The following is a 72089-nucleotide window of genomic DNA, read 5'->3' as shown; positions in this document are numbered from 1 at the left end:
GAATCAGAATTTTATGCAACTACGTTATTATTTTAATCGATTCACGTCTATTTTAAAAAATACCGATAGATAAATAAAATAAGGTGTCATGCAACCATTTCTTTCATACGTACGTATTACATACATGCATAAAAAAACGTTGAATGGTACTCAACGTTCAACAAACGTAGTCCCAATGATGATGTGACGTCCCGATCATGGACTCTGACCGACAGTAGATCCTATGAATCAGAGGATTCAGGGAGAGGTCTTATCAAGATTCAATACCCATAGAAACATGTTTCTATATATTATTTCGGCTAAATTGCACTTTTCGTCCTTTATGTTTCAGGGTTTTTGCAGGCGCTGTCCTTTAAGTTTAAAAATTACACTCTATGTCTTTTATGTTTGCAACCTATAACATGCGGTGTCCTTTATGTTTGCAACCTATAACAGGCGGTGTCCTTTATGTTTGCAACCTATAACAAGCGATGTCCTTTCTCATAAACCCAGAAAGGACATAGAGTGTAAACATAAAGGATATAGAGTGTAATTTTTAAACTTAAAGGACAACGCCTGCAAAAACCCTGAAAGATAAAGGACGAAAAGTGCAATTTAGCCTATTATTTCCAGAAAAACAAAATTAAAATTAAAATTAAAATTTCTTTTAAAATAGTAAATCTACTTTTCTCTTTTGTTACAGAAAATTTCACATGATATATTTCAATGATAAATCTGTAACACCATGTGTAGTGGTGAAGAATTATAATGCTTTCATCATGGGGCATTATCCGACACGTGTCATCCTAATCAGCATGGGGCATTATAGCAAAAGTGGTGTAGTGGGCATAATACCTAATAATGCCCCTTCCAATTATTAAAAAGGATTAAAAAAAACTTATTCAAAAAATGAAAAGTCAGCCACTGAACTATGCTCCATTGGTCAGTCAAAAAGATGATTGTTTGTTTGGGCGTTTCAAAGAAAACGCCAGGTGACCTTTTTTTCAAAAATTTTATATTATAACGCCCCATGTAATGGTGGGGTAGGCGTTATTGGGCGTTTTTTGAAATTTTTTTAAAGAAAACGCCCCACTACACATGGTCTAACTTAAATTCACAGGCTATTCACATACCTCATTGGTCTATTCGTACATCTTAAAACGCCTTATTTTGGTTAAAGCAGAGCGTTTTGGAGTAAAGTCAACAGAAAAGGTCTGAGCCTATCAGTCCTTGTCTGATGACCTTGTACCAAAGCGCTTCGTTTTGGTTAAAGCGTGGCGGTTTGGGCTGACTGTTTATTTTTGAGGAAAAAAGTAAGGTTTTAGTAGAAAAAATGGGCTGTTGGTTTGATGTTTGGTTGTATTTGTTTTTTTTTATTGAAAAGTTGTAGATTTTTGTTTTATTTTTATAAAACATATATAATTTAAAGTTGATTTAAAGTTGTTTTATTTTTACAAAACATATATAATTTAAAATTGTTTTATTTTTACAAAACACATATAATTTAAAATTGTTTTATTTTTACAAAACATATATAATTTAATTGTCAGTATTATATAATTTTTTTAAGTTTTACACTTTTCTCTTCACATTGTATGAATCAGAAAAGGAAAAAACACTACCATAGGTGAACCCGCCAGAAGAAATCGCAGGCTGATACATAAAAATACATATAACGAGTTATCGTCTTCAGAATCAGACGAAGGTTACAAACACTTAGAAAATCACCAAAATGATATTGAAATTTGTGAGCCTTCAAATTATTTTGAGAAACATGAAAGAAGACCACCTCACGAAACGAGTTTTCATAATCATGAGAAACGAATAAATTTGATCTTGGAAAAGATCGAAGATTTGGGTACAACTTCAAGTCATGAAGATCACTCTGCAGAAGTTGATCACGACGACTGTAATAAAACGAAACATAATCCCAGATTGTCTAGAATCATGTGTCATATGTTGGACGGAATATAGTTCAACTAGAGGAGTTACACCATGTGGACATCGCTGTGTTTACATGCAGTGTACTGTGTTCTAATATCACCATATTGTTGTTATCAAGTTTAAGGATGCATTCCACGGTAAACGATAGGCCTGATATTAGGGGAATTATAACTATACCCTAATGAAATCTAGGGGATAATGGATAGATAAAGTTCTTGAACAATCTCGTTCCGTATTCTCTCCTTTTGCTAGTTCCCGAAAATGAAATAAGATCAAGCTTAACGTAATGAAATAATGGTAACAACTACAAAGAGGATAATGGATATGGTAACAACTACCAATGCGACAATTAGTCAACAGTCATTACTTCTTAATGAACTCAGATTCAGGAAATGATGAGTAATGTAAGGAGAAGCGTTGGAAAGATGACCGAATAGAGATCTGAACCAACCGAAATCCACAAATTCCATAGGTTTGTGTCCAATGCAAGGATCTTCGAATGCGGGCCTGAGAAACGAAAGGGATTTCGAGCAGTTGGTCGATAACATGATAGATAAAGATCTTGTAATGAAAGCCAGTGCAAAACATGCGAAAATGTTTCATAATTCATTTCGTTTATGTTTGGCACCTTCAATCTACATTACTTCATTAAAATTAACAATAGCTTGTGGGCCCATATCACTAGTTTTCAGTTTTGTTATTTTTAAAAAAGCGGCCTCGGCTGCATGAAGCTTTGCATTCTCTTTGGTGTTAAAAGAGCGGGACGCGATAAGTGTCCATAGCTCCGCTCACCACCGTAACCGTGGTCGGGATAGTCTTGTTGTACATAGCTCTGCTCACCACCGTAACTGTGGTCGAGACAGTTTGGCTGATCGTACAGATATTCAGCCTGATGATATGGTTCACCTCCGTGTCCGTAATCCGAATAGCCGTGTTGTGCGTACGAGTCTTCCACAGGGACATTCAAGTCCAGGTTCACCGTATTATTACGATAACGAATGCCAGATACAACCTCCTCCTCCCTTGTGTTGGAAGGGATCGGTATATCGTATGAGTCAGAAATAGCGGTTCCCTAGTAAGAATTTGGAAGAACGGACTCCTCAGAGTATTCACCGAAAAGGTAGTTGCTAAACCAAGACATCGTAATCACAGAAAAAATGCTCTACTCAACATAATTTTCACAGTTCAAAACAAAAAAAGCCCAACAAAACCTTAACCTCAATTTTTTGAAATGGATGAAATTTTTTTGAATACGAGACAGAATGCATGGCCTGCATCTATGAAATGGGGGTCGAAGCGCCGCGCTTTGGCCAAAGTGCGGCGCTTAGGGTTCAAACGTGACACTTTTCTGGAACATCATACAGATTATAACATCACATCAAGTTTCATCACCCTTTGTCTGCAGAAAGAACCCTAAACACCCCGCTTTGGCCAAAGCGGGGTGCTTCAAGGTACAGAACAAGGACATCGTACACCATCACATCACCTTTTGTCTGGAAAGCAAATCTAAACGCCCCGCTTTGGCTAAAGCGGGGCGCTTTGGGAGGTGTGGAAATAAGGTTTCGGTGTGTGAATATCAAGGTCCAAGAAATGTAAGACCCTAACACGCTTTAACTGAAAAGACGCAGCGGAAATACGTACCATAAAATTTATTTCTTTGGTAACGACATTACTTACATAATCGTTCAAGTTACAAATTAACAAACGTTTCATAAAAAGTAATCGGCACATTCTTACTCAATTTTAAAACTTCAAGGCAATACATAACCTAACTATGTGACCGCACTTTCCGTACAATCCTTGCTCTTGACTTGATCGCTACTCCTCTTGATGATAATCTGTGATTCGTACAACCTGCACCCACCACATACATTCGCAACATTAGCATACATCATATACAAACAAGGTTCATAATCATGTAGTCTCGTTACGTTCTATCCACGTATACTTTCCATCCGTTATCTTTCTAGATTTAATCGTTCCATCTGGGTGTCTAATCCTTGATAAGACATCAATAATGTACCTGCATTACATTTCATTCTCAAGGCACACGGTTAATAACGTCAATACTTAAATATATACATACCGACGGTCACTGCATTGAGCATAAGATTAAAGGTGTTCTGTTTAACTCCTCTTATGTTAAGATGTGTTTCTTTTGCACTCCTCTTAAGTTAAGAGGTGTTTCTTTTGCACTCCTCTTAAGTTAAGATGTGTTTCTTTTGCACTCCTCTTAAGTTAAGAAGTGTTTCCTTTGCACTCCTCTTAAGTTAAGAGGTGTTTCCTTTGCACTCCTCTTAAGTTAAGAGGTGTTTCTTTGCTGCAGATTCGTTTAGTCGTCCGAAAACGCTAAAACTTGCGTAACTTTTAAACCGTTTACCCGTTTAACCTCCCGTTTCTTCCTACATGCTTCTAAATTCACATTCTATGATATGGACTTGGAATCCCATATCCGATTTAAGGAAATTCCTATCTTAAGCGCTTTCGGCTTATTAGTCATTTTCTATTTATTCGACCCGTTCATGTTTTCATCAAACCACTCATTTGTTCTAACCCGAATCATACACGAACATTATAGCCATAATATTTTTACCTTATCCGGAGTTCCGCACTTGGGGTTTACGCACCCGACACCCGGTATTCATTAAACTCATACGTTTCAATCAAATCTACGAACCTAACTTTGTTATTAAAATTTCCACTTACATAGTTGTTTATCTATTAAAACAAACTCACATCCGATTCTGTTGACTATTAAACCACATCTCCGATTCCCGGATTGCGTACTTATAAGCAATTCTACCCATTAACCGGTTATAGTACCGGTGTAGCCATTTCTTATGCAACATTTCAATATAATCATAAGACCTTATTTTGACCCATTGGTCTACTTAGCGAAATTCATCGATTTCATACAATCTAATCCACATTTAACTTTGAACATCATGTTTTATTAGTTAAAACGCTACATTACTTAAACAACTAAGAAGTGATTACGGAAATCACTTACCTCGAGTGCCCGTTTCGTACATGCTTCCTCATATCCTTTCCGTTAGCCTTCCATGCTTTCCCCCATCTTGACATGATCCTATACTTTCATGTCATCATGGTTACCACTTCATTAGTATAAATGCACATTCTAATATTGCATTCATTTCACATTCATATCCTACATTAAACTTTACTCGTCAAATTCCAACAACACAAAGTATAAGCTAGAAGTCGCATCCTTTCATTCCACATAATTCTTCATGTCGTCACAAATAGCACATATTGATATAGCATGTACTTAATGATTTCTCTAACATAACACTTCTGACAAGAGCCTTATTACATTATTTATGCACATTTGACTTTCAGAAAGTCAACTGTCTATCTTATGAATTATCAATCTAATCTCATACATCCACATAGTAAAACACACATACAACCACAAGATCATATATGCATACAACATAAACAATTCCTTCCATACTAGTTTTCTCATAATTCCACAACTAACAACATCATTCAAGATTAACTAATTTAACACTATCCTTGAACCCGACATTATCCTTACTAGAAATCCACATACCATTCAAGGACACCACTTTCACCCCTTGATCCCTACCACAAAATCAACTAAAGGCATAAGGTGTACATATCTTCAAGCATAGAGTACAAACTCCTAATGCACACTTCTACCACATCATACTAACCATTCAAATTTCCACATGAACTCCATCTAAATCACACTTCACATATTAGTTAGCTAACAATTACATCATTATCACTTTCTATACATATTTACCCACAACTTGCATATAATTCCACATATAATTGTCACTTAAGCATTTCATCAAACACTTGGTGTGCATACCACAATTTATGCATAATATACAACCAATTCATGCATATTCTTCTAAACTCATACATAAATCATCAAATTATCCTTCTAATCAACATGGATCATTTATGCATAACATCAAACATACTAGTATCACATTTCTTTCAATTCCTCTAACAAGAATCCATCATATATATCAAAATACATCAATAATAATCAAGAATTTGGACATGGATGATTTACCCATGTCATCATCTTCATCATAACCAACGGGTTTCACCCTTAAACATCAAATTAACCTAAATCATGCATAACGCGAATTACAACATAACCCACTTCATGCAAGATCACCAATCTAGGTTTTTAGACATACCTTATGATCCCCTCGAGTAGGTGATCATTAATTCGTATTCCTTCCTGAATTTGAGCTTCGATTCACCCTTCAATTTTGGTGATTTGTTTGAGTTAGGGTTTTGGGCTCTTGAGAGCCCCTGCTCATTCTAGAACACACACGAATGTGTGTTTGTGTGTGTTGTTATTTTCCTTTAATAACTCAACTTTCATTCTATACCACTCTAGTCCCTCATGTTTGCCTCTAAAACATAATTGGCACAATTTTCCTCCTATAATAGTTCTTACCATACACTTAACTAGGTTAAATAACCTAGTTACTTAGTTCATGATATGTCCCATAGGAACATTCGTCAATATAAACATTCGGGTTTTGGGGTGTTATAAGTCTACCCCCCTTAAATGAGGTTTCGTCCCCGAAACCTGTCTCATTTCCATTATACACTTATTATCCTTTCCCCCTGCTTCATCAACACGACCACTAGCCCACCTAAGTGACAGTCTTCTATTTTCAGAACCCGTCCCGGAGTTCTTATTAGTGTTACTTTCACTAATAGCGCTAGCTCCTAACGTACTTCATAGTTAATGGTTCATTCATCATTCTATTACTTGTATATCATGTGCAATATATCGTTTTGTTTTCTTGAAACAATTCCGACGTCCTATTAATAACATTCCTTTTTGTTTATTTCAACACTCATATTATCTTCGTCGACTATACGATCTCAATTCGTAATCTATACCTACACATCTATGTTTAACTTCGATAGGTACATCATAATACCAAGTAACTATCCATTCTCGATTTCAATAACTACCCATATGATTGACTTCTTTCTAACAAGCCCATACTTTTCATACTTTACTTTTATATAATACACTCATTTCCTCGACCCGTTTTTAATATGTCAATATTTATATTTATTCAAACTTGTAATAATAATATTTACATTTATATGATCCGTTTATAACAGTTCTAATACCTTCATCTCATCCTTTAAGATCACATTCTATACATATATTTCATAACAGTAAATTTTGTTTCATTATCTCAACGAAGTTACTATTTCATAATCATGCATTCGTGCTTAATTCCAAAGTTAACATCATTATTCATTTTCTATAGTTACTTGTACCATACATACTCTTACGTTACCTTCAACTCACCTTATTCATGCTACATTACTATTTCTCTTGTTTTATGCATTATTTAATTTGCATCCCAAAGGTCCTGCGTATTCAGGACCGATACGTTGTTGTATACCCGCGGATATTTCTCTTTCTAACCAAACAATGACTAGTACACCTATTGTAATTCCTAATACAGGAGTAAAAATAGGGATAAGCACCCATATGATCCCATAGACCTCTTTTAAGGATTCCAATCTAGAAAAAGAATTGATAGCTTGTACTTCTGTTGTATCAATTATCATTTTAACGATCAACTTCTCCCATAATGATATCTATACTACCTAGTATCGTCATAATATCAGCCAAGCCCACGTGTCACGCAAATTCTTTATACGAGAGTTTAACAAATTCTCGAAATTTCCACTCAAAACTTTTGAGATTCACTTCTTAATGACATAATTTTCTTCTTATGCCAACTATTAGGAATCAAACGTTCCATACTATACCATACTCATTCCACTATTCATTTTGTAGGGCGTTTTCAATTTATTAATTCATACTTATCCGACATAAGTTAAACCTTTTACTAACCTCATCTCATATCAGCAATCGACGATCCGTAACCCAGATCGATCCGCACTCTTCACAAGTACCAGCCGTACTAGGCTAGATTCCATTTACCCGTGTAATGTGCCTTCGCTCGTACGCATCCTTCCGCCAATTCAATTGGTCTCATCACATCAAGGGTTCTAACATTATCATCAACAAATTTAGCAATTAGCACATTTCATTCAAACATTCATTTTATTAGGTGATTACTCACCTATAATTCTTATACAATTTCTTACATACACGCTACAACGTGTCACGCATTTCATTCCTCACACGCAATTCTTTCATTCCAATTACTTATTTCATCAACCTTCGCAGTTTGACTTTTCAAGGCCAAACTGACATTTCTTAATTATCCTACATGTATTGAGGCACACGTTTGTGCTTCTTTCCATTCGTGCTTACTTGCAAGGACTTTCATTACATCATTCTTTCATTCGGTTACTTTACATTTACTCATATGACTCGTTTGACGCAACCATGATCAAACTATCGTCACATTCTGATGTGGACTAATTTCATCCTTTTTATAGTTTAAATCTGTCCCGCGAATACAAACGTAACATCCGTCTAGTAGTTCCAAACCTACCGTTCACACATTTTCTTCCTTCTATGCTTTGAATCCACCTCACAAATTCAAATATATCATTCACATCCTTCATTCTTTACATGTGTTGAATCCGTCTCGCGGATTCAGACAAATCATTTCTACATTTCATTTCCTTGAATCCGTTTTACGGATTCAAACATTCCATTCATGCCTTTCATTCCTTGAATCCGTCTCGCGGATTCAAACAGGTCATTCATACTTCATTCTTTTCATGCTTCGAATCCGTCTCGCGGATTCTAACCTATCATTCATACTTTCATTCCTGAAAGTCTTACATTTCTCTTCACCCTCACGTCCACCTACTTCCTAATTCTAACGGACATACCTGTAACAATTATCACTGGCTCACGAACGTCATACGTTTCTTGTGTACTGGCCAGGTACACAATCCACATACTAGTTTCGTGTCTTCGTGTAATTGCCACCTTATGTCTGAAGAATTAAGTTTCGGCACGTGAAAACATTTTCAAAACTTCTTTACCATGTCATTATTATTTTCATTTAAAATTTCCTTTCACTTGCTTAATTATATCATTTTATACGCCCACACGTTAGATTTACGTACCTGGGTGAATTTGTCATATTACTTGCCTTGATGCCGGTCCTAGACCGCATTCACGAATCATCCTTTCCAAGCAACTATGCTTACTTTACACAAAACATACTGTTAGTCTTATTCAAATACATATTCGAGTACATACTTACATTGGCTTCTACCTTTAGATCTCGATCGAGTCTTGGTTTGTACGGGTTCTTGGTCACAAGAGCACACGGGTTTGAGTTCAAGTATTTATCTCCTCATACCTGATTTCACTCAAACCATGGCTCTGATACCAACTTGTAAGACCCTAACACGCTTTAACTGAAAAGACGCAGCGGAAATACGTACCATAAAATTTATTTCTTTGGTAACGACATTACTTACATAATCGTTCAAGTTACAAATTATCAAAGGTTTCATAAAAAGTAATCGCCACATTCGTACTCAATTTTAAAACTTCAAGGCAATACATAACCTAACTATGTGACCGCACTTTTTGTACAATCCTTGCTCTTGACTTGATCGCTACTCCTCTTGATGATAATCTGTGATTCGTACAACCTGCACCCACCACATACATTCACAACATTAGCATACATCATATACAAACAAGGTTCATAATCATGTAGTCTCGTTATGTTCTATCCACGTATACTTTCCATCCGTTATCTTTCTAGATTTAATCGTTCCATCTGGGTGTCTAACCCTTGATAAGACATCAATAATGTACCTGCATTACATTTCATTCTCAAGGCACTCGGTTAATAACGTCAATGCTTAAATATATACATACCGACGGTCTCTGCATTGAGCATAAGTTTAAAGGTGTTCTGTTTAACTCCTCTTATGTTAAGATGTGTTTCTTTTGCACTCCTCTTAAGTTAAGAGGTGTTTCTTTTGCACTCCTCTTAAGTTAAGATGTGTTTCTTTTGCACTCCTCTTAAGTTAAGAGGTGTTTCCTTTGCACTCCTCTTAAGTTAAGAGGTGTTTCTTTGCTGCAGATTCGTTTCGTCGTCCGAAAACGCTAAAACTTGCGTAACTTTTAAACCGTTTACCCGTTTAACCTCTCGTTTCTTCCTACATGCTTGTAAATTCACATTTTATGATATGGACTTGGAATCCCATATCCGATTTAAGGAAATTCCTATCTTACGCGCTTTCGGCTTATTAGTCATTTTCTATTTATTCGACCCGTTCATGTTTTCATCAAACCACTCATTTGTTCTAACCCGAATCATACACGAACATTATAGCCATAATATTTTTACCTTATCCAGAGTTCCGCACTTGGGGTTTACGCACCCGACACCCGGTATTCATTAAACTCATACGTTTCATTCAAATCTACGAACCTAACTTTGTTATTAAAATTTCCACTTACATAGTTGTTTATCTATTAAAACAAACTCACATCCGATTCTGTTGCCTATTAAACCGCATCTCCGATTCCCTGATTGCGTACTTATAAGCAATTCTACCCATTAACCGGTTATAGTACCGGTGTAGCCATTTTTTATGCAACATTTCAATATAATCATAAGACCTTATTTTGACCCATTGGTCTACTTAGCAAAATTCACCGATTTCATACAATCTAATCCACATTTAACTTTAAACATCATGTTTTATTAGTTAAAACGCTACATTACTTAAACAACTAAGAAGTGATTACGGAAATCACTTACCTCGAGTGCCCGTTTCGTACATGCTTCCTCATATCCTTTCCGTTAGCCTTCCATGCTTTCCCCCATCTTGACATGATCCTATACTTTCATGTCATCATGGTTACCACTTCATTAGTATAAATGCACATTCTAATATTGCATTCATTTCACATTCATATCCAACATTAAACTTTACTCGTCAAATTCCAACAACACAAAGTATAAGCTAGAAGTCGCATCCTTTCATTCCACATAATTCTTCATGTCGTCACAAATAGCACATATTGATATAGCATGTACTTAATGTTTTCTCTAACGTAACACTTGTGACAAGAGCCTTATTACATTAATTATGCACATTTGACTTTCAGAAAGTCAACTGTCTATCTTATGAATTATCAATATAATCTCATACATCCACATAGTAAAACACACATACAACCACAAGATCATATATGCATACAACATAAACAATTCCTTCCATACTAGTTTTCTCATAATTCCACAACTAACAACATCATTCAAGATTAACTAATTTAACACTATCCTTGAACCCGACATTATCCTTACTAGAAATCCACATACCATTCAAGGACACCACTTTTACCCCTTGATCCCTACCACAAAATCAACTAAAGGCATAAGGTGTACATATCTTCAAGCATAGAGTACAAACTCCTAATGCACACTTCTACCACATCATACTAACCATTCAAATTTCCACATGAACTCCATCTAAATCACACTTCACATATTAGTTAGCTAACAATTACATCATTATCACTTTCTATACATATTTACCCACAACTTGCATATAATTCCACATATAATTGTCACTTAAGCATTTCATCAAACACTTGGTGTGCATACCACAATTTATGCATAATGTACAACCAATTCATGCATATTCTTCTAAACTCATACATAAATCATCAAATTATCCTTCTAATCAACATGGATCATTTATGCATAACATCAAACATACTAGTATCACATTTCTTTCAATTCCTCTAACAAGAATCCATCATATATATCAAAATACATCAATAATAATCAAGAATTTGGACATGGATGATTTACCCATGTCATCATCTTTATCATAACCAACGGGTTTCACCCTTAAACATCAAATTAACCTAAATCATGCATAACCCATGTTCTATATGATGATTCTAACACATACCCATACCCAATTTCATACAAATTCGCGAATTACAACATAACCCACTTCATGCAAGATCACCAATCTAGGTTTTTAGACATACCTTATGATCCCCTTGAGTAGGTGATCATTAATTCGTATTCCTTCCTGAATTTGAGCTTCGATTCACCCTTCAATTTTGGTGATTTGTTTAAGTTAGGGTTTTGGGCTCTTGAGAGCCCCTGCTCGTTCTAGAACACACACGAATGTGTGTTTGTGTGTGTTGTTATTTTCCTTTAATAACTCAACTTTCATTCTATACCACTCTAGTCCCTCATGTTTGCCTCTAAAACATAATTGGCACAATTTTCCTCCTATAATAGTTCTTACCATACACTTAACTAGATTAAATAACCTAGTTACTTAGTTCATGATATGTCCCATAGGAACATTCGTCAATATAAACATGCGGGTTTTGGGGTGTTACAAGAAAAATATGAACTAAAAGTAAATTGAATTAAATAATAGAGTAAACTGCTATTTTGGTCCCTGAGGTTTGGTCATTGTTGCCACTTTAGTCCAAAACTCAAACCTTTTGCATCTGGGTCCCTGTAGTTTCAGTTTTATTGCCATTTTGGTCCAAAAGTGAAATCAGGTCATTGGAATCTTATAAAATCCTGCTATTTTGTCATTTCCCTCAGGGACAAAATGGTCATTTTTAATTAAATAAGAGAGAGGGAGGAGGCACAACTACCCTCCATCGAAATTGTAAATGATATATACATATATAATATATATTTAACCAATGGCAGTGAAAGATGAAGATGATGGGTGGCAACCGGTTTTCAAACGGAGATGTTATCGCCGTCATCCTAGTCCTCTCTCTCCCGTTGCTGGGCTACAGAATCCGTTCTCTCACCTTCAAACTCTACATTTTCAGAGAAGACTCCGTCGTTAATCTAGGTCGCTCTCGAGAACCCGCTTAACTACACCCGAAACTACCTGGGCGAAATACTCGACCCGGGTGTAGAATGAGTCATATACCTCGACTCCGACGTCGTTTTGGCGGATGACATAGAGAAGCTTTGGAACATCACTTTACACAACAACCGAGTGATCGGAGCTCCGGAATACTGCCATGCAAACTTCACCAAATACTTCACACAGAGCTTCTGGTCCGACCCGGTATTATCTCGGGTATTCTCAACGAAAACCCCATGTTATTTCAACACCGGTGTAATTGTAATGGTAATGGATATGGTGAAATGGAGAGGCGGAAAGTACCGGCGGAGGATTGAGAACTGGATGGAACTGTAGAGGAAAAAGTGGATTTACGAGTAGGGTTCGTTGCCGCCGTTTCTACTGGTGTTCGCCAGAAACAGTGAGCGGATTGACCACCGGGTCAGACTGGATGAAGGGAGACCTTGTCCTTTGGATTATCTATGGCCGCCGTACGATCTCCATCGCCGTAATCATCCCTTGGATTCCTAAAATATATTTGTTGTTTGTAATTTTTGGTGTGTACAGAAGAAAAATACATACGATTTCGGAGTTATGTGAAAGAGAGAGAGAGAGAGAGAAAGAGAGAGAAAGAGAGAGTTGGGGGAGGTGGTTGTTGTGACTAGTGGTGGTGGCTGCAGTGACGGAGTGGTGGTGGGGTGAGGTGAGGTGAGTGGTGGCAACAGGAGAGCGATTAAGTGCTAAAAAACATCCAAACTTTTAAAAAGTCATAAAATACATCAATTGGAGTTGTTTAGTTGCGTTACAAATATTATAAATCTGCAAGGGTATGTGGATTAAGTGCTAACTTTAGGAAATGCAAGTATGTTGAAAATTATTTCAATTAAACCTTAAAAGAGGAATATTCTAAAACATTTTTTTTAACAACGTTGAAAATGATTTCAATTAAACCTTAAAAGAGGAATGTTCTAAAACATCCACACCATTTTTACGAATGCAATCAGTTATACCACTAGACTCTAAGGCCATGGGCTTGTAAAACATAAATGAAAAGAAAAACATTTTGAGAAAAAAATCCAAGTATCTCATACCATAGGCCATGAGCTTGTAAAACATTATATATATGAAAAAAAGAATATATATATATATTAAAAAAAGAAGTCAATGAATACTTCCCCCTCAATAGTAACTCCTCTATAAATTTATTGTATATATACATGTTTTTTTTTCATACTACTCAATACAAAACCCTACTCAATACAAAACCCTACTCAATACAAAAGGCTACAGTTCGAACCCTTCTGTCTATTTTTTCACTTATTTTTCTTTTGGAGAAATCTTAGAAACCCTAACACATAGCAAGGCCATCATATCTGCGACGGTGCTCCTGGCTGGTTCTGGTAGGAAGCTAGGTTCCAGCCAATTTCTGGTGACTCAGATGCGTTTCCAATGAACCAAACGGTGGCCCGAATAGATGCGAGGTCTGAATTTTTGCAATCATTTGTCAATTTTGAGTATTAATATGTCTGATTTCAGATCTATTGTGTATTGGTTTGTGGTATTCTTTTTATTTATTGTTATGTATAAAAACAAAGCAATCATTTCCGGCTTGCTCTAATTTTTATCCAACCTTTTATGATGAATATTGGGATTTTGGTACTTAGAAAGTATACGTACGCCAGATGTTGTCAAAATGCTTGTATGACAAAATTTACATTAGTTTTATGGTTCACTAATGAATACACAGGTGGTGAGGTTGGTATGTCGTTGTTCTTTGCTTGATCTCTGATTGGTATGTTTATGTTTTCATAGTCGCAGCCGCAAGCTTTTCCGACACCCACTGTCGTAATGTTTGCACCTATTCGATTAGGGTTTGTTTGAACGGTTTAGGACAAAGTTGGTAAGACTTGGTCAATATAGAAGTTATGGAGGAGTTCTTTGGTGGAAATCGGTTCAGGTTAGAAAGGGTTTATAGGGACGTACAGAGGAGTGGCATCTGAGGGGTCGGATTCGAGATAATATCTCCTGTCCAGAAGGGGCAACGGGCTGAGAAGAAACAAGAGGTAACTTAACATGTTTTTAGCAACACCAATTTTTTATTTATTGCTTGAACCATGAACCTGGGTACTTCATAGTTTGATTTTGTTGAATCTACTGTAGATTTCAGACTTTGGCTCTGCAACGGTTGATTTCGGAACTGATTTGGCTGTTTGAAAGCACATAGAATTCAATCCGGGTAAAAATGCTTCTTCGATGAAATGCCTTGAGAACCATAGCGTTATGAATTTGGTTAGGAATATCAGTTTTGTATTTGTTTTATTTTAGAAATTGTTGTAGTGTTAGATCATGTGTTAATAGAAGTTAATATAATTTTAATTGAAGTTTAACTTGAAGAATTGTTGGTTTAACTTTGAAAACCAAAGTGTATGGCTATTTCTATATGAAAAAGTTTGTGATTGACACACAACTGTTAAAGATAAAGATATCAATGTAAAAAATTTCTATGTTTTTCGGTTGGTAATGTTTGTATGCACATCTAGAGAGGGACATTTTCTTTCCCTTAGACTATGGGGTATGGGGCGGGGGTTGGGGCGTGGGTTGGGTACAAACGCCCAAGTCACCACCCCGGGTGGGCTTGGGTTTCGGCATCGACCCTTGGGCGGGGGTTTCAGCCCGGGTGTTGGGCAGGCCTAGCGGTCTTTTGTGGCCGGCTCTCATTGGCTGGGTTGGCTAGGCTATAGGTGACTAGGATTTAAATTTTAATTTTGTGTGTATTTTTATAATAATTGAAAAAGAAAAATTATAACACGTGGCCAACCCACGCGGGCTAGCCACGCCCCGCCATACCGACCCAAAATGCACATGACCAGCGGTGCCTCTCGAAGTCCACGTGTCAACCCATGCCCCAAACCCCTGCCCCACCATACTCCACGGTCTTAATATTTGTTTTCCAGGTATTTGCGTGCAAAAGTAAAGTCTATGATTGTTCTAATTAAGGTCTGTCTCTCTATTCTGCATTATTTTTTTAGACTTTTATTATTATTATTATTTTTTTCATTTGGTGTATGGTGTAGGGACTTTGATGCTTTTGATTTGAGGCAAAGGCTTCCCTATGTAGTCAGCAAATTGCACAGCTGGACTTGGCAGCGCTCCTGCTACTGCAGTATGCATACATAGTTAAACTTCTGTGTGTGTGTTTATATGTCTTTTAGAGCGTTTGCAGGCAGTCTACAACGCTAATGGAAAGGATTTTCATCAGGAACAATGGTTGTACAATGGTTGTTGCTGGTATGTTAATTAGATTGTAAATTATTAATAACTTAATAGGATGTTAGTTTAGAGATTTACAGACGGGCAAAGAATTCCTATAATTCTCACGATTTCCTTTTATTCATGCACATCTTGATGATCTTGGGGCCTTGGTTTTAAAAAAAGCGTGAAGCGCACAAAAGCGACAAGGTCCAAAACCGAGGCCTTGAGCCTTGATGTGCCTCGCGCCTCAGCGCGTCGGAGGCGCACTTTTTAAAAACCAAGCCCGGACGGAAGAATGGATAAGATTGCATTCTAGAACAAAGGTTGCTGCTGGTGGTATGTCGTCTAGACAATATTTTATCAGAATTGTAATAGAAGGTTAATTCTAAGTTTTACACATTAGACCTCAAATACATATGAACCTAAACACGACCCGAATATTCATGGGTTGACCCGAGCATGACCTGTTCAACTGCAAATACAAATGGTTAGCTGATTTAGATTCACTTCCTCTTTTACAACCGTTTATTTAATATGTGTAGATAACTTCAAGGCTTAAAAGAGCCACGAGGATCTTTGTAGCTTGCATGGGTAACGATGACACAACTGCAAAGTGAAGCGAGGATACAATAAAAGGCTACTTCTTACCATATAAGTGATGGCATTAAGATACAAATCGTTATAAAAAGTCATTTGCGGAACACATATATAAGTTAAATGCGACTAAGCCGCTGTTTGAGCAACATCATAGGGACCAGTTTGAAATTTCCTCTTTATGTTTCATGAATTTGAATCTTTGTGCAATTAACTTGACTAGGATACATGTTTTCTTTAATATTTTAATCTTAATTTTATACAACTTGCCGACTTAAACCGCATGAATGTTTTTTTTTGTGTGTGTAAGCCACTTCAGTTTTTGCAAAACCTAAAACCACGTCTAGGGTACATCCAATACCACTCCCCTTTTCCCACCGCAACGTGCGAGTTGAATCTCCATATTGCTTATGACAATTCAATTTACCCCTTACTACTCATAATACTTCAATTTAAGTCGCCGCAACGCGGCTACAGTTAAAAAACCTAGTTTATATAAAAAGGAAAACATTTATATGAAAAAAACCCAAGTATCTCATATTGCCTATTTTTATTCTTGTCACCACCTTTTTATCTTGCTTTTAAGCTTTAACACCTAAAGCCGAACCAAGCTTTAGCTTCAGGGTAAACATCAATTTTAGTGGGTTGCAATTCCTGTAGAGAATGTGACACGATGCGATCTAATCCATTTCACATTAAAAGAACCGTGAATATGACATGTGGAATAATATATCACATGAAACAATTAAAAACATGTATGTCAATCAAAATTGGAAGCATAGAATTAGATGTACAAGCATATTTGCACAAATATTAACAATATGTCAAATCATGATCAAGAACAATATTATTACTTTTAGAACGACGAGACACACAATCTATAATTAGGCCACCTAAAATCCACCTAATTACCCATAAATAATGGGGTTTGAACCCTCACCACTTGCTTGAGAGAAATTCACCAATACCATTAGACCAAAGGATTTTTGGCAAGAACAATGTTACTCATACAAGGCTTTTCATGCAGAATGGGGTGTGGCTGCAAATTCTCATGACTGACACAGTCAACCAATCCTAGCCTAGCATGTTTCTCTTCAATACCATTGGACCAAAGGATTTTGGAAATAGCAAAGTTTACAGGTTGGATTTGGAGGCAATAAGGTTGAGTTTTCTAGTTAAGACCACTCGTTTGTTGGAACTACTTGCCACCAAAATATGTATTTGGTTTCACCTAGATGAAAACAAGAAAACATGTTATATTATAAGAAGGCCTTTCAATTTTTTGAAAAACAAAAGTACCCTGACAGGGTTTCCCATGTTTAAGGTAGTTTTGCATCTTAAAATAGAAGTTACGGACGCTTTCATCATTCAGCAGCATGACTTTGTATACATGAAACAAAAAATTAAATCATTATTTGGCCTTTATATACATCATCCTTTTGTTAATAAAGAAGTAATGTATTAAATAGGATTTGAACTATGTAATCTAGGTTTTTATTTGGATAAAACATGTTTATGAAAATCCAAGAATCCAAATTGAATATTCTCTAAACCATTTGATGAGTGCCCTTCTTAGTTAATTATTTTATTTTACCCATTTAAGAAGTTTGACATATTATAAGGTCATGTATGTAGGTTGTAGTTGCTACCAGATGATTCACCACTAGCTTCATCATGATGTATGTTTATAGACACTTCTTCTTCAGGTCCTGATCCATTTCCATTACTTTCTGGTCTGTTACTTGTTTCACACTCTTCAACACTAGCCCTTGCTTCAACATACACAAGATCACCAGGCAACCCGAACTTGTCATCTTTATTTGCATTCCACGTGGACTGTTCATCAAAAATCACATCCCTGCAAATGATAACCTTCCTTTTGATTGGTTCATATAACCTGTAAGCCTTAGAGGATGCTGAATAACCAATAAAAATGCACTTGCATGACTTTGGATATAATTTCCTTCTATGTTGTTTAGGTGTTAAAGCATAAGCAACACTACCAAATACTATAAGATGATGTACAAAAGGTTTTTGTTTGTACCAGATTTGATAAGGTGTCACTCCTGGCGCTGCTTTAGTTAGAGATCTGTTCTGAAGATAAACAGCTATAGCAACCGCTTCTCCCTATAAAATTTTACTAAATTGTTTTTCTTGCAACATGCACATTGCCATCTCCTCTACAGTTCTATTCTTTCACTCTGATACTCCATCTTGCTCAGAGTATATGGAGCTGTATGATTCCTTCGAATGCCATGAAGACTGCAAAATGTTGTAAACTCTTTGGAACCATTCACCCTTTTGTCACTTCTTAAGGTCAACACTTTGTCACTTTATTTCCAGATTCTTTTTCTACTTTAACCATAACTTAATTTTTTCAAACACTTCATCCTTTGTGTGCAAAAAATACACCCAAGTCATCCTGCAAAAGTCATCAATGAACAAAAGAAAGTACTTATTACCTCCAAGTGACTTGGTTGGCATTGGTCTATATCCATGTGAACTAACCCCAACATTTTGGATGCCCTCCATGCATGTGAAGGAAATGGTGCACGTGTTTACTTTCCCATGGCACACCCTTGACATACGGACCATGTCCCTATCTTTGGCAGTCAAGCTACAAGTTCTTGAAAGTATCTCTGTTGTATTATTTCTGAATGAATGAACCCAAGCAAGCGATCCCATTATATAGGGATAAATACAAAGATAACCCTAGTCCTATTTTAGGAACAAATATACACAATTACAAAATAATATCAACTATACAAAAATATAATGATCTCCTAAATCAGCGTCGGCTAAAACTCCCCCGCAATTTGAGCGGTCGGCGGACAGACGCTTAAACTGGATCGAAAGGACTGAAATAACTGCTTTGAGAGGCCTTTAGTGAAAATATCAGCGTATTGGAGAGAAGATGGAACATGAAGCACACGAATGTCTCCAACTTTAACCTTTTCTCGCACAAAATGAATGTCAATCTCAATGTGCTTAGTCCGTTGATGTTGAACTGGGTTATCAGATAAATAGACCGCTGAGACATTATCACAATAAATCACAGAAGCTTGCCTGAGAGGGATCTGTAGCTCAAGTAATAAATTTCGAATCCAAGTAGCCTCTGCAACTGAGTTTGCAACCCCACGATATTCTGCTTCAGCACTGGATCGAGAAACTGTTGGTTGCCGTTTAGAAGACCAAGAAATCAAGTTATCTCCAAGAAAAACACAGTAGCCGCTCGTTGAGCGACGTGAATCAGGGCACCCACCCCAATCTGCATCCGAATATGCAACCAATGAATGCGCTGCAGATTTAATTATTCGAACTCCGTAGTCGATTGTACCCTGTAAATACCGAAGTATACGCTTAAGAAAAGCGTAATGTGGGTCACGAGGCTCGTGCATAAATAAACACACCTGCTGCACAGCATATGAGATATCCGGTCTAGTAAAGGTGAGGTACTGTAAAGCACCTGCAAGGCTTCGGTACAAAGTAGGATCCGAAAACAAAACCCCATCTGTAGCACTTAATTTAGCTAAGAGATCCACAGGAGTAGTACATGGTTTGCACGTTGACATGGAAGCCCGAGCAATGATGTCACGCGCGTACTGAGATTGATCTAAGAAAAGACCATGAGACTCACGAGTAACCTTTATACCCAAAAAATGGTGTAACTGACCCAAATCTGTCATAGCAAACTCTCGTGAGAGCAAGCGAATAATCTCCTGTAGAAATACGTCTGAGGAAGCTGTAAGCACAATATCATCAACATATAATAACAAATATGCTGTGTGAGGACCCCTGCTATAAATGAAAAGAGAGTCATCACAGGCACTGCTCCGAAACCCCTGTGATAAGATGTATGTGGCAAAACGGGTGTACCAAGCACGAGGGGCCTGTCTAAATCCATATAAAGACTTCTTAAGCCTGCATACATATGTGGGGTATCGTCTGTCAACGAAACCTGGTGGCTGATGCATAAAAACAGTCTCATTCAAATTACCGTGCAGAAAAGCATTTTTAACATCAAGCTGGTGAATAGGCCACGAACGGGAAACAGCAACTGATAGCACAGTGCGAATAGTTGCCGGTTTAACAACCGGACTAAAGGTTTCATCACAATCAACACCTATTGTTTGAGATTTCCCGTTAACGACTAAATGTGCTTTGTACCTTTCAAGTGAGCCATCAGATTTAAATTTGTGGCGAAATAACCACATACATCGAATGACCGGTTTATCAACCGGACAGGGGACAAATTCCCAAGTATCATTTACCTATAATGCACTAAATTCTGCCTGCATGGCATGTAACCAATGAGGATCGGTAAAAGCTTTCGAGTAGGAGGTAGGCACGGGAGAGATTGGTGTGGTCAGGAGGGTATGTTTGGATTTAGAACGGGTGGTCATGGGATGGGTGTTAAGCTGTGGTGGGGCTGTAGGACCAGAGGGAACAGCCGTAAACGGGGCTGTCGCAGCTGATGTGGGGCCAACCGAAGCTGGTGCAGCTGAGGCGGGACCATCCGAAGCTGCTGTAGCTGATATGGGACCAGCCGAAGCTGCTGTAGCTGATGTGGGACCAGCCAAAGCTGGTGCAGCAGCTGTGGGAGCTGCTGTGGGGCCGGGAGGAGGGCGGTTTTTGGGACGGCTAGAATAGGTAATGGGGAAGGGTGATGTAGAACGTAGGTTAGGTTGGGCCGGGTGAATGTTGGGTGGATGTGGTGATGGGTTGGGGCGAGAAAATGTGAAGCCGGGTGGTGGTTGGTCATCAAGGAAGTTGTAAATGGTGGGGGGTGTAGGAATTGTGTAAGGGAAGGTGTGCTCATCAAAGGTGACAAAACGAGAGATAGAGACCTTGCCGGTTGTAGGGTCGAAACACCGGTATCCCCTGAAATCAAGAGGATAGCCAAGGAAGATGCAACGAACGGAGCGGTGTGTGGAGTTTGTGAGGTATGGTGGCCGAAGAGTTGGGGTAACACGCACATCCGAACACTCGTAAGTGTTCATATGTTGGGTGACGAAGGTACAGGGCAAATGTTGGTATAAAGAAGTTAAGGCGTTTGGTGGGTAGGATGTTGTGAAGGTAAGCGGCAGTGTGTAGGGCCTCCACCCAAAAGGAAGGTGGAAGATGTGCGTGTATGAGTAAGGCACGAATGATGTCGTTTAAGCGACGAATCATTCGTTCGGCACGACCATTCTGGGATGATGTTTGAGGGTAAGAAAAACGGAATAAAAGGCTGTGTTGAATTGCAAAGTTTTTAAAAGCATGATTGTCAAATTCACCACCCAAATCACACTGGAAGGTTTTGATGTTTCGATTAAATTGGGTGGCAATCATCTTATGGAATTTAACAAATGTGGGAAAGGTTTCGGATTTGAATTATAATGGGTAAACCCAGATAAAGTGGGAAAAATTGTCTATTAAAACCATATAATATTTATATCCGGTTTTACTGGGTATTGGGGAGGTCCACAAATCACAGTGTACAATGTCGAAAGGAGTAAAAGTAAAAGAAGTAGATTCATAAAATGGCAATCGTTTACTATTCGACAGTTGACAAGAATCACAAAAATTAGAACCATGGTTTTTGTTACATGAAAAATTAAAACGACGACTAAGAAGATCTAAGACTTGTGCGCCAGGGTGTCCAAGTCGATCATGCCATGGTAAGGTAGTTGTGGTGATAGAGCAAGCTTGAGGCGGAAGTGTTGGTGGAGTGACCGGATAAAGGTTTCCCGTGCTATTGTGGCGGGAGTGGAGGCGTCCCGTTTTGAGGTCCTTCAAAGAAAAACCAAAGGGATCAAATTCTATTGAAACATTATTATCACGGGTAAATTTACGGACAGATAAAAGCTTTTTAATGGTTTGTGGACTATAAAGTAGGTCGGGTAGGATGTAAGTCCGATTATGAATCGGGAGAAAGCCCGTACCGGAGGCCTCAATTGGTAAAACATGACCATTGCCAACAAGTAATTTAGTATGTACAGGAAAAGAACTAGGGTGTTTGATCATACCTTGAGTATCAGTGATATGTTTCTCAGCACCAGTGTCGAAGTAAGAATTCGGGTCCGTGTATTGGAGCTGCATTGCATTGAATGCGGCGCTCAGTGCTGATGGATTGAGAGCATCAAAACCTGTGTATTGAGGGCTGCCTAACTGTCCCGAGGGAAAACCTGCATAATGGGCCGCTAGGTTAGTATTATGAGACGGGTAGGACGGTGGTTGGTTGGGCCTCCATGATTGTTGGGTTGGATAAGGGCAGGGTGGAGTGTTCCACCAAGCCCATTGGGGGTAAGAGTTGTTTTGAAAAGCCCAGTTCGTTTGAGAGTTCCGATTTCCCCTACCGCGTCCGCGCCCGCGAGTCTGCTGTCCGCGGCCCCTGCCCCTGCCCCGATAGTAATTCTGCTGAGAGTTTTGCTGCTGTTGGGAACTGTTTTGCTGCTGATTCAGCCAGTGTTCCGGAGGCTGATTTGTCTGCGGTTGCTGATTAAGCGGTGGCTGGTTGGAGCCGGCTGTGGGGGCTGCAAGAATGGAAGATGATTGTTTGTTTCGTGCTTCTTGGCGGATTACTTCATCAGTAAGTATTGTCCGTGCAAGATCCCAATCGGCCCCTTGAGAGTGAATAAGAGCAACGGTGGTATCAAACTTCGGGGATAATCCCCGAACAAGTTGCAGCACGAGTCTTTGGTCGGTAATAGGTTGGTCAACGTCAACAAGTTGGTTCGCCAAGTCTTTCAGTTGTTGACAATAATCATCAACTGAACTGCAGGCAGCAAGGGTTAGATTGATGAACCGGGTTTCAAGGGCTGCGGCTTTGGCTTGCTTGTTGCTCAAGAAGTGTTTTTCGAGCCGAAGCCAGGTCTGACGTGCAGACGCCTCTGTGTCCAGGAACTGATCTAGAAGATCATTTGAGATGGTACTATAAATCCATTGAGAAACTAGAGCGTCTAGTACCTTCCATGAATCATAGGATGGGTCAGTTTTGGTGGGGGCTGGGGTATCGTTAAGATGATCTAAAACCTTATAGGCTATGGCGTGAAACTTGAAAAGTTTCACCCAAGAAGAGTATGTGACTTTTTTTCCGTCTAGAGTACGGATCTTGGTGTTTATGTTAGAGACAGAATAGGCTGGGTGTAAGGTTTTGGCTGCAGTGTTATTTTCGGTTTGAGAGGATTCTGGTTTATCATCAGCTTTGGAATCCATGGATGCGGCTAAAACAGGCTGAAAAATTAGGGCTGCAGGGGTATTGAATCAGAAGGGATCGGCTGCAGAGCCGAGGCTCTTGATCGAAAAAGAAAAAAAAAGAAGAAACCGGGTAGTCAGAACCGAAGCTCTGATACCATGAAAGTATCTCTGTTGTATTATTTCTGAATGAATGAACCCAAGCAAGCGATCCCATTATATAGGGATAAATACAAAGATAACCCTAGTCCTATTTTAGGAACAAATATACACAATTACAAAATAATATCAACTATACAAAAATATAATGATCTCCTAAATCAGTGTCGGCTAAAAGTTCTTTGTCACTTAACATTTTTAATCCATGTTCATGTAGATGACCATAACGAAGATGCCATAACATAGAGTCATCGCCAACTGCTGCTAAGGGTATAGATTTCGTATTCAATGGAAATGTATTGTTACTAGACATGGATACATTAAATCAGTTCACCGGTTTTCTTGTGAGTCACCACACAAGCATCATTATCAAACAAGAGTAAGGTGGTGTTTGTTTTTCTAAAAAAAGATTTGTGCAGCCTCTTTTGTCTACGCCGCACAGACATTGCCATCTGCAGACTGTTTGTTTTTCCGAAGACATTTCATTAAAAAACATCTGTGCGAGTTCTTCTTGGTGCAGACTTGGCCAACCAGTTTTAGGATCTTCTAATGTCTGCAGAGGGTTAAACACTACCACCCACCATCACCGTCCACCATCACCATCTACCACTAGCACCCACCATCACCACCCACCGTCCACATCCACCACCCACCACCACCGTCCACATCCACCACCCACCACCACCGTCCACCACCACCGTCAACCACCGTTTACCACCACCCACCACCACCACAGTCCGAACACCACCACCAGTTTATTTTAGAAATCTACATAAGTTAAAAAACAAACAACCTTATTCTTGTAGATTGTTGAGGTTTATGTCACCTCTTCTTCTACAGATGTCTACAGATGTGGTCCGCAAACTGCAGACATTTTACCTCTTAAAAAACAATCTGCACCTAAGTAACCTGCCTTCATTAGTTGTCTTACACTCAACAAATTATAGCCAAGTTTAGGCTAAAATTGTACATTACTTTGAACCTTACGCTTCCCATTGCCTACTTCCAGTTTAATTGTTCCTTTCCCTTCAACTCGTATAGCCTTGCCATTTCTCATTCTCACATTAAGCTTGGTATTATCTAGACTATTAAACAACGGATGTTGACCCGTCATATGGTTTTAACAACCACTGTCCACGAACCACACATTATCTGCTTCTCCACTTTGAGCAACCATAAACAATTGTCGTTCTTCATCTTCTTCATCATCACAAACGACGACACCCGCTTGCGGCTCACTCCAGCAATCAGCCTATATATGCCCATATCGGTTACAACTATAACATTAAATGGCTGACTTACCACGTCCTATACCTCTACCGCATCCACGACCACGACTTCTGAATGCTCCTCGTCCTTGTCCTCTATAAACCTAGGATCCCTTATTTTCCTTAGCTAGCAATACTTGTTCCTCCTTAATCGGATCATTCTTTTGATTGGCCCGAGTTTCATGGGCCTGTAGAGAGCCCATTAGTTGATCAAATGAAAGCCTAGAGAGATCTTTCGATTCCTCTATGGTTGTTACCATTTGGTCCCAACGAGGTGGAAAACTTCTGAGCACCTTTTTTCAACCACCAACTGATCCGATATGTTTTCCCTGTAAGCTCTCTTCTGGTTCACGTTTTTTCATAACCTTAGACAAGAATTCGACAACATTCTCACTTTCATTCATCTGTAACGTTTCGAACTTGTCACACCCCAACCAATGGTGAAAACATCAGAGTGAGACGAAAATGAGATTGCTCGAGACTTCATAACTTGACGAAATGTGACAATATTTAGTAAATCGAAGTTCATTTCATTCCAAGCGAATCACATTGTTTTGAAAGATAAAAGTACAACATCTAGCAAGTTTGATCACAACGACATAAACGGAAATACAATAAATGGAAATGGTGCATTTCTAAGTCCATCCTAGTTGATTTCTTGAAACGTCTCATCATCAAATTCCTGCAACATATGTTAAAGTGACGGTCAACGCATAAGCGTTGGCGAGCATACAAGTTTAGTACTAGCATATGTAATAAAAGATTGACTCAATCCAAACATGACATAAGATGTATACTAAGGCATAAAATATAAGGCTAGCATACAACAAATACAAGTCAACCCAAAGGGTCAACTAGCGTAATCTTGCCATTACAATGAACAAGACCGTTAAACGATTGAATACTTAACAATGACCCACCAAACGGGTGGTGTGCTACTCCTATAGCGTTATACATGTTAAAGTAGCCCTGCGAAGTTAATGACAAGTATAGTGCAAGAATGGCTTCTAGCATGTATGTATCCTTAGCATATCATCATAACATGTATAATTGGATTGGTTGATTGAATAGTGTTATTGCATGTATAAGTGTGAATTTTGATAGTTTACATTTGGGAAGGCCAAGGTCACCCTACAAGGGGAAACGAAGGCGTGTAAGTTATGGAGTTCGGTATTGAGTTAGATTAAGGGTTTAAAGTAGTGTGAAAGTACGTATATTGCAAGAAAGTACATCTTGTCTAAAGGCACTCATATGAACACTATGTTGGTCATGTTTTCATGGGTACCAACTCACCCATTAGAATCCATAATTTGAGGAACTTAAGCCAAGATGAAAATTACGATAATGCATAACTTTCAATCATGGGTTTGGATGATGTTATGATTCGGTTCTAAGGTATATATACATATAGATATATATAATTATTTAGTCCATGTCATATATTGTCATGCATGGAGGTAGGATGAATTCCATCCACTTAACCTCATTGTATGGATTCACCAAAGCACAAAATCATCAACTTAGTTGATGATTTCGGTTCATCATGAATAAGAAAATGAAAGTGTATCATCTAAATCATCAAGTAACCAAGTGAAACTCAAACTAGACTAGTGCATTCTAATCATGGAAAATGTTTGGAGACTTGGTGTAGTTTGGACACTTGTTTGCTAGAAAGTTTACTTGATGACTTAGGTTAAAGGAAACGGATTAACTAACTAAGTGAGGTAGTGGAATCATAGTTGGAAAGTCAAGGCTTCCTGTTAGGAAATTATTTGTAAGTATTGAAGAAAAATATGATCAATCTGATCATGTGCTGAAGATAAAGTCAAAAAGATCAACAAAAGAAATATACAAGATAATAGGATAAGAGAAGAAGGAAAGACACATCTTCAACAAATGTCAGAATCTGATCAGAAGTAAAGGAAGACAATCAGAATAAACCAATCTGATAAGTCTGACGATAAATCTGGTGTTTATCATCAGAATCTGGTACTGATCATCAGAAATTCTGATGATCACTTCAACAGATTTCTGATAAGAAGGCCATCAGAAATTCTGATGAGCCAACTTGTCTAAAAGATAAGGCTCTGCCATATTTGTTAAGTAGCAAGTTGACCTTGATGGATTAAATGAATATGCCAAAAAGCTACTTTATGCAGAGCATGTGCATGAATAAACAAATGTTTATTCATGACAAAGACTCTCCAGAAATAGAGAAGTCACCACCGAAGGAAAATGAGTTAAGCCAAGCATTCATTACATACAACAAAACTCCATTACCCTTCATTACAGAAATCTTAAAGTATTCGTTTGTACTTGTCGATAACCACACAATCACCTTGTCAATATTGTTTTTCAAAGTGATATAAACTTGAAATTTCTTGAAAGTTTGATTTCCATTTCCGCACGTTATTTTCATACTTGTTGAAATCAATTGCCATATTTAGTTAAAGAGCATCATTATCTAGGATCAACACTTCCATTGTTCACACCTTTTTAAAACACAAGTCTTTCAACTTTGAAGGTTGAAAGCATGGATGGTTCCATCACTTGATAGGTCACTTGGGACCTTTAGGGCAACCCTTAAGAGAGGTTATGAACCTTAAATCTTCTGGAAGTTAACCATTACAAAAGCCCCACAACCATGAGTTTGGTTGGAAGCAAGGATGGTGCATGATTTCCATAAGATAAACATGTTTAAGAGAAAGTTGTAAAAAGTTTTATGAAAATAGAATCTTGAACTCACTTTGGAGCCTCATATAGGTGATGTACCACCTGGTTACACCTTGGTAAACCTTGGGTAACATCCTTAGAGGTTGTCCAAGGAGTTTAATGGAAAAAAAACATGAAGAAAATGGAGAAAAAGGTACTCAAAACTTTTTGTTTTGAGCAAAGGTGCAATCTGCCAACACTTGGAAGATTGGATGATTTGTGGGAACTTGGGAGTGATTTGAGAGAAGTGTAAAGGGTTGGGAGAGTGTGGAGGACATGTATTTATTGTGTGGTATTAGGGTTTTGGCTTAAATGGGTTATTTAGGTGTTTAGGTAGTTGGGAAAGTGAATTAAAGGCCAATTTCATCCTTAGATCTTGTTCATTTGTAACTTTGGTGATAGAGTGGGGAAACTCTGCCAAATTGTTTTCGTGGTATTGTAACTGATCTTGCCTTCTTGATCCAATGAAGAAGAACCCATCTGCATCACCCACGCTCCGAATGATCTTCTTTTAAATTTGAGTAAACTTCCATTTTGCTCCCTGTGGTTTGGTCACTTTAACGGTTTTGCTCCAAACCTTTAAAAATAGCCATTTTACTCCCTGATGTTTCGGTTTTTTTGCCAGTTTACTCCCCGCCTCTAACTCCATCCAAATTGTTTGTTTTTCCATTTTGCTCCCCGCAGGGAGCAAACTGCCAACAAAACCAAAACATCAGGGAGCAAAATGGCTATTTTTAAAGGTTTGGGGCAAAACCGTTAAAGTGACCAAACCACAGGGAGCAAAACGGAAGTTTACTCTTTAAATTTATAATCTTGAACCCCTGAAAGTAATCAGTTGTTTGGACTTTTAAATTTGAAAACAAACTCAAGTTTTTAAACTTTTGGTGTACTTTGCTTTAGGTTAAAGTGAGAGATGAGGAGGATTTAAAGGCGTGATTAGATAAGGGTACAATTGGGATAAGCATGATTATAGATATAAATGCTGTGTGTGTAAAATTGGTTGTATTTTGTAGCGAGCAAAAGAGAAGATTCCTTTTCTAAAAATTTCTTCCAATTAAATCAACTATTTCTATAATAATTCACAGTCAAGAATCAAACTTCATACCAAACCCAGATTAAGTTTTAATTATTTCAAGAAACAATAACACAAACAAACAACCTAGTTCAAATAGCAGCACAACCTAACCATCCCTCAATTCTTCCCTTCGTAAACCATAGATATTCATACCATAAAGCATCGTTCGTATCAACATTAAGATGAAAGATAACATCCCTTTTGAAATCCAAGATGAAATCATGAAAAGCTTCCTGTGAGGACGTTGATTCAGTTCCGATAGGCCATTGTCGGCCTCCTTTAGTATCTCATCTCTGATCTCCTCCCTCTCTTTATGCTTCTCTCTCTAAAACTCTTTCTCTCTCTGTCTGTGTGTGATGTATGTGTACGTATGAAGACTAAGGAAGAAAAGGACAGAATATGAGTGAGGATCAAAACTGGCATTTGTAAAAGTTGAAGGCCTGCTTTTGTCGGTGGGAAAACCCCACCGACCTTTGCCTTTAAGATTATATAAATATTTATTTGTATTTTACACATCTGGTCCCTTTAGTTAAATCAAAGAATTACATAAATAGTCCTTGATATTATAAAGGGTATTTTGGTTATTCATAGAAACCTAACAAAAAAAAAAACTAAAGAGATTTTTTTTAACAGCAGAAAGAGAATTAAAGGGCGGTTTATATTTGTTTTCTTTTTTCCAAAGGCATACCATAACTTAAATGATTTAAATGATTATTTACATTTCTTATTAATGTTCATAAGCTTCTTATTAATGTTCATGTACTAAAAATAAGGTAAATAGTCATTATATAATGTATTTTTAATAAAATAAAAAAATGGGTAAATTTGCAATTTTATTAGTTCACGAAGGGGATGCAATTTTAATTTTAAGTTGGGTAAATATGCAATCAAAAAGTTTTTCAAGAGGAAATATGCAATTATCCCTAAGAGATACTGGTTAATTTTGAAAAGGTGTTTCTATTAATTTTATGGTTGTGTCTCAAGTTAGTATTTTGTTTGGAACAGATACGTCTTTTCGTTTCTTGGCAAACCTTTTCGTTGCTTTTTGTATAAGAGATAGTTGTTAATTTTGAAAAGGTGTGTCTATTAATTTTATGGTCGTGTCTAAAGTTAGTAATAGACACGCCTTTTCATTTTGTATAAGAGATAGTGATTAATTTTGAAAAGGCGTCTATTAATTTTATGGTTGTGTCTCAAGTTAGACACGCCTTTTTGTTTCTCGACAAACTTTTTCGTTGCTTTTTGTATAAAAGATAGTTGTTAATTTTGAAAGATGTATCTAATAATTTTATGGTCGTGTCTAAAGTTAGTAATAGACACGTCTTTTGGTTTTGTATAAGAGATAGCGGTTAATTTTGAAAAGGTGTGTATATTAGTTTTATGATTGTGTCTCAAATTACTATTTTGTTTGAAATAGATGCCTTTTTGTTTCTTGTCAAAGCTTTTCTTTGTTTTTTTGTATAAGAGATATAATTACAGGTGTGGTCTATTCGCACACGCCGGTTGTCTTTTTGCACATCCAAAGCGCCTCGCTATGGCCAAAGCGGGGCGCTTTGGTCTTGGTCAACAGAGTCAGTCCTTGTCTGTTGACCAAGACCAAAGCGCCCCGCTTTGGCCATAACGAGGCGCTTTGGATGTGCATTATTAAACAGATTGGTGGGGTTGATTTGGGGTTGTTGTGGGTTAGTTTGGTAGGGATTTTTGGTTGAATTAGTTTGATAGAGATTTTTGGAGGAAAAAATTTTTATTTTAGTTTTATTACATATAATTCATAGTTGTTTTATAATTACGTCATTACGTCATTATTTTTATAGAATGTGTATAATATAAGTTCTTAACGTTGTTTATTTTGTTAAATTAAACGAACACGTTAAATAAAATGTACAGAAAACCATAAGAATTAAACGTAAACAATCCAGAACCAACGTGATGTAAATAGAAGATTAACTGCAATATATATATATATATATATATATATATAAGTTTGTACATACAATACACAACAAAAAGGTACAACTGAGTACATAATACATAATAAAACACTAAACAAACAAAGTAATGTACTAATCCTCGTGCGGTGGGGATAGTGGGAGGGGTAGTGGAGGCAACCCAGCGACCTCTCGTAGATCGACGAGCGTCTGGACGATCCAGTCAATGCGTGCGCCCTGATGTCTGAGGCGTCGGTCGAAGTCTCGAGCCACCTCACGCGCTGCCGGAGGCAGGTCAGCGTAAACGTGCTGCGGGTACTGTGGCGGCTCAGGAGCTGGCTGAACAGGTGGTACCGGGATCTGCTCGACGTGCTCCTCCTGCACCAGATCCTCGAATATAGGCTGAGGCTGAGCCTGAGCCTGAGCCTGAGGATGAGCCTGAGCCTGAACCTCAGGCTGCTCGATGCCCAGACCCTGTAGCTGAGCCTGCCGAGCGGCCTGCTGAACATCAGGAGGGGCTAACAATCCAGGCCTCACCTCAATAACAACCGGGATGACCTCCGGCAACACCTGCGGTTGCCAAATCAGCCCGTCAGCACCCCTGAACTTCAGACCGACATCAAAGGTACGGGTGATCTGCATAGCGGATACTGACGCGCGGCCCAACCTGGATGACGGGACCGGATCGGACAGCAGCGGATCATGCTCGGGCACGATCCCTAGCGAGCGTGCAATGGCGGTGATAAATGAGCTAGTGTGAAGAAACCCGCGGAGCTGCCGGTGGTATGCAGTAGAAAAGTAATCTGCCAGGCTGGCTGCTAGATCGCAGGGCTGGCGGCGTAGTAGGCAGTATAGAAAGAAAAGGTCACTGAGGTTGACCTTCTCCTTGCTGGAACCCCGCGGCACGATAGTCGACGCGATAACATGGTGCAGGTATCGGTACAAGGGGTCTCTAATGGTGGTGGCCTTTTGCCAGGATTTCCCAAAGGGAGCCCTGGAAATGGCCCTCCAGAAACTGATAAGCGTCTGCCTGTCCATCATCGTAACCGCCTGCGTATATAAATCAGTATCAAGCTCAGGCTCAGTGTACAAACCTGTATGGACAGCAAACTCCCGCACACTCATCTCAAACTCCTGACCGGCGAGACGGAATGTAACCTCGTGGACTGGAAAAGCAGGGTCCTCCACGTAATCCGTCGGATGCGGCGCGTATGTAAACGTGGAAAGAAACTCGACCGTAAGCTCAGGGTACGAGTCCTCCATCGCTAACTCAAATAGGCGCGACCAAGGAGTATCTAGCCCAACTATATCACGCGCCCGCTCGACCTCCCCCACGGTACTCAGCAGCTCCCAATCTATCCCTACATGCTCCCCAATCTCTATGGTGCGCAACCTAGCGCATCTCCCCCTCGCCCGTGACCCCACCGGAAACTGAAGATACGAACATGCCGGCTCCTCCTCGTCCCCCACCTCTCCTTCAGCCTCCATATGCTCAATCTCCTCATCGGATAAATCCATCTCTGCACGTTGATCAAATAATAATATTAATTAAACAAATAATATTAAATAAATAATAATATTAAATAAATAATAATATTAAATAAATAATAATATTAAATAATAATATTAAATAAATAATATTAAATAAATAATAATATAAAATAAATAATATTAAATAAATAATAATATAAAATAAATAATACTATTAAATAAATAATAATATTAAACAAATAATATTAGATAAATAATAATATTAAACAAATATTAATAAACAAATAATAATAATTAAATAAATAATAATAATTAAACAAATATTAATAAAAAAATAATAATATTAAATAAATAATAGTATAAAATAAATAATAATAATTAAACAAATAATAATAATTAAACAAATAATATTAAACAAATAATAACAAACAAATAATAATAATTAAACAAATAATATTAAACAAATAATAACAAATAGTATTAAACAAATATTAATAAACAAATAATAATTAAACAAATAATATTAAACAAATAATAATTAAACAAATAATAATTAAACAAATAATATTAAACAAATAATAATTAAACAAATAATATGAAACAAATATTAATAAACAAATAATAATTAAACAAATAATATTAAACAAATAATAATTAAACAAATAATAATATTAAATAAATAATAATTAAACAAATAATTATAATTAAACAAATAACAAAAAAAAATAATAAACATGAACCAAAGCGCCCCGCTTTGGCCTCGGCGCGTCGCTTTGGTTCTTCAATCTGAAGAACAGATCCAGGATCTGATCACATGTAACGAACCAACAAATCACAGTCGACATGTAACGAACCAGGAAACGATTAAGGGTTTTAGAACGCACCTGTTAGCGGTTGAAAGCTCGAAATATCTTCGAATCCGGCTCGAGTGTGTGAGGATCGCACCTATGTGTGTGTTTTTGGTGTTTGGGTAAAGTGGGGGGGGGGAGGATGCCCCGCTTCAGTGTATAACGAGGGACCAAAGCGCCCCGCTATGGCCATAGCGCGACGCTTTGGGTCAAAAACTGTAACACCCCAAAATCGGGTCTGGTAATCAAACTTCGCTAATAGTGATGAACGGGTAAATACCGTTAGTGGTAAAATTAACCCCGTGAATATTAGGACTTAAACAAATAATCCTAATAAAAAAAAGGAGAATAAATGTTTTGAGAAAAACAAAGTTATAAGGAGCCCGGGTTAACGGGACTTAAAATAAACGGGTTATAACTCCTGGAACCCACTAAGTTAACTAGGAATAATCAACCTGGTTAGTTATTTCTTTTAAGACAATATATAAGCATGAACTTGTAAGCCTTTTTAAATAACCTTTGAAACTAGAGGGACCAAAAGGGGGCAAAGATGAAAGATTGTTTTTTTTATTAAAATAAATAAACACCAAAACACACACTTGAGTGTGTGTTTGGTCGTACATCATCAGGAGCACAAGAAGGGTTCCTTCAAAACCCTAAAACCCACAAATTCAACAAAATCAAAGGGAAATAGAGCTAGAGAATTGGGGCTTTAACTAAATTCGTGATCACTTCAGTAAAGGGATCATAAGGTATGCTTAATTTCATTGTTTGATTTCATCTTGAATTCTTGATAATAATTGAAGTCGAAAATTGGGTCTGCATGATTGATGTTCGAATGAAATTAGGAATGAAATCATGACTAGGAGTAAACCCTAGTCGATATCTTGTTGAATTGATGTTCAAATTATGAGATTCATGATCATCCACTCATGGGTTAAATGGGTCTTGTAGAAATAGGATGAACACTAGAATTAAAATTGTCAAACTAGTGTTATTTGAGCTCTATGAAGCAAGCTTAGAATGTTAATGAATAAAATTAGACATATGAACTTAAGGAGGATGTTAAAAGTGGTTAAATAACTAGCCTTGAAACTAGACAATAATTTTGTAAAACGATGCACATAAGGTGTTTGTGAGAATGCCTAAGAGAAAGCTAAAATGTTAAGTTTCAAATAAAAACGCATATTCGAATAACATAGTGAAATATGTGTTATATGTCATGAATGGAGTTCTAAACAAATCGTTGATTGAACTCTATAGACAAAGGAATCGAGTCTTTAAGTGGACAAACCGGAGTGGACACGCGCTTGAAGGGAATGCTTTAAAGGTACGCGGCTTGTCATCTTGTTACATTTATGTAGACAAGCTTAGTTTAAATATGTGTAATGTATATAGTAGCGAAAATGGTTGTGTTGCTAGTCATTGAAGTGATGGGATTCACTCGACAGCCAAATGGGTCAAATTATTAGTTAAAAATAAAAGAGATCAAAATGAAGACACCATTTGGTAAAAGTTATAATGGATCGAACAATTTAAAAATATTGTTTTTAAGTAATAAGAACCATGTTACGAACCGGAATAGGTTCAAGTGGCATTATGGTATTAATCTACCATCATACGTTGACAAATGGTCATGTCGACTAAATGGGTCAAGTAGTGTGCAAATACCATTTGACAATAATAACTAACGACTACTTGTTGAGTTTTTGTATATCAGGAAATAACATGTATTTGCGTTGCTTTAACTAGAAAATTTAAAGCAAAAAGTATGTATACGGGTCGATGCTATGACCCGAGCCAGGTACGCATATTTTGAGTTCTAGTAGAAGTGATATTTTGGTCAAAATTATAGCGAAAGTCCTTTGTCGTAAAATGATGGACTAAAATTGACCAAAAGGACCTTATTAGATAAACAGGGTAAACGACCCTTAGAGGTTGTTTAGGAACTTGTGTTGTCATTATGTAGCCCTTAGACACGTATATGAGTCTTAAGCCAAAACCTTTTGTGAGTTAAACGCCCTAAAGGGGTTATTAGCGTAAATTAACTAAACGAAGGGTAGATTGGGATTTTGGGTTTTCTTAAGTTAAATCCACCGCAAAAATAGTTGTGGTGGAAAATAAGTAGACACTAAAATTTGGAAATATAAGGCGTGAAAAGAGAAGAGCGGATTTGATACTTAAATGCATAAAAACCCCCAAACGGGTCAAAATGAATTACGCGCGTAGCTTGGGTGTTTGCCGCGTAATTCACAAAAATTATGAATCCAAGATAGATATTTTTAGTTAAATACCTTGGTCTAAGAACTTTGATTAACTAGAATCAAGTTTGGGAGGTCTTAAATACAAACGGGTCAAATGTTAATTTTGAACATTAAGCCGAATACTTAGAAATCCATAATTTTATTAGTTTGAATGTTGGATTTTAACTCCATAAGGTGGAGAATCAAATTACAATTACGTAGGAAGAAACGGTACATCAAACGGATGAGCGGATTGAAAGATACGAAAGGTTTCATGTCAAAAATGGCAAAATGGGAGTTCTGATACAGGGGCCACCGTAACTTACGGTGCCCACCGTAAGTTACGGTGGGGCTGAAATCGTTACGGTGATTGCCTCCTGTGTTACGCTGGGAAAAAAAATTTAATTCAGGGGCCACCGTAACTTACGGTGTCCACCGTAAGTTACGGTGGAGGCCAGATTCAAGTATTTGTTTTTGGAACAAGATATCAATGTTGGATTTTCCTAATTTTCCTTGTTGTATTAGTTATTTAATTATCAAAACTGACTTTTAAGTTGGTTTTGATCTCAGGTGAATGTCGAGGATCCCGGATGAAGATCAAGCATCGAGCAAGAACCGAACACTCGTTAAACAAAGCTTCCGCAATGTTGTTTCGCCGTTATTCTAAAACGGCGAATTAAACCACATCATGTTATATCACCTTAAATTGTAAAAGTTTTTAATAAACCGGTATTTTAGCATGAATGTTTATATACAATTACTCAGTAATTGTGATTATTTTTTTGGAAATCGCTAAATAAAACTATGGTTGTTACAAGTTGGTATCAGTGCCTTGGTTTAAGAGATTCAAGTATGGTGGGGAAAACCATGCTTGGACTTAAACCTTATGCTCTTGACAAAGATTGGTGTTCGGTTCGAAGTTTGATCGCAAATCCAGTAAGTACAAGTTTGTTAATGGGCTAGTATGATTAATGTGTTGTGAACAACACATAGGGTATCGTGTAATACACGTTGCACCAACGAAAATGATAGATATAACTAACAAAATTTCGTGCGTTGACACGTATAGTAGAAAAGCCTTGTACTATGATACGGGCGTTTAGCAAAGTGGACATGGCTAACTTTTGTGAATGTCTTAATTGAAGGACACTTGCGTTTAAAGATGACAAAGGTTAAACAAATTACAGATATGATTGAGGAACGGTCCGAAGTATGACAAGAGGAACATGCTCACCAAGGACTAAATCGCGTAACGACCGCGAACAAGGTTAATGGCAAGAAATGCCCGTCGGGGCAAGCATTATCAGGTGCGTGCTTTTAAATATAATCGCGCAATTAGCAATATGCAATAAACATGTAAAGAATGATTGTCGCATATGTAATTTAGAAACTTGGGAAACCTGAATAGAATACCTATCCAGGATATAATTTCCAAGAAAACTAAATAGAGATGTTACTTACATGGGTGTGATGTGAAAACTATAAAAGGTCGTGTATGTCATGTGTTAATCGCTTACTCTGGCCAAGTAAGTAGTGGCATATGATACCATGAGTTTCTTATAGCGGACACATTTACGTCCGATGTAGTAAGGATGGGGTGAATGGGACAAATTAAAAGTACCCAAATGAGTCAAATGAGCAAAACATTCGATAATAATGTAAACGCACAGCCGGGTGACGGAAGCGTATTACATTAGGATAATGAGCCCGAGTGAAGGGACAAAGATCAATGTAAAATGATTAAGATATGAATTGGGAGGGGGTGTACTTACACTCGAACCCGGAGAATGTGAACATGTAAAATGATTAAGATATGCATTGGGAGGGGGTGTATTTACACTCGAACCCAGAGAATGAAAATGTGTCTCTTAACGGGCCGTTTTTGTAAAACGTCAAACTTGAGGACAAAGTCAGAATATAAAAGTGAAACGAAGTCTTAATGCATACCGGGAGGGTTGCAATAATAACGACTTCGGTAAAATACCCGATTGATGGGTAAGGATCTAAACACATTCGGAGACTGAGAAACGGAAACGCGGATGGAAACTCAAAAGACTCGGGTTTCGGGTCATGACTAAAAGATGATAAGAAGCTGTAAATTGAAATTTTGATAAATTATGTTCAACTATTTTAAAGTTGAACGGGTTGAATAAAGAATGAAATTTTTCATTCATAAGCAATGAAATTTCATACGAACAAGTCAAAAGAATTAAATAAATGATGACGATTGCTAATGTAAGTAAGCGTGAACCGAATAAATAAAAGTGCGAGATATTAATGGACCTACGTAAAGGGTTTCAAAGAAATAAATTTATAAATAGGGGAAAATTGTGAGCGTAGGACAAACTGACGTGTAAGCAACGTCAGAAGTCATAAGTCGGAAGGTTAGTCCGAAAGTAAATGAATGAAGTCTTAGACTACGGTCAAGACCAACTAAGGTTCAAAAAGCGAAAACAAATGATTCCAAACATAACAAGGGATGCCTCGAAGCTATATAGGTATATATACATTTGAAAATGAATACGAATAAAAGATGATCTATGGGATCATCATAACCTACGGGATTAAACGTAGTGATAAGGTCTACGGGACCAAGAAAACCCTTGGGTCATAAGTAGAAAGAAACGAACTGCTAACATCTCACCTTGAAAAGGGGCAAAAAAAATCTAAAGGAATAGCCTATGAGGCTAAGTAAAAGAACCTACGGGTCGGTTGAGTTAAGTGTGGGAACTGATTCTAATTCCACGAATTAAATAATATCGGAAACGAATGAATCCTTGGACTAAAAAAAAAAAAAAAATTCCTAGAAGTAATAAAAGGATATAAGACAAGGCGAAGAGAAAACGTTAAACTAAAATTTAGTTTTAGTAAGAAATGACGTTTTAATAAATATATAAGTATTACGAGAAAAGGTTAATATTAAAGGATTTAGGTCTAGACACCGATAGGTGTAAAAACAATACATTCGAAAAGAGGATTTTCGATGATGAAAGGTTAATATAAACCCAAACATGGCGTGACGTGATCACGGCCAAGAAAGGTAATGTGAAGTATAATCACATTGTAACCCGAGTAAGCGGTAAAAAGTAACTGGACTAATAAGTCTAGTTAGTGAGACCGGTTAAGGTCATTTAAATAAATTTGGTTGCTTGTAAGTGGTGGATTCGGTCTAACTGAACCGACTAAATGAATTTGAAAACAAAAGAAATAGCTGCTAAAAGTGAAAAAAAAAATTCACTAAAGACCTTTAAATGGATCAAAGTAACGGATTCATAAAGAGTTCGATAATATATAAAAGCAATGAATATCACTAAGTTAACTAAACTAGTAGAAATAACGAAATTACGTTATTTCGAGTTGCATTATGTCGTATGAGGTACGTAGATGTTTTGTAACCAAAAAGATATTACCGTATTTTTCGGGTAATGCTAATAATTGGATAAGGTATGAGTAATGCTTAAAAGATTACCCAGGTCAAATGCATTGAGTTTAAAACTCGATGAACTATGTAAATAAGGTTTCGGGGACGAAACCTCTTTAAGGGGGGTAGACTTGTAACACCCAAAAATCGGGTCTGGTAATCAAACTTCGCTAATAGTGATGAACGGGTAAAATACCGTTAGTGGTAAAATTAACCCCGTGAATATTAGGACTTAAACAAATAATCCTAATAAAAAAAGGAGAATAAATGTTTTGAGAAAAACAAAGTTATAAGGAGCCCGGGTTAACGGGACTTAAAATAAACGGGTTATAACTCCCGGAACCCACTAAGTTAACTAGGAATAATCAACCTGGTTAGTTATTTCTTTTAAGACAATATATAAGCATGAACTTGTAAGCCTTTTTAAATAACCTTTGAAACTAGAGGGACCAAAAGGGGGCAAAGATGAAAGATCGTTTTTTTTATTAAAATAAATAAACACCAAAACACACACTTGAGTGTGTGTTTGGTCGTACATCATCAGGAGCACAAGAAGGGTTCCTTCAAAACCCTAAAACCCACAAATTCAACAAAATCAAAGGGAAATAGAGCTAGAGAATTGGGGCTTTAACTAAATTCGTGATCACCTCAGTAAAGGGATCATAAGGTATGCTTAATTTCATTGTTTGATTTCATCTTGAATTCTTGATAATAATTGAAGTCGAAAATTGGGTCTGCATGATTGATGTTCGAATGAAATTAGGAATGAAATCATGACTAGGAGAAAACCCTAGTCGATATCTTGTTGAATTGATGTTCAAATTATGAGATTCATGATCATCCACTCATGGGTTAAATGGGTCTTGTAGAAATAGGATGAACACTAGAATTAAAATTGTCAAACTAGTGTTATTTGAGCTCTATGAAGCAAGCTTAGAATGTTAATGAATAAAATTAGACATATGAACTTAAGGAGGATGTTAAAAGTGGTTAAATAACTAGCCTTGAAACTAGACAATAATTTTGTAAAACGATGCACATAAGGTGTTTGTGAGAATGCCTAAGAGAAAGCTAAAATGTTAAGTTTCAAATAAAAACGCATATTCGAATAACATAGTGAAATATGTGTTATATGTCATGAATGGAGTTCTAAACAAATCGTTGATTGAACTCTATAGACAAAGGAATCGAGTCTTTAAGCGGACAAACCGGAGTGGACACGCGCTTGAAGGGAATGCTTTAAAGGTACGCGGCTTGTCATCTTGTTACATTTATGTAGACAAGCTTAGTTTAAATATGTGTAATGTATATAGTAGCGAAAATGGTTGTGTTGCTAGTCATTGAAGTGATGGGATTCACTCGACAACCAAATGGGTCAAATTATTAGTTAAAAATAAAAGTGATCAAAATGAAGACACCATTTGGTAAAAGTTGTAATGGATCGAACAATTTAAAAATATTGTTTTTAAGTAATAAGAACCATGGCGTGAACCGGAATAGGTTCAAGTGGCATTATGTATTAATCTACCATCATACGTTGACAAATGGTCATGTCGACTAAATGGGTCAAATAGTGTGCAAATACCATTTGACAATAATAACTAACGACTACTTGTTGAGTTTTTGTATATCAGGAAATAACATGTATTTGCGTTGCTTTAACTAGAAAATTTAAAGCAAAAAGTATGTATACGGGTCGATGCTATGACCCGAGCCAGGTACGCATATTTAGAGTTCTAGTAGAAGTGATATTTTGGTCAAAATTATAGCGAAAGTCCTTTGTCGTAAAATGAGGGACTAAAATTGACCAAAAGGACCTTATTAGATAAACAGGGTAAACGACCCTTAGAGGTTGTTTAGGAACTTGTGTTGTCATTATGTAGCCCTTAGACACGTATGAGTCTTAAGCCAAAACCTTTTATGAGTTAAACGCCCTAAAGGGGTTATTAGCGTAAAGTAACTAAACGAAGGGTAGATTGGGATTTCGGGTTTTCTTAAGTTAAATCCACCGCAAAAATAGTTGTGGTGGAAAATAAGTAGACACTAAAATTTGGAAATATAAGGCGTGAAAAGAGAAGAGCGGATTTGATACTTAAATGCATAAAAACCCCCAAACGGGTCAAAATGAATTACGCGCGTAGCTTGGGTGTTTGCCGCGTAATTCACAAAAATTATGAATCCAAGATAGATATTTTTAGTTAAATACCTTGGTCTAAGAACTTTGATTAACTAGAATCAAGTTTGGGAGGTCTTAAATACAAACGGGTCAAATGTTAATTTTGAACATTAAGCCGAATACTTAGAAATCCATAATTTTATTAGTTTGAATGTTGGATTTTAACTCCATAAGGTGGAGAATCAAATTACAATTACGTAGGAAGAAACGGTACGTCAAACGGATGAGCGGATTGAAAGATACGAAAGGTTTCGTGTCAAAAATGGCAAAATGGGAGTTCTGATACAGGGGCCACCGTAACTTACGGTGCCCACCGTAAGTTACGGTGGGGCTGAAATCGTTACGGTGATTGCCTCCTGTGTTACGCTGGGAAAAAAATTTAATTCAGGGGCCACCGTAACTTACGGTGTCCACCGTAAGTTACGGTGGAGGCCAGATTCAAGTATTTGTTTTTGGAACAAGATATCAATGTTGGATTTTCCCAATTTTCCTTGTTGTATTAGTTATTTAATTATCAAAACTGACTTTTAAGTTGGTTTTGATCTCAGGTGAATGTCGAGGATCCCGGATGAAGATCAAGCATCGAGCAAGAACCGAACACACGTTAAACAAAGCTTCCGCAATGTTGTTTTGCCGTTATTCTAAAACGGCGAATTAAACCACATCATGTTGTATCACCTTAAATTGTAAAAGTTTTTAATAAACCGGTATTTTAGCATGAATGTTTATATACAATTACTCAGTAATTGTGATTATTTTTTTGGAAATCGCTAAATAAAACTATGGTTGTTACAAAAACGCCGCGTTATGACCATAGCGGGGCGTTTTGGGCATTTTTTAAATTTTTTAAAATTGTTTTTAATTCACAAACGCGTCGATAAATAGTCTAAATTTTCCGTTTTTTCCATTATACATCATTTTTTAATATATATGGACTATACGGCAAGTTCCGGATCAAATCGGTTACGTGTGATGTCTTATTCCGTTATCTCGTATCATTTAGGTTTGAAATAACAAGTACTCCTGTGAGAAGTTTTATGTGTATCAGCCGCCTACCGTACATGAACATGACGTATTTTTTCATTAATTGTAGTATTATGATGTATATTGTCATTTCGGGTCGTACAAGTGCGTATTGAATCTGATTGGGTCGTGTCGGTGACATTCGGTTTTTAACGTGATGTAACGCGTATATTGAACAAACACAAACGTGATTATTATTAAACACATTTAAGATACATCGTGAACATATGGGGTTGCATTAAGGTCAGGGGCACGATATGTAAGCATTTCGTACGCGTTGATCTGATCCCTGTATAATGTATGCCAGGCTGCTGCGCGCTCTGTTCTGTTCGCTGTCCAGAGTAGGTTTGGGGGAGGCATTGGATAACAACCTCCAAGCTCTACATGTATGAAATGCCCATTGTCGACGAACACAACCGCAACTACCAGGTGAGGTTCCCCAGCTTCGTTTGGGCCGCCCAGCAGAGGGAAAATTGTATCGCTCCCACGAATGTCGAAGGTGTGAACAATCACACCGTATCGTTGGGCAATAAGAAACCCCGTCTCAGGCATCGACATGTAATTTTCGATACCTGCTCGTCCCACCCCCTTGAAATCGATCCGTTTAACCAGCGCATCATAATGTCCTATGTTTTCCGGATCGAAAACCTGCCTCCAAAGCTATTCGTTCATAAGTAACTCCTTTAGAAGTTGTTCCCGGATCTTCAAATATGAATTTTGTTTCACTCCTAACCCAACAGCCACCGATCGAAATCCACAATGACCATCTGGTTTCATGTCCTTTATTCTGACGATGTATGGATGGATCACTTTGGGAATCTGAGATGCGTAGTTGCGGATCGCTATATCCGTCTAAGGACCGAGCTTGATATTCGGGAAATCAGGGTGTAGGTTGAGCGGTTTGGTATTCTTTTCTCTTCTAGAATCTTCGGCTGATATGTACGAGCCGTGACGGGGAAGATCGTCCGAGGCATCGACCCAAGTTTCTTCTGACGGAATTTAAGAGCTTCGTCTAGCGGTTTCAACCTTTCTTTCTTCCTGCGTTTTCAATGTTGGGCGACCACGAGTTTTCTTCAGAACAGCAGGAGGTTTTTTGTTACTGTTCCCTGGATTGAGGATTTGCTGAAACTTTTCAAAGAAGCTCCTTTTCACTTGAGGGGTGTTGGATCGATCTGTTTTTTCAATTTTTCAAATTCCGCGTCTACATCGATATCCTCTATGTTATTCCTTGCAGGCTTGAAGTCAAGCTTCTTCCAAAACACGTCTATGTGTGTGATCCGGATTTGCTGACCTGTGGATGAAAACAAATTAGGTGACAAAATCATAACGAGAAAGGTCAAAAATATTAATTACCTTTATTTTTCAACTTTTCCAAACGACAGGCACATGGCAAACCACAGCTGGTAAAAAGTTGGCAACCACAGCTTGCACCGTAGGCTCTCAACCCGTCTTCCTTACGTTTTAGTTCCATACTCAAAAGCTCAATCGCATATATTGAAACCTTTCTGAGAATATATGCAAGCATGGGCTGATTCTTGTGGTGCGTCATCACTTTTCGGAGGCTTGTTTCAAAGCTACTTCTAATCTCGGCGTATTTCTATCAACAACATGATCAACATACAGTACAAGTTTATCCAGTGTGTTGCGATGACTTGGAAAGTGACTTTTTAATGTTGCATGCATGCCCTCAACCCTGTTGGTCGTAGTTTGGTGAAAGTTGATAGTTTGGTTAATCCAGCAAGATATAAACTTTTCACGGTACGGATCCAACCAGGATTTCTTCAAATAATCAAAAACCTCTACAATTAAAAAACGTAAATAGTCAGTTTTTGTTATTATATAAAATTTGAACATAATTATGTAAGAAATACTCACGTTCACGGTCAGCTTCTTTCAACTGTGCTTCAAGGTTTTCCAAGTTATACCTGTATATTTCCTCGGTCGTAGACTCGCACAATGTCCAAAATGTACGTACGAATTCTTTCCACTCCTTGTTAGAGAATTTCTTCTTGCTGTTCTTATTAATATTTTGTTGAATATGGAACCGACAAAGATACTTATGCGCTTTTGGAAAAACTTGTTCACACGCGTTCATTAGCGCAAAATCCCTGTCTGTTAAAATCACGCGCGGTTCCATACATCCTGCCAGCATAGACTTGATCCTCTGCAACACCCATAGGTAGTTCTCTGACTTCTCAGCGGAAATTACCGCACAAGCAGCCGTAAATGATTTGTTTGTCGACGTCATGCCTACGACCTGAACAAATGGCAGGTTGTACATGTTCGTTTTGTATGTGGCGTCAATCAATAGCACATGCGGGAAGGCACACCACATAGTGAATGATTTTTCGTGAACAAAGAAGACGTCTTCAACTTCGTTCGATATCTCATTCGTGCGCATGTAATAAGTGTAATTTTTTTCGATAAGAATGTTTTCAAGTTTTTGCATCGGAGACTTACCGACATTTTTTTCGGCGTTGATCTTCTGAACAACGTTGTGTATATCTTTCGGAATAAGCTTTCTAGCCGGATTGTTTTTTGTCAGCGTTCGCCAGATACTTTGGTTGGGAATATCTTGCTCTGCCAACTCCTTAACCAGTTTTTTGTCCTCCGAAGAAAGCCTTCTCGCATACGCGTGACCCTCGAAGTTTTCAATAGGAGTGTGGTTATGCTTCGCCTTCGTTACCTCGATCCTCCAAACACTTCCGGATGATTCCGAAAACCCGATCATCTCGAACGGGCAACCTATTTTCTTGCTACCCGTTTTCCTCTGTGTAGCTATACTCTTATGCTCCCCACCAAAAGTACATTGAAACCAAATCTTGTAATTCTCTCCTCTTTTATTCGACCTCTTAGTCACAATGAGGTAACCATTGTCTTTTGCCGTGTCTTGTACCCAACGCACCAACTCTTTACGTGACGAAAAGGTCTGCGTTGTATCAAACGAAAATGTAACCGGGTAACAACCTTCCTCGTCAATAGACACATCCTCCGGCTCACCATCGTCATCGAGGTTCGAATACACTTGATGTTCAAAGCTCTGTTCACAACCGTAACTCTGGTTTGGATAACACTTCTGCTGTACAAAGCTTTGCTCGCCACCGTAACCGAAATTCGAATAACTTTGTAAGCTCTGTTGACAACCGTAACTGTCGTTTGGATAACACTCCTGCTGTACAAAGCTATAGTCGCCACCGTAACCGAAATTCGAATAACCTTGTTGTGCGTAAGGGTCCTCCACAGGGGTATTCAAATCCAGCTGCACCGTGTTATCACGATAACGAATGCCAGATACAACCTCTGTCTCCCTCAAGTTGGACGACACCGGTTTCTCAAACGAGTCAGAAATAGCGGTCCCCTCGTAAGAATCAGGAACAACTGACTCGTCAGAATATTGACCGAAAAGATAGTTACTTAACCACGACATCATTTTTTCAAAAAATGCAACTAATAGAGCAAAGAAATCAACAAACAACAACACACTCGAATACCCTCGAATGCTAAATATTCTCTGCATGCAGGTTTAAATAATGAAAATTTGGGGTCGAAGCGTCGCGCTTTGGCCATAGCGCGGCGCTTAGGGTTCACGGGGCACTGCAACCTCGTATCACTTTATGTCTCTGCAACCTCGTACGCCTTTACGTCAGTCAAATCAACTTTTGTCAACCAAAGCGCCCCGCTATGGCCATAGCGCGGCGCTTTGGGGTGTGAAAATAATTTTCCCCGTGTGAGAATAGCATGACCCATAATTACAATATAAGTTGCCATGATCATGAATTGATAAAAGGCAGAGGCGTCTCTGAAAATTCACGTACCCTGTTCGAGATTGAAAAAATGTGCCCTTCCGTTATGTTTTGTTATTATTTAAAAAAAAAAAACAAATTAGCATTGGGCTCAATAAACCTAATTTCAAGTGGGCTAAATTCTAAACCATAAAAAATAATTTGTAAATGAGCCTATATTGGAAGTGGTATGTGTTTACTGTTTAAAATAGATAACATATACGTATCGGATTTTTTTTTAAATCGCATGCCTCTCGAAATCGCGTGCCTTATGCGGAGGTCCTCCCCGCACACCATCAAAGCCTCCCATGATAAAAGGAAATAAATTTAAAAAAAAAAAAAACAGAATTTACAGCTTTGTAAATCGTACATTCGTACGAAATGAATAATCTGCCAAATTTATTCAGAGGCGGTGAATAATACTCTAAAACCGGTTTCTGGCTTTAAACACACTAAAAAACCGCCCCTTGTATTCCCCCTCTCGCAAGCAAACACTATACTATATATACTCCTGAATGCATTCTCATTTCCCACACACTAAACATTCAATTCAAAACACATATATTCATTCATGGATACCAAAATCATCGGTGCTTTAGAAGCTACTCCTGCTACCAACGGCAACCTCGGTAGCCCACCCAAACTCACCCCTACTTGCTGCATCCAGTCCTCTGCCGTCCCCTTCAACTCCGGCGAGGCCACCCTCGGCCGCCACCTCGCTCGTCGCCTCGTTCAGATCGGAGTCTCCGACGTCTTCTCTGTTCCCGGCGACTTTAACCTAACTTTGCTGGACCACCTCATCGCTGAGCCAGGGCTCAACCTTGTCGGCTGCTGCAACGAGCTCAATGCAGGCTACGCTGCCGACGGTTACGCTAGGTCTCGCGGCGTCGGTGCTTGTGTTGTTACTTTCACTGTTGGTGGACTTAGTGTTCTCAATGCTATTGCCGGTGCTTACAGTGAGAATCTTCCGTTGATTTGTATTGTTGGTGGACCGAATTCGAACGATTACGGTACTAACAGGATTCTTCATCATACCATCGGATTGCCGGATTTTAGCCAGGAGCTTCGTTGCTTCCAGAGTGTCACTTGCTATCAGGTATAATCATTTTAACCTGTTGATGCTTCAGATCTGTGATAGAAATGAATATATCTGTACTGTATATATAGACTGTACTTATAATGAGATAGTTATACTACTGCCAAAAGTAGTGCCTGAAGATTATAAACATCTGAGCGTAAACTTTTACTGTTCTATGAAAAGCTTACTTGAAACTGTAGTTCACAAATGATATAGAAGTTCATATATTGAAATGTAAATGTCTATATATACACACACATTGTACATTAAATGAGATAATTATACTACTACCAAAAGTTGCTTAACTTGTACTGGAAGATTAGAGACTAGAGAGACTAATTTCTAAGACTTTAATTTGTGTATAAACTTATAAAATATTAATATTAATATTTTAGCTTAAACTGTTGTGTTCATTTATGGTAGGCTGTGGTGAATAACTTGGAGGATGCACATGAACTGATCGATACCGCGATCTCGACTGCTTTGAAAGAGAGCAAACCTGTTTACATCAGCATAGGTTGTAATTTGGCAGCCATTCCTCATCCTACGTTTAGCCGAGAACCAGTTCCATTTTCTTTAGCCCCCAAGTATGTTTTACAAATTTTTAACTTATATTATGGTAGTAGAATTATACATGCTAGCTAATGAGGGTTGTTTGATCTTGTAGGTTGAGCAATAAGATGGGTTTGGAAGCAGCTGTTGAGGCTGCAGCAGAGTTCTTGAACAAAGCAGTAAAGCCTGTGATGGTGGGTGGACCTAAACTACGCGTTTCACACGCGTGTGATGCGTTTGTCGAATTGGCAGATGCTTCGGGTTACGCTCTTGCGGTGACACCAGCAGGAAAAGGGCTAGTCCCCGAGTACCATCCTCACTTCATTGGAACATATTGGGGTGCTGTAAGCACAGCATTCTGTGCAGAGATTGTTGAATCAGCTGATGCGTACATCTTTGCCGGCCCTATATTCAACGATTACAGCTCTGTAGGTTACTCTCTCCTTCTTAAGAAGGAGAAAGCGCTGATTGTTCACCCTGATCGGGTTGTAATCGGAAATGGGCCCACTTTTGGTTGTATTCTTATGAAGGATTTCTTGCAAGCTCTAGCTAAAAGGGTTAAGAAAAACACCACTGCATATGAGAATTACCATCGGATTTTCGTACCCGAAGGTCACCCTCTGAAATGTGCTCCTAGGGAACCGTTAAGGGTTAATGTTCTGTTTGAACACATACAGAAGATGTTGTCTAGTGACACTGCTGTGATTGCTGAAACCGGAGATTCGTGGTTCAATTGCCAGAAACTAAAACTGCCACAAGGATGTGGGTATGAGTTCCAGATGCAATACGGGTCGATTGGGTGGTCTGTTGGTGCTACTCTTGGGTATGCACAGGCTGCTACTGATAAGAGGGTGATTGCTTGCATTGGTGATGGAAGCTTTCAAGTATATATACAACTTAACCTGAATCTCATTGATCTAAATACAGTTTTTCTTTAACTGATTAGGTTTTAATGATTAATTACAGGTTACTGCCCAAGATGTGTCCACAATGCTGCGATGTGGGCAGAACTCCATCATCTTCTTGATAAACAATGGTGGCTACACCATTGAAGTTGAAATCCATGATGGGCCTTACAATGTGATCAAGAATTGGAACTACACTGGATTGGTTGATGCGATCCACAATGGAGAGGGCAAGTGTTGGACTACAAAGGTAAGATTGTTATTTTGACATATTTATTTATAAACGGAACGATTTCGATTGTGTTTTATATCTGTCGGGTCAACTAGCTAAAATGAAACCATTTAGACCCGTTATACATGCTTATTTTAAACTATTTACTCTTGATTATTTACGATAAAGCTGTTGAAATTTTGAAGGTGGTTTGTGAAGAAGATCTGATTGAAGCAATAGAGACAGCAACCGGAGCTAAAAAGGATTGTTTTTGCTTTATTGAAGTGATGGCTCACAAGGATGATACAAGCAAAGAATTGCTCGAGTGGGGTTCGAGAGTTTCGGCTGCTAACAGCCGTCCCCCGAACCCTCAATAAAAGCTTTTGCCTACTCTATTTGTTGAATCATCGAACATTAGTATTTGCTGATGTTATTACTATTTGTTGAATCATCGAACATTATTATTGGTGATGCTATTACAAGTGTCTATTATTAATATTATATGATAAAAAGTATTGTGGTTTTTTAACGTGTTTAACTGTTTATATATAAATATTTGCCTAAAATCAATAACTAAAAGTAAATCGTGGTTTTTAACGTGTTTAACTGTTTATATATAAATATTTGCCTAAAATCAATAACTAAAAGTAAATCAACTTTAATGAAAGATACTACATGTATGTCTTAATTATTTAAGAAGTAAAATGCATGGATAGTCCCTGTGGTTTGTGAAAGTAACAGGTTTAGTCCAGAACTTTTGGAAATTACACATGTGCTCCCTGTGGTTTGACAAGTTGTTACTCGGATAGTCTCTAGAGTGGATGACCGTTAGTTTGCACCGTTAAGTTGGTGTAAAATGACAAAAGTACCCTTATTTAAAAGAACAATAATTAAACACTAAAAAAACTTAATTAATCCGTGTGGGCCCACTTTTAATTAATCCCATCCCTCACCCCACCCCATCGTTGTTTCTTCATCCCTTTTTCATGACCTTCATATCCATTTTTCTTTCAAGAAATATTAAGTGAGCCCCATCATATACACTACCATGGTGAGCAGATCGGAACAATGAATTCATGGTTGGCTTACCACTCCACCTAACCAGATCTAAAACAAACAACTCGGGATTTTTTTGCGACAAGATGACGATTCAACTAGGTGGCTTTGATGGGGGTAACAGTGGTGGTGCGTCTAAGGTGATTTAGGGGTTAGGGTTTTGAATGGAGGGAGGTGGTGGGTGGATGGCGACGGGGAAAGGTGGTGCGATGAGGGTTTTTGTAGTGGATTGTGGCGAACAAGTGAAGTTAGTAGCCGGATATGGATGATAGTTTTTCCACTGGAGTTATTGGTGGATATGGATGAACAAGTCGTGGTTAGTCAGGTGGTGAAGGTCAGTTGTGCTGCGGGTAGGTGATACGTGTTTTTGAAGTGGATTGTGGTGGTGACAATAGGAGGATGGGAGGTTTCTGCCTTTCCGGAGAGGTTGCAGGTGGGCAGAGAGGTGAAGGGAAGGTAACTGGAATGAAGATTGAAGATGAGGCGGGGGTGGGTCCCTCAATTAATTGATTAATTATAATTTTGTTTTAATTGTTTTTAATAAGAGCAATTTTGTCATTTTACATGGAGTTAATGAAACAAACTAACGGTCATCCACTCTAGGGACTAACCGAGTAACAACTTGTCAAACCACAGGGAGCACTGGTGTAATTTCCAAAAGTTGGGGACTAAACCTGTTACTTTGGCAAACCACAGGGACTATCCGTGCATTTTACTCTTATTTAAGAGAGAAATGATAAGCTTTGAAAATTTAAAAGTAAAATGTATATGATAAAAAAAAGAGGAAGATACTTTCATGTATGCAAACGCATAGATCTTAGGTTGAAAACGACATAGAGCTATAAGATCCTAGGAACTATATGTTATCAAATATCACATGTGTTAGAAAAAATCTTAACAATTATCTCCTTATTTTGTTTTTTTAGGTGTATAAATATCACATTGGTCAGAAAATTTTTTTAACAAGTATCTCTTTATTTTGTTTTTTTAGTGTATATGTTAATTAGTCATATATAAAACAAAACCGAATAATACAATTCACATTTCTTACTCGAAAGACGTTGGCATTTTCATACCTTTTTTCACACATTTCTTTCTCGAAAGACGTTTGCATTTTCATACCTTTTTTTTTCACCAGCAATTCTTTACATATAATTTTGACTAAATTGCACAAAACAACCTTTATGTTATACCTAAAGTGCACTTCATACCTTTCACTATGAAATCGGCAAAATCCAACCTTTATGTTCATGTTTTGATACAAAGGTCAAACTTTTACACTAACATCGTTTGTTTTTCTGGTTAACACCTTTCACATGCATTACATGTGAAAGTATAAATGTCATTTCAGTTATTCTTTCATCTTCTTCCACTCTGTTTTCCAATTTCTACATTTTTTTTAACTCAAGATGGATAGTAACATTACGTTGTTATTATCTGAATTATTTAAGCAACATATTCAATAAATGTGTCCTTTAACAAATCAACTATCCATTACTTAGTAAGGTTTATCTTGTCACACCCTTGCTTTGTGAAAGCGTGGTTAATTTGGTGTAACTTCTTAATACCATAGCTTAATCATAACAAGCTATATGAAATAAAAACCATGCAAGATCATCCATTAAATTAAGTTTTAGAAACCAAATACAACAACGTTGTCTCAAGACGTTGACACATGCAACGTGAATTAAAATCTAATAATCTAAAACATTGTTCACAAACATCAACATGACATAAACACAGTTTAAGGACTGTGACTCGTCCAGGAAAGAGTCACATCCTCTAAACCCGGATGACCTCGTAACACCTTGCAGCGGAAAACATAACATACCGCGCCAGATCTTTTAATTCCCTGAAATACATGAAAGTTGGAAAAATCAACAATAATGTTGAGCGAGTTCATGTGTAAGTGAGTAAGTAAAACCTTTGTATGTATAAAATCCTGGTATGTAGCAAATAAGGAAAAAGAGATCACCAATGGTTTGCAAGGCCATTGATATGTGTGAAGTGCAAGTAGGAAGACTCAAACCTAGCAGATTTATGCGTTGGGTACAAAGTCACCCCGAGGTCCGTTATGCTGGGCCTGGGGCTGGGCTCGCTACACCCAGATAGATCTACCGCTCCTGCCCCTCGGTCCTACCCTGAGGATTAATGGCCTCAAGTTTCCGCCTACCCACTCACATGATCTAAGTAGTAAACCTCCTTACGCTAACCATACCATGTATAAAGTACTCAGAAAAATAGTAACATGTATTTCACCCCCGCATTTTAGAAAACTGAAAACAGTTAAGAGAAAAGGGGGACATGAACTCACAGTGGTGCGTTTCTACCAAGTATACCTCCTGATCAAGCAGCTGTGCGACGACCTACACGTACTAATTCTATTAGACGGACGGCCGTGCCTTAGCTTTATGGTTTAAGTTTTTGGGAAATAGTTAGACAACTATTTCGTGTTTACATTTTGTAAATACTTGGTAATTATTTTCCTTCCCAAGGATGGGGGATTTAATACATGTGCATTCGTATTACTTCGAAATATATTATTAAGTCTCACTTAATATATATTTTACTTCTTATTCCAAAATATAAATATTCTTCCCAAAAATATTATATTTTAATACATGTGATTTTCCCAAAATAATACCTTGACAAAAATACGCGTTCATAAATATTTCCTTAAATGCGTAAGTTACGTTTTAAAGATCGAGTGGTAATAATAATTACCGGTGTAACTTAAATAATTATTGCGAAGGCGTTCGTATTATTTTGGAGTCGTTAACACGATAATATTATTTTTACCCTAAAAATAATATTTGTATATTTCACAAAATAATCATAAACACATAACAAATGACGTTATGAAAAATATATACTAAATATATATTTACCAAGTTTTATTTTGTGAAATCCTAGCTACGATATTTTGTAAATAAAGTCGTGGCGAAATCTATAATTTGAAAACATGTCAAAATGTATTTCTAACACTTGTAGTGAAAATATTTCTAAGTATTAGGTTTTTGGAAAAATTTCGCCAGAGTTTCCCCTGTAACTGGAGGTGGCCACGCTTTCAAGCGTATCATTTTCTTTTATAAATCAAACCAACTTTTCTCATTCAATCAAAACAACGTTCAAAGCAACAAACTAGTCAATAAATATGTAAATCGCAAGAATCACATGAACTTGTAGTTTTTTTTTCCAAAACTATGAAGTAAATCCCATTACTTTTAGTGGATCTTTATATATATCAATCCGGTTTCGTAAAAAGCCTCGTTTTTAAAGAAATTCCATCTTTACAACTTATTGTAAAATTTGACAAAACTAGTTCTTTGTCGAAACTTAGTGTTACACTAGTGTTTACACACTTGTGTGTTTAAAAATCATTCTTGATCATGTAAGATCCGGCTTTAGAAAAATATGATTTCTTGGACACTTGGTCCTTTGAAAATACCGCTTGTAGATCCGTAGATCTACTAGTTTTAAACACTATTTCATAAGTAAAGTCGCTTTTACACAAGTTCAAGTTTCGTGTGTAGTAGAGTTTCATCATTTAACCCTTGTTACACTTAAACAAACCCTATGTCATGATCCATGATCATGTCCAACCCGGGTTAAACGATGATCCGAGCTACCACAACATAGATCGGGCCCAAATAATAACACAAAACAAATCCTACATGATTTACACAACAATCTAGCTTTTAACCATCATCTTTAGCATTTTTAGTAGACTTTTTCATATCACTTTGTATGTTCATGAGTTTTAACCGTCACATATCGTTTTAACCACTTTAAAATAGTTCGAGAGGGTGTTTCAAGCAACTTACTACTAGCTCGAGGCTAGGGAAGATTCTAGACGCAAAATGAGTGGATAAAAGCAATGAGACGAGGTCCTTCGCCTTCCGAATGCACCAAGCCTCCTCGTATGTGATCCTTAGCACTTGTATGAACTTGGAATGAGATGATCAAAGCTTGAAAGATGGATGGATGGTATAGGGGTGTTCGGCCGAGAGCTCTTTGAGAGAGAGAGAGAGAGTGTTTTGTGGTGAGTTGTGTGATGAATGTTATAAAGTGCTAAGCCTTGATCTTATAGGCAAATGTTAAGGTCATAATCCAGTGGTTACTATGCTTTCTTGATATGGGACAAGATGATTAAAATAATCATCATGGTACAATGGGTGTCCCCCTTGGGGACGGTTTGGTTGGGGGGGGGGGGGTAATCCGGTTCATTTCCAACTAGACATTAAGCATTAGTTATGACATAGTTAGGTTAGTTTAGGGATTAACCCGGTTATTAGTGTGTTGTGCATTACAGTGGGTGTTAGGGTATTCAGGGACCCTAACTGGCTCAGAAAAAGATAAACCATGTAAATGGCAATATTTTCCTGTTCCGGGTAAAGTCCGGTTGTTCGGTTGGATAGTAATCCGTTAAAGCGCTTAACAAAGCTTTAAAGTGTCGTTATTATTAATTTTAGTGACACAACTTATTCCCGACACTTTGGAAAGTGTCTAGTAATATTTTTCTCATGTTTTGGCACTTTATTAGTTAGCTAGAAGCTGAATTTTTAGTTAAAGTGCTGAATTTTGTACTTAGTGTACGTTTTTGGCACATCCTGTCACTGTAACTTATTCCTAGAGACGCAGTTCTACAACCCTTGTATCTCTACACTCACTATTAGTGTAGTAAACTATCTCGGGCTCATACAGGCCTTAGAGGCAGTGTCTGCCTGATGCTGGCTAATCAGTATGTTCAATAGGTTATCCGTTCATTGTGCTACTGTGCTTTTGTGCATCATGTTTGTCACTAAAGTTCAGCATGTAAATAATGTAGTGACAGTAAATAAAGTATGATGCATGTATGTGCATGTATCAGTAATCAAGTAGCAGTTTATCCACAATTTCAGGTAGGCACAGTAATTAAGCAGTAATTAATTAAGTCGTACGGATACCTGGTTTAGTGAGGGTTGTCACATTCTCCCCCCGTTAGAAAAATTTCGTCCCGAAATTTTAAGTTTTGCTTCTAGAAGCAGGGTTCTTGGGAAATAAGTGGGGGTATTTCTCTTTCATCCGGTCCTCACGCTCCCAGGTGTATTCAGGACCATGTCTGGCATTCCAACGAACTTTGACGAGCTTGACACTGCTCCGGCGGGTCTTGTTCACTTTCCAATCTGTAACCTCAACAGGTTCTTCAACGAAGTGGAGCGTGTCGTCAACATGAATTTCGTCGGTGGGAATGACAACGGTATCTTGAGTTGGACTTTTCTTCAGATTTGATACATGAAATGTATCGTGAACTCCATTTAGTTCAGCAGGTAAATCCAACTTGTACGCGACTAACCCGATTCTTTCCAAGATTCTGAACGGACCAATATATCGCGGATTCAACTTTCCACGCTTCCCGAAGTGTGCCACACCCTTCCAGGGTGATACCTTCAATAATACCATATCACCTACCTCAAACTCTAGAGGTTTTCTTCTTCGATCCGCATAACACTTTTGACGATCACGAGCCGCCTTGATGCGATCTCGGATCTGTGCGATCTTATCCGTGGTTTCCTGGACCATATCAGGAACAACCAATTGTCTATCACCTGCGTCAGACCAACAAAGCGGTGATCTGCACTTGCGTCCATATAAAGCTTCGAATGGCGCGGCACCAATACTGGTGTGGTAGCTATTGTTGTATGAAAATTCGACCAGTGGCAAGTGCTTATCCTAGCTACCGCCCAAATCCATAACACATGCTCTCAGCATATCTTCCAAAGTCTGTATCGTCCGTTCGCTTTATCCGTCGGTCTGTGGGTGAAATGCAGTGCTCAGATTCAATTGTGAGCCAAAAGCTTCTTGGAAGGATTGCCAAATCCTTGATACGAACCTTCCGTCTCTATCAGAGATGATTGAGAGAGGTACTCCATGGCGCGTAACGATTTCTCTCATGTAAATTTCAGCCAACTTGCTCGTATTATCCTTCTCCCTGATAGGTAAGAAGTGTGCAGATTTCGTTAATCGGTCCACTATTACCCAAATAGTGTCATGACCTCTTGGCGTTCTTGGCAACCTGGTAATAAAATCCATGGAGATTTGTTCCCATTTCCACTTGGGAATCTCGGGTTGTTGCAGAAGTCCTGAAGGTTTCTTGTATTCTGTTTTCACTTTAGCGCACGTTAAACATTTGCTCACATAAACAACGACATCGCCTTTCATCTTAGGCCACCAATAGTTATCTTTAAGGTCTTGGTACATCTAATCCGCTCCTGGATGTATAGAGTACCGCGATTTGTGAGCTTCATCAAAAATAACTTTCCTCAAACCTCCAAACAGAGGAACCCAAATCCTTTTCTCAAAACATAACGTTCCTTCCTCGTTTGGCACCAATTGCTTCTCCATCCCACGAAGATATTCTTCTTCAAGGTTCCCTTCCTTGAGAGCTTCTTTCTGCGCGGCATGAATGCGCAAGGGAAGATCGGTTTGAATAATCATCTCCAAAGCCCTAACCCTTATGGGCTTGATCCTTTCTTTTCGACTTAGGGCATCGGCAACCACATTCGCCTTCCCTGGATGATACTTTATCTCGCAGTCGTAATCGTTCAACAACTCAACCCATCGTCTTTGTCTCATATTCAACTCCTTCTGGTTGAATATGTGTTGTAGGATTTTGTAATCTGTGAAGATTGTACACTTCGTACCATAAAGGTAGTGTCTCCAGATCTTTAATGGAAAAACCACTGCGCCTAGTTCCAAATCATGAGTGGTATAGTTCTTTTCGTGCACTTTCAATTGTCGTGACGCGTAAGCAATAACCTTTTGGCGTTGCATCAACACGCGACGCAATCCTTGACGTGAGGCGTCGCAGTATACCACAAAATCATCTGTACCTTCCGGTAGAGCTAAGATTGGCGCATTGCAGAGCTTATCCCTCAAAAACTGAAACGCTTCTTCCTGTTTGATTCCCCAATCAAACTTCTTATCTTTCTGCGTGAGGAGCGTTAATGGTTGAGCGATCTTTGAAAAATCCTCAATAAACCTTCGATAGTAACCCGCCAAACCCAAGAATTGCCGAATCTCGGTTGGCGTCTTTGGCGTTTCCCAATTCTTGATTGCTTCGATCTTGGTGGGATCCACATGAATTGTTACATCCGCTTTTCAATAAAGTTAGATTACTCACAAAAGGATGGTTTTTCGGACAATTAAAGTGCCAACTTAACACATAATGAAAATTTACAAAAATTGGGCATGACCCGTTCGTAAAACGGACGTCACCCCTGTTTTGACATAATAGACAATGTTCACATAAAACCCTTTTTACACTAGACCATCCCAAACAAAACAACAAGTTTTCGAATCTAAAACTTCTAACAAGGTTAAACAAGTAACAAAAACATAGACCCAAAAGCATGCATGTAAACTTGCGGAAGCGCTTAGTTTAATGAGGCTTGAACATGTGCTCGCTCCATGTCTCCAAATCGCCTATAGAGGTGCTTTACCTACATAAACATTCAAATTTAAAAAAATTAGTGATCGCCATAGAAAATCATAACCTTACGTTTTAGCTCTTTCCATATAAAACCTTCTTATTCTTAAGCATACAACAACCCAATAATTGGATTAGGCATAACCACTCTCGTAGAGAGTTTGACATACACATTCGACCCGCTTAATTGGGTTTAGCATAAACACTCTCGTAGAGAGTTAAGCATACCGTTCGACCCATAGAATTGGGTTTAGCATAGACACTCTCGTAGAGAGCAAAGCATACACATTCAACCCGTGAAATTGGGTTTAGCATAAACACTCTCGTAGAGAGTTAAGCATACACCTTCAACCCGTGAAATTGGGTTTAGCATAACTCAACATTACTTTCGTTAACATACCCAAATCCACAAGGGATTTGTCGCTTACTTACTACATTGTCACATTCATTATACAAGGATAGCTTTACATTAAATTTAATATAATTGGGAAATATAATAAAGATTCGTATAAAACGAAACATACCTCGATCTTGCGCGCCTTCCGGTTTCTTGGTGCTTGTACCTTCTTCCTTTATGCCTACATCACGACATTCATTCCTTTGTTTAGTTTATTGCTTCATTCTACCATTTTTCCAAAATACACATACATTCCTCATTTAGGCATTTTATCGAACACATGGTAGGCATTATGGATATGGTACAAGGTACAAGTCTATAAAGCATGTTCCATGAGTTTATGATCACACAACAATCTCATTCATTCAATTCCACATAGTTATTTTATTCTATATCAATCTAATTATCATTCTAGTACTAAAATCAAAATCATACATCAAGATAACAAGGATTCTTAACACTATGATCCTACTAGTCTTAATTCAACTTCAACAAATGGGGTTTAACCAATATACTTCCTACAAGCCATAAATCAACATGATTCTTGTTCTAGAGAGAAATTCTAACTAAGATTTCTCCTTTTTGATACAAGAATTCGAGATTTGGTTGAACCCATCTTTCTACAATTCATAACTTTCAAGATTAAAACTCACCTCTTTACTAGCCAAGGTTAGATGCTTGATTTTTAGGGCTCATGCATAGGAATTTCACACAAATTGTGACTCAATTTGCTTGATTTCTAGTAGCTAGGGTTTGGCTCCCCTTTTCTTCCTCCCCTGGATCGTACGAACACACACACACCAGTGTTTGTGTTTTTGTTTTTAATTATTTCTTAATTAACCCATTTATTCACTAATTACACAACTAGCCCTCCCACTTAGAGAGTGTATTTTACTTAAGCATTTTTATTTAACTAGTTATCACTATACCATGACTTTCATTAACCAAGTTAATTCCTCTATTTATCATTTACCATTTTGGGGTGTTACAAGTCTACCCCCCTTAAAGGAGGTTTCGTCCCCGAAACCTGATCATAATTTAAATATTGACATACCGAAAAGAAAAGGATAGTGCCTCCTCATCTCGTCTTCTGCTTCCCATGTAAGATCCGAACCCTTCCGGTGCTGCCATTGTACCAACACTAGTCTAACAGCTTTGTTGCGGAGATTCTTCACCTTGAAATCCTTAATGGCTATGGGCCTTTCGACATAATTTAACCCTTCGTCCAACTCAATATCATCAAGAGGTACTAGTGCTGTCTCATCCGCAAGGCACTTCCTCAATTGTGACACGTGGAAGGTGTGGTGAATCCCGTCTAGAGCAGGCGGTAGTTCTAGTCGATACGCAACCCTTCCAACCCGAGCTAAGATTTTGAACGGCCCGATGTAACGAGGACCTAGCTTTCCCCGTTTGCGAAAACGGATTATACCCTTCCATGGGGACACCTTTAGCAAGACAAAATCTCCAACTTGGAACTCGATAGGACGCCTTCTCTTGTCTGCATAAGCTTTTTGCCGATCTTGGGCTGCTTTCAACCTTGTTCTAACCATTTCGATCTTTTCATTCGTTATTGCTATTAAATCACTTGGTGCAAGCTCCCTTTGTCCCACTTCGCCCCAACATACGGGAGTCCTACATTTTCTCCCGTATAATAGTTCGTAAGGTGCCATTTGAATACCACTATGGTAACTGTTATTATAAGAAAACTCGACCAGGGGCAATTGGTCGTCCCAACTTCCTCCAAAATCTAAGGCACACGCCCTCAACATATCAACGAGCGTTTGAATGGTTCTTTCTGACTGGCCGTCAGTTTGAGGGTGGTAGGCGGTACTTATGTGCAGCTTCGTACCCACACTCTCGTGAAACTTCCGCCAGTAACGAGAAGTAAATCTAGTGTCCCGATCCGAGACAATCGACACGGGCACTCCATGACGGGATATGATCTCGTTCATATAAATTTCTGCCATTTTCTCGGAAGAGTAAGCTTCTTTGATGGGTAAAAAGTGAGCGCTTTTTGTAAGTCGGTCTACGATTACCCATATTGTATCGTGCCCTTTCTTTGTTTTAGGAAGTTTGGTTATCAAATCCATCGTTAGTTCCTCCCACTTCCATACCGGTATCTCCAAAGGTTGTAATTTCCCATACGGCTTTTGATGTTCTACTTTCACTTGGGAGCATGTTAAGCATTTCGCGACGTATTTAACTATGTCACGCTTCATTCCCGGCCACCAATAATTGGCTTTCAAATCCCGATACATCTTTGTAGCCCCGGGATGGACCGAATATCGAGACTTATGTGCCTCGTCGAGCAAGGCAGCTTTGACTTCACAGAATCGCGGAATCCAAATTCGGCCGAACCGCGTCTTAAGCCCGGTCGAATTTTCTTCTAGATTATTGATCACACCTTTTAGTCGTTCCCTCTTCAGGTCTTCCGCTCCGAGCGACTTTATCTGGGATTCGCGTATTGCCTCGAGTAATCGTGGCGTAACTACCATCTTCATGGATTTCACTTTTATGGGAGGTGGATACTCTTTACGGCTTAATGCATCGGCTACTACATTTGCCCTCCCCGGATGGTAGAGGATATCACAATCATAATCTTTGATAAGTTCCAACCACCTCCGCTGCCTCATATTTAGGTCTCTTTGTTCAAAGAAATATTTAAGGCTTTTGTGGTCCGAGTAAATGGTGCATTTTGCCCCATATAGATAATGCCTCCAAATTTTTAATGCAAACACTACCGCCGCTAATTCCAAGTCGTGTGTGGGGTAGTCACCTCATGAGGCTTCAATTGTCGCGAAGCATAAGCGATAACTCTCCCTTTTTGCATTAGAACACAACCCAATCCCTGATGTGAAGCGTCTGAATAGACCACCAGGTCTTCGGTTCCGTCTGGTAACGTTAGGATCGGGGGACTTGATAGTTTTTCTTTCAATATTCGAAAAGCCTCCTCCTGTTCTTTTTCCCATACAAACTTCTCTTTCTTTCTTGTCAATTTTGTTAAGGGTAAGGCTATCTTGGAAAAATCTTGTATGAACCTTCGGTAGTATCCAGCAAGACCCAGAAAACCTCTTATCTCTGTTGGATTTTTCGGAGGAACCCACTTCATTACAGCATCGATCTTTGAAGGATCAACCATAACACCCTCCGCATTTATCACATGCCCCAGAAACTGTACCTCCCTAAGCCAAAAGGCACACTTTGAAAATTTTGCGTAGAGCTTCTCCTTACGGAGAGTTTCAAGTACTTCACGCAAATGTACCGCATGTTCGTCCTTGCTTCGTGAATAAACCAAAATGTCATCTATGAATACAATTACCGATCTATCCAACATGGGTCGGCATACACGGTTCATAAGGTCCATAAATGCCGCCGGCGCATTTGTTAACCCGAAGGACATAACTAAAAATTCATAATGTCCGTAACGGGTTCTAAATGCGGTCTTTGGAATGTCTTCTCCTCGTACTCTAACCTGATGGTACCCCGATCGCAGATCTATCTTGGAGAACCAACTCGCCCCTTGTAACTGATCGAAAAGGTCGTCAATTCTAGGTAAAGGGTAGCGGTTCTTTATGGTTAGCTTATTTAACTCCCTATAGTCGATGCACATGCGCATCGACCCGTCTTTCTTCTTAACAAATAAGACGGGCGCTCCCCAAGGCGACACACTTGGGCGTATAAAGCCTTTGTCCAGGAGGTCTTGTATTTGTGTCATTGTCATTAATTCCCGCATTTCCGTGGGAGCTAATCTATAGGGAGCCTTCGCGACTGGTTTCGCATCCGGATTCAATTCGATATTGAACTCCACTTCTCGCTCGGGAGGGAGTCCCGGCAATTCCTCCGGGAATACATCCGGAAATTCGTTCACAACTTCAACATCTTCAAGCTTTGGGAAGCTTTGTTGAGTATTTACTACGTAAGCTAAGTATGCTCTACTCCCATTGAGCACGTACTTAGTGGCTTGAACGAGAGTACATAGCTTCGCTTCTATCTTTCTTTCGCCTTGTACATTTAATCGTCTTCCACTTGGGGCTCGGAGATGTATGGTTTTGGTTTCACAATTTATCTCCGCGTGGTTTTGAGACATCCAATCCATACCCACTATTACCTTGAATTCCCCCAAGATCATGGGGATAAGATCAATAGCAAACTCCTCATCCTCAATGGTCAATTTACAATTTTTACATATTTCGTGCAACAAGAAACTTTTGCTATCTGCTATCTCTACTTCTAAGGGCATCGACATTCGTTCAATCTTAAAGGATGGACGTTGAACAAGTTCACTAGAGATAAACGACATGGTAGCTCCGGTGTCAAACAAAACGTAAACCGGTATAGAATTTATTAGAAAAATACCTGAAACCACATTTGGTTGGGACTTGGCTTCTTCAGACGTGATCTGATACATTCTCCCCTTTGCCCTAGAACCCTCTTGCTTCTTATCTTCTTTCTTTGACCCTTGTTGAAGCTTTGGACATTCCGACTTGATATGCCCTTTTTCGAAACAGTTGAAACAAGTCTTTGGGTTGTCCGGGCATTGATAGGACGAATGCCCCTCCTTACCGCATTTAAAGCACCCCTTCTTACCTAGCAAACACTCTCCGGTATGGAGCTTTCCACACGTCTTGCATGGCGTAATCCCACCTTTCGACTTACCCTTTCTTCCTTGATCCTGAAACTTCCCCTTTTTGGATGGACTAAAACTTGCACCTTTTTCACTCGGCCTCTTTTCACCTCGCTCCTCTTGCCTTTTAATTTCGATCTCTCTATCCCGCGCTAAATCAATGAGCTCTTCAAGAGTTTCACATTTTGAGGGAGTGATGAACTCTCTAACTTCTGCCTTTAACACACCATAAAAACGACTTATCTTCATCCTCTCGGTTGTTACCAATTCCCCACAGAACTTCATCTTATCCATAAAATTGTTTGCTATTTCATTCACTGATTCGTTTTTCTGCCGGAGGCGTAAGAAATCCTCCTGAATCTTGTCGATCGCCGACTGTGGACAATGATATCTCATGAAGGGCCCCTTAAACTCCTGCCAAGTCATAACTTGCAGTCTGTCTTCGCCTACCTCCTTGCTATGAGCATCCCACCAATCCTTCGCCTGATGGGTTAGTAAACCGGTAGCGAACACCACTTGATCCTCCTTATCACACCGACTTCGCATAAAGACCGCCTCTATGTTCGAGATCCATCTTTGACATTCAATAGGATCTATTTTACCGTCATACGTCGTCGGATGGCATGCCATAAAATCCTTATAAGTGCACCTTCGTTCCTTACCTCTACCCTTGGATCCTTCGATTAATTCCTTCAACTCTTCGAGCTTACTAGTCATCATAGCATCCACAACCCCCAGAACTCGGCTTTCTACTTCTTGAGCCAACCGTGGAAGATTGGCTTGTATAACCCCTTCCGCTACTTCTGTAACTCTGTTCTCGAATGCTTCTTGTCTAGCCACATCATTGTTATCATCATTATCATCGTTAATATTTCTTGCATCAGCCATCTACACAATGTTAATATTTCGTTTAATACAATTTAATCATTCAGCATATCTTTAATCATTAATCATCATTCATTTAATCCATTTCATCTCATTTGCTTCGTTCCTTTTGATTCTTACGAATCCATTCTCGTTGTGTTCGCTAATAGTGATTACACACACTTGTTAAACCTTATATGGACACAACGTAGCCAATAAATAAGCCTTCAAACAAACCGGTAACACAAAACATGAAAAACAAAACAATTCAGCGCTTCAGCATTAGGTAAGCCGTCGGCGACGGCTATGTTGCCCGTCGGCGACGGGCTCGTATAGTGGCCGTCGGACATGTTCACCCGTCGGCAGGGTGTTAAGGCGTCGGACCAGGGCTGGCCGTCGGCGACGGGGGCTAACCCGTCGGCGACGGGCCTTCGTTTAGCAGAAACGCTGCAGGTCTCCTAGAGCATTCTACTTCGATTATTTCCATTCCGTTTGGGATTTACAGCTCCGAAACTTCTCATTTAACTTTCCCACACATCTTTTTAATCATTTTCACTAACCTCATAATAAACACTTGTAACTTTATTTATAATTTAAATGTTACCTCATGGGCGACCTTGGAGCGAGCACTTCTTCGAACGAGCCATCGGTTTGAGTTCAAGCATCGCGTTTAACGCTCGAATCCCTCAAACCTTGGCTCTGATACCAACTTGTTACATCCGCTTTTCAATAAAGTTAGATTACTCACAAAAGGATGGTTTTTCGGACAATTAAAGTGCCAACTTAACACATAATGAAAATTTACAAAAATTGGGCATGACCCGTTCGTAAAACGGACGTCACCCCTGTTTTGACATAATAGACAATGTTCACATAAAACCCTTTTTACACTAGACCATCCCAAACAAAACAACAAGTTTTCAAATCTAAAACTTCTAACAAGGTTAAACAAGTAACAAAAACATAGACCCAAAAGCATGCATGTAAACTTGCGGAAGCGCTTAGTTTAATGAGGCTTGAACATGTGCTCGCTCCATGTCTCCAAATCGCCTATAGAGGTGCTTTACCTACATAAACATTCAAATTTAAAAAAATTAGTGATCGCCATAGAAAATCATAACCTTACGTTTTAGCTCTTTCCATATAAAACCTTCTTATTCTTAAGCATACAACAACCCAATAATTGGATTAGGCATAACCACTCTCGTAGAGAGTTTGACATACACATTCGACCCGCTTAATTGGGTTTAGCATAAACACTCTCGTAGAGAGTTAAGCATACCGTTCGACCCATAGAATTGGGTTTAGCATAGACACTCTCGTAGAGAGCAAAGCATACACATTCAACCCGTGAAATTGGGTTTAGCATAAACACTCTCGTAGAGAGTTAAGCATACACCTTCAACCCGTGAAATTGGGTTTAGCATAACTCAACATTACTTTCGTTAACATACCCAAATCCACAAGGGATTTGTCGCTTACTTACTACATTGTCACATTCATTATACAAGGATAGCTTTACATTAAATTTAATATAATTGGGAAATATAATAAAGATTCGTATAAAACGAAACATACCTCGATCTTGCGCGCCTTCCGGTTTCTTGGTGCTTGTACCTTCTTCCTTTATGCCTACATCACGACATTCATTCCTTTGTTTAGTTTATTGCTTCATTCTACCATTTTTCCAAAATACACATACATTCCTCATTTAGGCATTTTATCGAACACATGGTAGGCATTATGGATATGGTACAAGGTACAAGTCTATAAAGCATGTTCCATGAGTTTATGATCACACAACAATCTCATTCATTCAATTCCACATAGTTATTTTATTCTATATCAATCTAATTATCATTCTAGTACTAAAATCAAAATCATACATCAAGATAACAAGGATTCTTAACACTATGATCCTACTAGTCTTAATTCAACTTCAACAAATGGGGTTTAACCAATATACTTCCTACAAGCCAGAAATCAACATGATTCTTGTTCTAGAGAGAAATTCTAACTAAGATTTCTCCTTTTTGATACAAGAATTCGAGATTTGGTTGAAACTATCTTTCTACAATTCATAACTTTCAAGATTAAAACTCACCTCTTTACTAGCCAAGGTTAGATGCTTGATTTTTAGGGCTCATGCATAGGAATTTCACACAAATTGTGACTTAATTTGCTTGATTTCTAGTAGCTAGGGTTTGGCTCCCCTTTTCTTCCTCCCCTGGATCGTACGAACACACACACACCAGTGTTTGTGTTTTTGTTTTTAATTATTTCTTAATTAACCCATTTATTCACTAATTACACAACTAGCCCTCCCACTTAGAGAGTGTATTTTACTTAAGCATTTTTATTTAACTAGTTATCACTATACCATGACTTTCATTAACCAAGTTAATTCCTCTATTTATCATTTACCATTTTGGGGTGTTACATGAATTCATCTCCATTCACCACGTCTCCAAGAAACTGGACTTCATGTAGCCAAAACTCGCACTTATAGAATTTAGCATACAACCGCTCCTTCTTCAGCAACTCCAAAATAGCTCTTAAATGTTGTTCGTGCTCAGCCTTTGTTTTTTAATAAACCAAAATGTCGTCGATAAACACAATCACGAACTTATCCAAGTACGGCTTGCAAACTCGATTCATCAAATCCATGAACACTGCAGGTGCGCTTGTCAACCCAAACGGCATAACTAGAAACTCGTAGTGTCCATAACGAGTTCTGAAGGCTGTCTTCGGGATACTTTCCTCCTGTATCCTTAACTGATGGTATCCAGATCGAAGATCGATCTTAGAGTAAAAGCTTGAACCTTGGAGTTGATCGAATAAATCATCGATCCTTGGCAGAGGGTATCTATTCTTGATCGTCAGCTTATTCAACTCCCGGTAGTCAATACACATTCGAAAACTACCGTCCTTCTTCTTGACAAACAGGACCGGAGCTCCCCAAGGCGAGAAGCTTGGTCGGATAAATCCCTTGTCTAACAACTCTTGAAGTTGTGTCGACAGTTCTTGCATCTCAGACGGGGCAAGTCTATAAGGTGCCTTAGCCACAGGTGCAGCACCTGGGACTAAATCGATGCGAAACTCTACTTGCCTCTGAGGCGGCAATCCAGGCAAGTCCTCTGGGAAGACTTCTGGATATTCCCTCACGACAGGGATGTCTTCGATTCTTGGTTTTGCAGCTTTCTTATCTACAATGTGTGCCAGAAAGGCAGCACATCCCTTCTGCAAACACTTTCGCGCTTTGAGGCAGCTGATAATTCTTAACGGCGTATCACGCTTCTCCCCGTGAACCACAATTGTTTCACCATCTTCGGTTGGGATACGAACAACCTTTTCGTGACAAACTATCTAAGCCTTGTTGCCTGATAACCAATCCATTCCTACCACCACGTCGAAGCTTCCCAACTTGACTGGTAGTAGATCCAGAGCAAACTCACTCTCTCCTAATTCGATCACACAACCTTTGACAACTTCATTGGCTTCTACTAACTTTCCATTTGCCAATTCGATTGAGTACGGAATATCTAACTTACTAGCGGCTAAACCAAGCATATTCTTAAACTCTAATGATACGAAGCTATAATCGGCACCAGTATCAAATAAAACGGATGCATAGCGTTGGTTTACAGGGAACGTACCAGTAACGACATTGGGATCCTGGCGCGCTTCCCTTGCTTCGATATTGAACACTCTTCCACGGGCTTGGTTTAACTCTGGGCAGTTCCTCTTATAGTGCCTAGCATCACCACAGTTAAAACATCCAAGTCTTTGCCCGTTTCCACCAGCTTGATTATTCCTCTGGTTACGATTCACAACGCCCGCTTGATTCACATTGTTGCCTCGATTCCCATTACCTCCATTGTTTCCTTGTGGGCGATTTCCGATTCCACCCCAGTTATTGTTTCTGTTTCCAAATCCTCCCTGGCCTCCCTGGCCAACAGTGGCCCAACAAGAATCCTTCAAGTGGCCAGGTTTCCCACATGCTTCATATACCTTCAAACCACACCGGCCAGAATGGTGACGCTGGCAGGTGTTGCACTTGGGTTGAGTGCCCATATATCCCTTTCCTTTCTTTCCACTACCAGCTGTAACCTGAGCTGGAGCGCTTGATTCTCCTTTCTTGACAACACCACTAGTGCATTGCTTGAAGTTCGAGAATTTCCGTTTATTACCTCCGGATGACTCGACGTGAGTCTCTTTCTTCTTTGGCTCGATCTCATCGAACTTATTCAGGCGGATAGCCTCCTCAGTGAGAGCTACGCTCAGATCAATCGCCTCAGTAATTGTTGCAGGCTTGGAGGAGGTCACCATGCTTATGATTTGGGGAGCTAAACCCCAAATGAAGCGTTCAATCCGCTTGAATTCTGGAGTGACCATATAGGGTACCACATGCGATAAGTCATGAAACCTCTGAACATATTCCGCGATCTTTGGACCTTCCATTTTCAGATGCCAGAACTCAGTTTCCAATCTCTGGATTTCAGCGCGAGAGCAATACTTTTTGCGCATAAGTTCCTTCAGTTCGGCCCATGTCAGTGCGTAGGCAGCAGCTTCACCAAGAGTCTGCACTTGCAAATTCCACCAAGATAGGGCTCCATCCAAGAATAACCCAGAAATGTAGGTGACCTGCTGGTCTGGTGCGCATTTGCTCATGCGAAGAACAGATTCAGTTTTCTCAGCCCAACGAACAAAGGCGACAGCACCTCCAGTGCCATCAAAGTTGACAGGCTTGCAGTCTAGAAACTGCTTGTAGGTGCACCCTGCACATACGTTACAACATATGAATGGCATTAGCAACCTTGCTAAAGATATCCAATTAGGTCATGGTATGTCCTAATGACTTAGTATTACCATGAGGTGGATCGTTGTTGCTAGTATTGCCAGAGTTACTTCCACTAGTCCCTCCTTGAGAGGCGGCGTATTGCGCGATGGCAGCAGCGATGATTTGCTGGAGTTCTGCCTCGTTGGTAGGCATCGGCGTTTGACGTCTCGGCATCTTCTAAAGATGTGTTCACGTTGGTCAGGCCATAGTAAGGCGTACGTATATAATGATAGTAATAGTACATAACATCTCATGTTATAAATAGACTAATCACATAACATCCCATGTTACAATCATATCAATCACTCAACATCCCATGTCATAAAAATATAATTAACCAATCAAACATCAAATATGATGAGAATACTGCGATTGCCATATATCGAGACCACATAGTAAGTGTACAGGTACATAATAGTGTCATACATCATCAGTGACTAAGGGCTACATCACCCTAGTCCAAAAGAATATCAAATCTGTGTCAATACATCAATATACATGTCAACAAAAGTCAGAATCAGAATGTAGTCTCCAAAAATGTTGTGCAGTCAAAGCAATCGCCGTCTTCTCACCAACGTCTACCCACACGATACTGAAGAGCTCTACACTGATGGCGGTGGAGGAGGGGGAAAATGGGTGTAGAACAAACGACGCAAATGGAGCCAGTCCTCCTCCATGGCTCTCTGGGTACGCAACCAAGAAGCAACCTGCTGCTCTAGTGCCAAAAGACGTGCAGCATAGTCAGGTAGCAGAGGTCGAGGGTGCTGTGAAGAAGTAGGGTGGGTCTGACCCTGGCACCGGCACGGCGGTGGCTGAGCTCTCTCAAGCTCCTGAATGCGCCGTGTGTGTGCCTCGTGCTGGACAACAAATGACATCAAAACGTCCTCAATGGAATACCCCATATGGAAAGGATGGTAGGGGTCGGTCGGTGGCATAACAGGTGGTGACGACCAAAGGAATGGCTCACTGGCTTGATCGAAAGGTGGCACAGAGAATGGTGGAACAGGGGGAATAGTAGTAGAAGACGGTGGTATAACTGGGATAGATACCGGTACATGTCCAAAAGGATGAGCCGAAGAACCCTCTCCAGGTCGAGCTGGAGGTGTAAACTGAGGGAACGAAAAAGAGGTATCAACGTGACGTGTATCGGTGGCAGGAGGGGGAATAGGTGGAATCTCATCATCAGCAGGAATCTACCCACTCTGGGTGTGCGCATACCTGGGATCAATGTGGGTCGCGAATAGTGCATGCTCGGGCTCCAGGGGAACAGGATCAGGTAGGGGAGCAACAACAGGGTCAACGGGTGCATCGATGGGAGGGGCATCGACAGGGTGATCATCAATGGGTGGGTCAGCAATCACAGGATCGATGGGTATGCCAGCATGAACAGGGTCATGCTCAAGCACTGGGTCAGGAGCCACTACCGGCTCAAGGGCCATGGCAGGCTCGGGATCAACGAACTCCATATCAAAATCTTGCATCGTCGGCGAATGCAGGGTCAACTGGGTCTACTGGATCAACCATAGGCTGATCCAAATGGATGAACTCTATCTCCTAGTCTGGGTCGAATCCTGGGGGAAAGACAGGATCGGAATCCTCCTCAACATCGTGGTCGAAAGCAAAGCTCGGAGCAGGGGCAACAGAGGATGCTCTATCTGGGTTTGAACCGTGAGAGAAGTGCTGCGCACTCTGAGTGTGTGAAGGTGCGGAGGCCAGAGACTCGAAGGAGTCTGGAGCAGGTGAGTGAGCAGGTGACTCCTCAGCTGGAGCATCTGCGAGCAATAAAAGTCCTCCGTCGGCTATAAGGGCCTCGCCCTCATCATCGTCCTCTAGGAGCTCATCGTCAAACAGATCGACGTCGACATCAGCGTCGGCGTCGAGAAGTAAATCGTAAGCGGGATAAACGGCCAAAGGTATGGGAGCAGGGATCTCCACTAGCGGTAGGTCCAGGCCAAAGGGCCATCAGCGAGCTCGTCAGCACCATCAGGTAACGCAAAGGGCTGAAAGTCATCCTCGTCTGTGCTAGTAACGTCGGATGTGTGAACCTCGCGCTCTGAAGACTCTAGGTCGTCGGATACTATAGGTCTAGGGCCTGTGGTGTCTGAATCACCAGTGCCGGACGAGTCCATGTGTCTGTAACATAAATACAAATATGCACAAATAATCAGTCATACAATCAGGTAAACACATTAGTCACCAATTAAGCAATCAAATAATTCTCCTAGTCCCACTAGCCTCCCAGCCTCCCAGACTGACTTTCCTAGTCCCACTAGCCAAATTCTCCCAGCCTCTCAGACTGCTCTTCCTAGTCCCACTAGCCAAATTCTCCCAGCCTCTCAGACTGCTCTTCCTAGTCCCACTAGCCAAATTCTCCCAGCCTCTCAGACTGCTCTTCCTAGTCCCACTAGACAACTACCTCGGTCTCTTAGACCGAGCCTCGGCCTCTCAGACCGAGCCTCAGCCTCCCAGACTGAGCCTATAATTAATAAAGAAAATGTGCTCAACATTTCTTTATGAAAACGTTTTGGATCTGGACTTAAGTGGTATGCAGTGTAAAAATGTTTTCGTGAGAGCCCTAGTGATCATAGTCTAGACTCGAGAAGGAATCCTAGTTCGCTATGATCAGAGCTCTGATACCAAGCTGTCACACCCTGGCTTTGCGGAAGCGTGGTTAATTTGGTGTGACTTCTTAATACCATAGCTTAATCATAACAAGCTATATGAAATAAAAACCATGCAAGATCATCCATTAAATTAAGTTTTAGAAACCAAATACAACAACGTTGTCTGAAGACGTTGACACATGCAATGTGAATTAAAATCTAATAATCTAAAACATTGTTCACAAACATCAACATGACATAAACACAGTTTAAGGACTGTGACTCATCCAGGAAAGAGTCACATCCCCTAAACCCGGATGACCTCGTAACACCTTGCAGCGGGAAAACATAACATACCGCGCCATATCTTTTAATTCCCTGAAATACATGAAAGTTGGAAAAATCAACAATAATGTTAAGCGAGTTCATGTGTAAGTGAGTAAGTAAAACCTTTGTATGTATAAAATCCTGGTATGTAGTAAATAAGGAAAAAGAGATCACCAATGGTTTGCAAGGCCATTGATATGTGTGAAGTGCAAGTAGGAAGACTCAAACCTAGCAGATTTATGCGTTGGGTACAAAGTCACCCCGAGGTCCGTTATGCTGGGCCTGGGGCTGGGCTCGCTACACCCAGATAGATCTACCGCTCATGCCCCTCGTTCCTACCCTGAGGATTAATGGCCTCAAGTTTCCGCCTACCCACTCACATGATCTAAGTAGTAAACCTCCTTACGCTAACGACACCATGTATAAAGTACTCAGAAAAATAGTAACATGTATTTCACCCCCGCAGTTTAGAAAACTGAAAACAGTTAAGAGAAAAGGGGGACATGAACTCACAGTGGTGCGTTTCTACCAAGTATACCTCCTGATCAAGCAGCTGTGCGACGACCTACACGTACTAATTCTATTAGACGGACGGCCGTGCCTTAGCTTTATGGTTTAAGTTTTTGGGAAATAGTTAGACAACTATTTCGTGTTTACATTTTGTAAATACTTGGTAATTATTTTCCTTCCCAAGGATGGGGGATTTAACACATGTGCATTCGTATTACTTCGAAATATATTATTAAGTCTCACTTAATATATATTTTACTTCTTATTCCAAAATATAAATATTCTTCCCAAAAATATTATATTTTAATACATGTGATTTTCCCAAAATAATACCATGACAAAAATACGCGTCAAATATTTCCTTAAATGCGTAAGTTACGTTTTAAAGATCGAGTGGTAATAATAATTACCGGTGTAACTTAAATAATTATTGCGAAGGCGTTCGTATTATTTTGGAGTCGTTAACACGATAATATTATTTTTACCCTAAAAATAATATTTGTATATTTCACAAAATATTCATAAACACATAACAAATGACGTTATGAAAAATATATACTAAATATATATTACCAAGTTTTATTTTGTGAAATCCCAGCTCCGATATTTTGTAAATAAAGTCATGGCGAAATCTATAATTTGAAAACATGTCAAAATGTATTTCTAACACTTGTAATGAAAATATTTCTAAGTGTTAGGTTTTTGGAAAAATTTCGCCAGAGTTTCCCCTGTAACTGGAGGTGGCCA

The 72089-nt window shown here is 38.9% G+C and overlaps 1 protein-coding gene and 4 long non-coding RNA genes across 6 annotated transcripts; 3 read left to right on the top strand and 2 right to left on the bottom strand.

Annotated features, from left to right (window-relative positions):
* Positions 1–9459: 9459 nt before the first annotated feature.
* On the bottom strand, positions 9460–12002 carry LOC110881730. The gene is made up of 3 exons (XR_002559872.2): positions 11924–12002; positions 10680–10757; positions 9460–9555 (listed from the first exon to the last, which is right to left on the bottom strand). It is a non-coding gene; the product is annotated as an uncharacterized LOC110881730 (long non-coding RNA).
* Positions 12003–14058: 2056 nt separating this feature from the next.
* On the top strand, positions 14059–16882 carry LOC110885001. 2 transcript variants are annotated; one of them, XR_002561828.2, is made up of 5 exons: positions 14059–14240; positions 14578–14822; positions 14920–14995; positions 15834–16047; positions 16554–16882. It is a non-coding gene; the product is annotated as an uncharacterized LOC110885001 (long non-coding RNA). The 2 variants fall into 2 exon arrangements; XR_002561827.2 differs by having other exon boundaries at positions 14572–14822.
* Positions 16883–39454: 22572 nt separating this feature from the next.
* LOC110881731 lies at positions 39455–41846 on the top strand. The gene is made up of 3 exons (XR_002559874.1): positions 39455–39593; positions 40105–40171; positions 41651–41846. It is a non-coding gene; the product is annotated as an uncharacterized LOC110881731 (long non-coding RNA).
* Positions 41847–46371: 4525 nt separating this feature from the next.
* LOC110885002 (pyruvate decarboxylase 2) lies at positions 46372–49182 on the top strand. The gene is made up of 5 exons (XM_022132692.2): positions 46372–47003; positions 47409–47572; positions 47653–48421; positions 48504–48692; positions 48860–49182. The coding sequence occupies exons 1-5, from the start codon at positions 46479–46481 to the stop codon at positions 49028–49030; spliced, it is 1818 nt and encodes a 605-aa protein (XP_021988384.1). The 5' UTR covers positions 46372–46478; the 3' UTR covers positions 49031–49182.
* Positions 49183–56983: 7801 nt separating this feature from the next.
* On the bottom strand, positions 56984–58360 carry LOC110881732. Its single transcript, XR_002559875.2, has 3 exons — positions 58228–58360; positions 57702–57755; positions 56984–57190 (listed from the first exon to the last, which is right to left on the bottom strand). It is a non-coding gene; the product is annotated as an uncharacterized LOC110881732 (long non-coding RNA).
* Positions 58361–72089: the final 13729 nt, after the last annotated feature.

This window comes from Helianthus annuus, chromosome 10, assembly GCF_002127325.2.
Source record: "Helianthus annuus cultivar XRQ/B chromosome 10, HanXRQr2.0-SUNRISE, whole genome shotgun sequence".
Taxonomy (NCBI): domain Eukaryota; kingdom Viridiplantae; phylum Streptophyta; class Magnoliopsida; order Asterales; family Asteraceae; genus Helianthus; species Helianthus annuus.
The sequence above is the reverse complement of the archived record's forward strand: the minus strand, read 5'-3'. Positions and strand labels throughout refer to the sequence as shown.

Coding starts and splice junctions, on each gene's coding strand:
- LOC110885002 (XM_022132692.2), top strand. CDS start 46,479: ATGGATACCAAAATCATCGGTGCTTTAGAAGCTACTCCTGCTACCAAC. Junction 47,004..47,408: donor AGAGTGTCACTTGCTATCAG/GTATAATCATTT, acceptor CATTTATGGTAG/GCTGTGGTGAATAACTTGGA. Junction 47,573..47,652: donor CCATTTTCTTTAGCCCCCAA/GTATGTTTTACA, acceptor TTGATCTTGTAG/GTTGAGCAATAAGATGGGTT.